The sequence below is a fragment of the Rhea americana genome, unplaced genomic scaffold (genome assembly GCF_003343005.1).
Source record: "Rhea americana isolate MKP2758 unplaced genomic scaffold, rheAme1 scaffold_4, whole genome shotgun sequence".
NCBI lineage: Eukaryota > Metazoa > Chordata > Aves > Rheiformes > Rheidae > Rhea > Rhea americana.
The window spans coordinates 8014986-8086822 of NW_028186534.1; the positions used below are offsets into that span (position 1 = coordinate 8014986).

At 38.7% G+C, this 71837-nt stretch overlaps 3 protein-coding genes across 9 annotated transcripts; 2 read left to right on the top strand and 1 right to left on the bottom strand.

Annotated features, from left to right (window-relative positions):
• The first annotated feature begins 1356 nt into the window (after positions 1-1356).
• CASS4 (Cas scaffold protein family member 4) lies at positions 1357-20896 on the top strand. Of its 3 annotated transcripts, XM_085314095.1 has the most exons (7): positions 1357-1458; positions 10116-10544; positions 13779-13883; positions 14964-15113; positions 17210-18541; positions 19388-19447; positions 20115-20896. In XM_085314095.1, exons 1-7 carry the CDS (start codon positions 1447-1449, stop codon positions 20526-20528), a joined length of 2502 nt encoding a protein of 833 aa, XP_085170221.1. In that variant the 5' UTR covers positions 1357-1446; the 3' UTR covers positions 20529-20896. The 3 variants fall into 3 exon arrangements, with proteins under 3 accessions (XP_085170221.1, XP_085170222.1, XP_085170223.1); XM_085314096.1 differs by lacking the exon at positions 19388-19447; XM_085314097.1 differs by lacking the exon at positions 14964-15113.
• Positions 20897-24510: 3614 nt separating this feature from the next.
• Positions 24511-56921, top strand: RTF2 (replication termination factor 2). 2 transcript variants are annotated; one of them, XM_085314103.1, is made up of 9 exons: positions 24511-24642; positions 25408-25502; positions 25606-25699; positions 26475-26614; positions 28664-28742; positions 48826-48939; positions 50480-50534; positions 50612-50704; positions 53358-56921. In XM_085314103.1, exons 1-9 carry the CDS (start codon positions 24574-24576, stop codon positions 53543-53545), a joined length of 927 nt encoding a protein of 308 aa, XP_085170229.1. In that variant the 5' UTR covers positions 24511-24573; the 3' UTR covers positions 53546-56921. The 2 variants fall into 2 exon arrangements, with proteins under 2 accessions (XP_085170229.1, XP_085170230.1); XM_085314104.1 differs by having other exon boundaries at positions 53361-56921.
• On the bottom strand, positions 37026-44723 carry LOC146590760 (putative beta-1,3-galactosyl-O-glycosyl-glycoprotein beta-1,6-N-acetylglucosaminyltransferase 7). 4 transcript variants are annotated; one of them, XM_085314100.1, is made up of 6 exons: positions 44298-44723; positions 41601-41762; positions 41024-41135; positions 38600-39631; positions 38035-38130; positions 37026-37522 (listed from the first exon to the last, which is right to left on the bottom strand). In XM_085314100.1, exons 4-6 carry the CDS (start codon positions 39573-39575, stop codon positions 37296-37298), a joined length of 1299 nt encoding a protein of 432 aa, XP_085170226.1. In that variant the 5' UTR covers positions 39576-39631; positions 41024-41135; positions 41601-41762; positions 44298-44723; the 3' UTR covers positions 37026-37295. The 4 variants fall into 4 exon arrangements, with proteins under 4 accessions (XP_085170226.1, XP_085170224.1, XP_085170225.1 ...); XM_085314098.1 differs by having other exon boundaries at positions 41601-41936; XM_085314099.1 differs by lacking the exon at positions 44298-44723 and having other exon boundaries at positions 41601-42041.
• Positions 56922-71837: the final 14916 nt, after the last annotated feature.

Sequence of the window (71837 nt, forward strand, 5' to 3'; positions counted from 1 at the left end):
TTTGGGCTGTTACCTGCTCACCTTCATCTMCAAATGCTCTCCAGCCCCTGCGGTGCAACATCTCTGAGCTATGGCTGTGGTGCCCTGGCCACAGGTTGGGTGGCTCCACGGCTGCGAGGACGGGTGCCGGGCCAAATGAGGYGGCGAGAGGCATCCGCTTCGCCGCGCTGCAATGCCTAGCTGCCACCAGTTCGGTAGATCACCCAAAAGCAGCTTCATGGCCTCTAGTTGCAGCCTTGCCACTCGTGTTTCTGGAACGTTACAAATGCTGGTAGCACCTTACAAATTTCAGGGTAATAAATTAATGGTTGTTCTTTACCCATTGCATGATGTTGAGTATTCACACCAGCAAAAGTGCTGGTTGTAATCATAAGGAAAAGAAAAGAAAACCGGAAGGCATTCRGATGGATTGCTTTGTGCCAGGTAGTTTTCTGCATTTGGACAGCTGTATTAGCTGTTTGCCTGTTCCTAGCCCCTGAGCAGTTCTCCAGATTTTGTTGAGAAAGCATTTTCAATTCAACATTTTCTATTCAAGGTACACTTATTTTCTGCTTACTGGATTGTGGGCTTGGAAGTGAGTGACTAATTTCATCTCGAAGCTACCACAGAAAGAGGAAGGAAAACACTGTAGCTAGAAAAAAGGCAGTGTGTGTAAGGGCAGTAACAGTGACAGTGTGCAAAACTAAAGATATTAAAATGTGAAGMAGCAGTATAACCTGCTCACTTGCATAAGCATAATTTTGGCAGAGCTGTTGTTGAGCAGATAGCAACAACAATAATGATAGTATTAAACATTATTATATCGTTTGATAGTATTAAACATTTTTTTAAAATTAAATGATTAAAAACAAAACTCGTAACCTGCAGTTAATGTTTAGCTTTCCTCTCAGGTTCTGTGCTTTTTAATAAGCGGATTATTTTGCAGTGATTTATACAATTACAAAGGAGATGTGTTATTTTCTAGAGAACTGAATATGAAAATTTCAAAGCATAAGGCCAAACCCCTTTCAGGTATGAAAAACAAGGARCAAAAGAACGATGCTGCAAAGACCATGAATATGCTTCAAAATCCGAGAAAATCGTATTCTTGGCCTCGTATTTTTCCTGTTGAGATGTAGCTGCAAAACGTAGACGGGTAGACGGCATCCCCGGCGGGGCTCAGCACCGGGCACATCCGAGCCTCCCTGCGCCAGGCCCCCGTTGCATCAGCAGCTGCAGGCCAATTGCAGCGCCGGGGTGATTTCACTGCGTRATTAGCTCCATTCGGTCCCAATAGCTGCTCTGCTCTGGGGCTCCCCGCACACGCGGCGGGGGAGGAAGGAGGCTGGACGTTTGCTCTGCAGGCATCCAGCCAGACCCTCGAGCCTGCTCGGAAGAGCTGGGCTGGGGGAGACCGCGCTCGCCTGGGTTAGGGGATGGAGTAACGGGGAAGCAGAAGGCAGCAAGATGAAGGTCAATGTAAGTATGAGATAACTATATTTCTCTTGCAATGAACTACTTTGTTTATCAAGTTTCTAATGAAAATTTATACAGTGTAAATATTTGTGTCTGTCAGGATCGCTTTTCAAAGAGTGCTCTTGATCCTCTTTACAAGTTACTAACAGAACACATGGTCTTAACTTTTAAAACACAATCCATGCTTATTAAAAAAAAAAAAAAAAAAAAAAAAAAAGCTTTATCAAGAAGAACAATAGCCTGACTAGAAAGGGTGAAGTTGTATACCATTAATACTAGGCAATGATACACTTTACTAGAAAAATACACTGAATGCTACTGGCTGGCCCTCAGATATCTCTTGCCTTTTTCGTTTTCTTAGGACTAATGAGCATAAATGATTAAAACTTGTCTTGAGTTTATACATCATCCTAAAGAGGAACCACATATGTGTATTTTTGCCACCAATTCCTAGGAAATAGCTAACACAAATGTGTTAAGAACTGGAGTCACGCTTTCGTATAGAAATGTCAAGTTATTTGAAAATGAGTTATKTGAGGCTGGGAAAGCTTTTGCACTCCAGGGTAATGACTGACCCCATCTACAGCGAGTGCTCCCCTGCAAAGAGAACTGATGCTCAGAAGAGGAAAGGACCGGTAATACTGTTCATTTTTAGAAAATACTGCGGTGTCCTGGGAGCAGAGGGGTACCTTTCTGGGGTGGACCGAGCCCATTCTATAAGTATTTGTTAAYGCTTGGCTCCCAGACTTCCAGGGCAGCGCGCACACGGACGCCTAGCATCAGTTTGCTTTGCGGTAGGTAGGAGCTAGGCTTTCTGCGGCTCCGAAAGCAAGCAGGTCTTTCAGGCTAACATCACAGCCGAGCTCCGGCGGCTGTGACGCAGGGCCGGCAGCGCCGCGGTTCCCCTGTGCACTGTGTTAACGACGGCGGAGCAGCTGCGCACGTTAGTGATTGGGGCAGGTGAAAACCTTCAACTTCTTTTCCCAGAAAAAAAGCAGAAATTTCAGATAAATGAAGCCTTGCTCTAACAAATTGTCTTAAAAAAATAACATCTGGGGGCAGCTGATGGAAATGAGGCAGATGGGGGAAGCTGGGGCACTAGGAGTTGCAGCATCGCCCCTGGTTCATTACAAGTCAGAGGGAGCAGCCTCTCTCGACCATCTGCTCCTTCAGTTATTGGTCAGGTATTATTCAGTTATTTAGTTATTCCTATGGTGTTCACAGTCTGTAGCATCTCTACTGCAAGCAATATGAGGCCAAGGGGCAGCGTCCTGTCACACCTATGCACCGAGGTGGAAGAGTGCACAGCAGTCGCTGCAAACGAAAAAATTTGTAATGAGGGACACGGCCACATGCTATTTATTCTTGGAACAGTGATTTCAGCAGTCACGAGCAAAGCCTATTTTCTTGTCTGCTGAAGAAGTGCAGGAAATAGAATTGGAGCAAGGTTGATTAGCTCTGTTCTCTGCTAAATTTCTCCGTATTTCTCGGATGGAGGAATGGAGGAGGAACCTAGGAAATAGTTTGCTTCAGAACAAAACCTATTGTATGAGCAAAGGCAAGACGGTCAGCTTACGTGTTTGGCTCCCACGACCTGTTCGAGGAATTTCTTGGCAATTCCCTGGGCAGGCAGAGGGAGACGAGCAAGGGCCCAGTTCTAAAGACTCTGTGTTAAGCATAGAAGCATACTTAGAAGCCAGAAAGAGAAAATTAATCCTCATCTGAACTTTCTTTCTAAATTTTTAAGTCYATGTTTGGATATAAATTTTGTGGTCAAACACAACGAAGATACTAAAAAGGTTCAGAAAAATCAGAAAAATAAATTAATTTGAAGTATATGGTTAAAGAAGCTTGCTATGGCAGGAGGAGCCCAAACCCAGAAATACACATATATGTATTTTTTTTAAAATCAAGAAATAGCAGTTTGTTTCAGTATTCCTGGAACTCAGGCATGAAACAGCACTTGTAAATATGAGGAATGGGAACAAAAACTGGGTGGCACTGAAAACAGGGATTTTTCTGCTGGTTTTAGTACATCTAGAATTTGATTAACACCTTTTATGGAGAAAATGGAACTGAGGAAAATTAACAAAATTGATTTATAACTCCCATCACTGTATCACTGGCAAAATGTGATTCTACACAAGTTCTCCTTTAACTGGATCTACCTGAAGCTTGAAAACTAGTTGTTCTTTATTTTATCAAAGACTGATTTGACCTTTCAGAACTCAAAACCTGATGATTAGAACCTGGTTCCATCCTCCAAAAATTAATTAAGCCTTTGAATGGGAAATAAAAGCAAGTCCTGACATTCAATCCTTGTTTAAACGCAGCTCTTTAAAATGCCCATAGAAAAAGATATGGAGCTTTTGTCTAACCATAAAAAAATACACCAACAAAACAATAAACGTAGTGTAAGGAGCTTCTGCAATTCACAGAAAAGGTAGCAAACGGGACAYACAGCAGCGCACAGCTAGAACGAGGTCACACGCGTGTGGAGAAAGTCGGAGCATTTAAGGTAAATTCTTCTTTCTTCYGCATGTGTTGGAAGATGTTGGCTCTTTCTACAATTAATCGAATTGGGCAAAAGTTAAATTGGCTGAATCTGGGCTTCTATTTAAAAGGGACTTCTTTGGGAAACTTGTTGCCAGCTATTAGGGCGATTGAGAATGCTTATTTCTTCAGCTTTGCTCAGAGGTGAAGAGATTAACTGGAAACAGTTATGTAAACATGTCAAAGGGTATCACTGTGCATCAGCATAACTGGTTTGCAAAYACAGCCCACTGCTCTTAATTGTATCTTTGCCTTCTCCTCAAATATTTTAAGTCTCATTTTCCTGCAATAAAAGTGCTTCATCCACAAAAGAAACTCCCATGATTAAAACTCTCTTCTTTAGATTATTGCAATAGGTTTTTAAAGAAGCAAAGATAAGGCAATGGAAAACAAAATATTTGCTTTTTTTAGTTTGGAAATGAGGATGTTGTGAAGTATTAGCACCCCTACAGATCTGATGAAATAGTACATAACAGCGATTTGGAGTTTCCAAACACAAATTGTGGGAATACCGAAATGATTTTGGCAGACTTACAGGGAAGCTGCTCAGATGATCATCACATGGATAATTTTTCTAGACACATTTGCATATATTTCAGACTACATTTTATTTTCTGTGAATAGTATTATACGGTCAGGATAAGGATCAGGATAGKAAAGGGATCAGGAATTCCTAGTAATATTAAATACTGTATGATGAAGTTTTAAGGTATTTTTTGTTTTGCATCAGCATAAACATGTATATAGAACACAGATGTTAGTCTATGTAAGTATTCCCTTCTTGAGGCTATAGAAYAGTATTTTACAGATTTATACAAAAAGGTAAAATTATCAGCCTTATTGACTCTTAACTAAAATTTTTCTTCTCTTCATTTACTCTCACAAGTTAGCAGCTTTCGTTCTGAAGACTCCCAAGTGCTGCTTAAGTTTTGTAGTGGGTGTGTTGCTGAATAAGGATATGCAGGCCAGAAAGATGTAAAAAAGGCAGGTTTGTAGGGAGAGCTTTTATCTTGTTTATCTAAATCTTGAGATTTAGATCAACCGATCCAAACTCCAATAAAAAAGGAGACCCACTTCTAGGTACACACGGACTTTTCAGGCCTGAGTTGATTGAACCCACATCACCAGAGGTCTTAACGCCGTGAAGCGATCGAATTGCYGGGTGGAGGCCACGGACCCCGGCGTGGGGGAGAATAACGTCTCGAGAAGAGGCCGCGGGCGCTGCCTTCCGGCTCTGCGCTCTGTCATCGTCTCGTCAAAATCCGCTCGGTGAGGGAGAAGAGCAGCGCGCTGCCCACGGAGGTGCTTTCTCAAGCGGTGGTCGACCGGCTTTAAGATGTTCTTCGTCTTAGAAGAATTTTTCAGGGCCGCCGAAGGGCTAACGGGGAAGCAGCAACAAATGCCAAAGCAGAAAAACGCTTTGATCTCCTCTATGTTGCTTTAGTACTTACGTTGGTTATTGTAAGGACACATTAAAGGGATCGCATACAATAACAAAGAACTATCCGCACATCCGCAGCTGGCCTAGATGGCATTTTGTGGATGACAGTGTTAGACAGCCAGTTTCCGCTTCTCTGGTAATAAAGAAAAAATGCAGATCCCACTGGCCCCAAAGCACAGCTTCCTCCCATCCAAGCATCCCATAAGGTCTCTGCGATCCTGGGAATGCAGGACCTGTTTACATTTAATGGCAGGTCAAGATGCTTCTGCTTACATGATAGAAAGGGGCTGCCACAGTGATTCTTTACATATGTCCTAGGCGGTTGAAAGTGTAGATAGGGCCTGATTTCTGACTAATAGCCTCAAATTAGACAAGCCAGATCCTGTACTACAACTATCCTCATTCCACATAACTGTAGACATAACCAGTAGACCTTAGCTATGTGTCTGTTTTGTCAGATCCAGCGCTCACCTGTCATAAACATCCTGTAATTTTTATCCACAAGACTGCWCCCAATGTTACTGTGATCCCAAAATCTAGTGGTTAGGATGAGTATTGCTCATACYCTGAAAGTATTGCTAAGGGTTTGATTTCAGTGAAATGGAGATGTAACCAGCCTAGCTTTAATAACCGATCTAGCTCTGCTGCTGTTGCTGGATCGTGTAGCGCCGGGAGGAGGTCACTGCTACCTCAGACTCCACTAGAAAAGCAACAAGTCCTTTGCTGCCAAAGCCACATGGCTTCCCAGGACCTAGGCTAGCTAGGTCACTACCTGCTGGTGTGGAGCTCCTGTAAAATAGTTAAATACAGTAGCACTGCCTGATGTTAGGCGTTACTGTTAGCCTGTGACAGTGTGTGTTTTACCAGCACCAGGTTGATCTTCACAGTGTGCTGTAGCATCCTTGGCTAAGGCGGACTGGTTCCACAGCTGCAACTCCTAAAAACTGCTGGAGCTTTTGCTAATGKTTTCCAAACTGCCTAGAGCTCCTTGATGATAACACTGCATAAAAGAAATGCTCCACAGATCTCCTTCATGCCAGCCCCTACTACTGTCGAGGCTGGAGAGGCCAGGTGAGAAAGTAACCACAACACTCAGGAAGGAAATAAGAGAAAAAGAGGGCTTACTAGTGCAATAAATAGAGGAGCAAAGGAGAATAAAGARCAAAATACAAAGGCAGAGTTGTTCAACATCTTATTTCTTATATCTTGTGAAAATGTTCCTCTTTCTGTGTTTTGGGGGGAGGATCAGAATTCAGCAGAAGGTAAGTTACTTGAGCTATGTGGCATTGCTCGTACTGTTTTTACAACATATTGATGCAACTTTCTGCYGGGTTGTGTGCACTGAAAAAAATATATAGAAGTGTCTTTTCAAGGAAAGAAGTTGGTCTTTAGCTTTTTTTTTTCTTTGCATGGATGGAAGTTGATCTATAAGAATAATGAATTTGTTGTTCCAGCAAGCTCAGATCTCCCAAAGTGCCCAATGATTTTGACATCTCTTGTTTAGGTTGCCATTGAGATGATTTCAAAGGTTCCTGGGTATACATTTTGCCTACTGATGTGAGCCCAGATACCCTAATCTGAGCTCCAGCAATTAGAGATCACCTTTAAAAAACTGAACCACTGTCAAATGCTTTAAAGTGGTGTCTCACTGTGGGCTACTTGCCCTCAGATGTTTGCACAGCTTTTATTGACAAAACCAAAGGGAAATGTGCTGTGCTTCATGCAAAGAAATGACCTCTATACTGGAGAAGCTTGTGACTTTCGTGTTGTAACCTTAAAATTTCACGTTTTGTTCACTGTGGGCACCCCTGAATATACTCATCTGACATTACCAAATGAAATGCTGGTCAGCTGAGTTTTGACAACATCTTTGTGGAATACCTTTGCTATTGAATTAAGTATGGACTTCTCTGTTGCTTACGYTGACCTGGCTGTTCTCTCACTTTATTTGTTTTGCAATGGAAACAGATCTAGTTTTTCTAGGAAAAGAGATGTGAGAATAGCTGAAATATTTTCTCCTTCTAATACTTGCTGCAGTCACATTTGAATGCTGCTGATGAGAAGAACACCTCCTCACTTTCTATAACTTAGGCTGTAGTGTAGAGTTATGTATACATGCCACAATTTATCTTGGCAAAATTTGACATATTTACTCTAAAACAGCTGAGGTTTGAAATTAGACTTGTGTAGTTTTATGTGGTGATTAACTGAAGGATTCGGCCCTATAATGTGTCCAGTTTGCTATTTCCACAAGAGAGGATTAGTTGGGAAAATGTTGACAACCAGATGTCTTTTAAAACTATACTGTGAACCAAAATTTCCTCTTATTTTATTGGTGCAGCTAGGAAGGACGGTCTTGTCTAAGGCACTAAACAGGGCCTCGGTTCCTCCGTGTTCAGACTTCCTGGCTCTACCACTGGTTTCCTGTGTGAGCTTGGATAAGGCCCTTAATATTTCACTCGCCTGTTTGCAAGAGGAGGAGAGTACTCCTCCCCTCGCCTGCCTGTCCTCTTCAGCTCTTAACAAGAGAGACTCTCTTCTAATGTGTTTTTTACAGTGCTCAATAAAAAGGTCTCCAAACGTAAGCCAAATCTAGAAGTGCCACTAACAAATAATAGGAAAAGTTTACTCTCTCTYTTTATTTTAATTACAGTTAATGATTTTAATTACAAGCGCAAAATGTGTGAAGCCCAAACCCACCGCAGGCTGCACCCTGTGATGAGATTCCTTAAGGTCTAACTTAAACACAGGTGGTTCAGAGCATTTGCCATTGTCCAGACAGAGAGTTGGCCACCACGTCCAAGGCAAGAAGACTGTTTTAACCACACTATGACATAAGGAAAATGGGACTGTTGTCTACCTCGAACAGCTGCTGATGGGCAAACCCGTGTATCATAAAAAGGCCGTTGTTCATGGTCATCCTTACGAAGAAATGTATGCTAGTAACAACAGGCCACTTTCATCAGCTCAGCTGACAAACTCATTTTCTTCTGCTGTTACTTCAGACCAGCTGTTGCTTTACAGCAAATGCTCTGGACAAAAATATTAGGCGTCATGTTTCCTATTTGGGCACTATCTCTTTGGACATTACTTGCTCTTTCTGATAAGAAGTTGATGCTAGAACACATCCTGTGGGGACAGTCAGCCTCATTTTAAAGCTGAAGGCAAATGTGATGTTGTTGTACTGAAAACTCTATGTCCACAATTCTTTCTACATACTTACCTTCTGCTACTACTTTTCATTAACTGTCATCTTGTAATGATTAATCAAATATCAAGATCCTAAATATACTAAAAATAAAACAGTTATCCACGCACTTATAATTGCCACAAATGTACAGGCTTCAACTAAGGCAAATAGGGCTGCTCTGTGGTCAAGGAGCAATTCAGAGCCCTGGGAAATATGCATTTTTTTTATCTCACAGATTTTCTGTGATCTTAGCAAAGTCACTTACTCTCTTTTCCCTGGTTTCCTGTCTAAAAAATGACAATAAGAGCACTGCACGAGGATGCTGAAAGATCTATTGAAGGTTGCAAGTATTTGGATACTGCTGGTGTCTGCATTGTGGAGAGAAACACAGACGCCGCCTCAGGTGTGCTTGCTTGAAGATAAGCCAGCAAATGCACTGCCATGCCAAGAAGATTACCGAGCTAATTGGTTTGATATCACAGTACACAAAGATACCTAGTTTTGTCCTCTAACTGATGAGTCACGTAAGAATCCCATCAGTGCAGGATTCTCTGCGTTAGGTAGTATGCAGCTTTCTTGTTCAGGGCTGCCTGACAACAGCCAGCTGAAGTCTTTGTCTTCACCAGTCCTGCGGCAACTTGAAGATGCCTTGTGCAACACCACTGATCACAAGCACTTTGGCTGTGTCATCTGCAGAATGTGATGCTGTAGTGAAGATATCAGGGAAGTAAACACTACTCTGAGCTCTATTAGTCTGCCAGTGCTAGGAATAATGCAAATGCTTCTGCAGGTAATTCGAAACATATTCTCAGGGTTAGAAGGTGCAGCATTCAACATCCAAATGCTGCTCTTTGCTAGTATTTCTGCCACTGGAATTAGCACTGGACACTTATTAAAATCTTTAGGGTTGGCCTTACTGAGAAGTCTGTCTTCATAAGGTTTTGAGAAAAGAAAAAAGCTTAAAGGAAAATAAGATTTTTTTTTTCAGGTAAGAAACAATTAGCCTTGTTTATGTGTGGCTGAAGTCCTCAGATAAATTAGTTAGCAGTCAGGAAGGTATGAGGGTTTTTTTTGGTTTGGTGATACATTTCCTGTGTGACTTCTGACAAAGAATTTTTAGAATATCATTGGGGAAAAAAGCAACCATTTTTCACAGAGGGATTTTCATGAGGTCAGAGTAATGAATGTTAGCAATGTTCTTCAAGAATCTCACAGGGAAAGATGAGGAAGAAATATATAACAGTATTTTATTAYTTATTGCACTGAACATAGTACATGCATGCTGAAAATGCTTAACACTGAAACCAATGCTCTTCAGTATAAGAACATCTTCAGAGAGACATTCTTCAGTATAAAAATTGGTGGGTTTGAATTAGATTGAAATTAAGGTGGAGATAAATGCTAAACAGGCAACTAGTGTAACATTTGCACTGGTACAAACAATGCAAAGCCCACATTTTGTTTTTTTCTCTCCAGAATACTCTGGCGAAAGCACTATATGACAACAAAGCAGAGTGCTCTGATGAGCTGGCCTTCCGCAAAGGAGACATCCTGACAGTTCTCGACCAAAATGTCGTCGGCAGTGAAGGTTGGTGGAAATGTTCCCTCCATGGGAGACAGGGCCTAGCTCCTGCTAATCGCCTCCAGCTCCTTGCTGGCTCTCAGGCAGACCTGCCACCTCCTTCCACTGAGAGTGATGCTGCCGAACAGCCWGTTGGCCAACAAAACATTTACCAGGTTCCTTCCACTCCTAAGTCTACCACATTGTCGTCTACGTATGAAAAGATGGATGGGTGGGTTAAATCACCAGCTAGGATCTCTCCTCTACCTTCCCAAGGAATATATCAGGTCCCAGCCTTGGCTGCACAGCTACTCAGTGAAAAGACCCAAAGCTCAAGAAATCAGGTAAGAATATGAGCAGATAATACAGTAACAAATTTTATAATTAAAACAATTATTGGGGGATGGGAAATAATAAAGGCTATAGGACTGAACATTTCAGCTGAATTTGCAGCAAAGCTATTCAAATAAATGATGTTTAGGAAACGTCTATAAATTCTATTATAGCGTATGATGTTATGCAAGAAGTGCTGTTCTGGGCAAAATATTATATTCTCCATTATTCTCTATTATTGTGTCCCTCACATTTTTTGACAGTTTAGGGCATCTGTAGAATAGGACAGTAAGTGAAAAATATACGGTTTGTTTGGGGTGATCTAGAAATTATTTACAAGACCATTCCCAAATTTAAAGTAGCAAGATACAGAACTTTCTTCTCTGATGGTCTACAGCATGCATCTATAACAGAGTCCTCTAGGTGTATGTAGGATCTTTGTAATCATCTGTGTGTGGTTTGTAATAAATAAATCACCTTTGCTGAGATGACTGTCTTTGCTCTAGTTTCTTCTGTTTCCAGCTTCTCAGCAAGCTCATAGTGCTGCTGCCGGCTCTCTCTTCTCCTGCTCTTCAAGGTTGTTGTTAGACTTGCACAAAATAGACAGCTACCTGCTTTAGGCATGCTGGAGGAGACAGGGATTCACTGCTCAATAGCAAGTGCAAGTTGCTCTGCCAGTCTGTGTTTGTGTGGSATAAGAGCAGTCACCAATAGCCATCAGCCCCTGCAGCTGCAGGGGAGGTTGCAAGCCCCATTCTCTGGGGTTTCAATACAGCTTCCTGGCCTGGCCCTTTTTTTTGTCCTGCTCCCTGCATTCTGCATTCAAATGAAACATGTAGGTGGAAAATATAATTTGATTAAACAGAGCATCAASTATTTTAACATTAAAAACTTGTACTTTATTCGGCAAAAAAACATGGGAAATCTTTTATAATGAAAGAATAATATGGCAGGTGGAGAGGGAGATTCATGCTCAGTTCCATGAGCTCTTCAGCCCTTGGTTGCTCYTTTAAACAAACTATTCCCTGCATGAAAATCACGTTATAAATGTTGGTTGACAGTAGGCAAAGAAAAGAATTTCAGCCCTGAACTACAGTTTTCTGGGCTAATTTAATGATCATTRTATTTGCAGAACACATTCAGCCAGCTTTCCTTCCGCAGCGTCAAAAGGCAGCTTACAGCAGCTGAGGTGCTGGTTCCATGCTTAAGTGGCAAACGGGTGCTAGAAAACAGAGAAAGTCAATGTAGTATGGTGACTGAAATCTGCATTTTCAACATCTCAGTTACACATCCAAATACCTTGTGCAGTTACTGTAACTGCAAGTTTAAATTGGGTAACATCTGCAAAAAAACCTTTTGCACTCGGTGTGATCTGATTTCTCCTCATTCCAACCCTAAGGAAGGCATTTTCAAATAGTGTGTAATATTGATGCACATTTTCCATGTTATGTCAGCAAATCAAGCTCTGAAATAGACATCTATTTATTTTTTATTTGAATGAGTGGCAAAAGGTAAGAGTTCATTGGCTTTTTGTGTCTGATATTTCATGAACTTATACTGCTGCCCTCTGATACCAAAGCCTTGCTTTCTTTAACAAAGAACAAAAAGTAATATTCTGGTCTACTTTTACTATTTATAAGTTCAAATTTGCCCRAGCTACCCCTTGCACAGCATCACAGCTGTTTCTTCAGCAACTGTATCAGCGTGGTCCCCAGCCACACACAGATGCAGGCGAAGGCATAAGAGGTGACCAGCCTACGCGAGTGCAGGACACGCACGGAGGCACTCTGGATCGCTCYGTGTAGATCCTATGGAACAACTGGCAAAGCTCCTGACATACTCAGCTGTTCTCCGAGCAGCTGCCTAAAGTCCCTGGAAGTCTTTGAGGGAGCTGACTGAAAGCAATAAAACAAAACAGAATCCCCCAGAGCCTGTGTGCTTTCAGCCTACATAAAAGCATTGTCACTTCTTTACTTGGTGCCTAATGCGTAGTACAGTTTCTTGCTCTACTGTGACTGAAAGTACTTAAAAATAATTTACTCTCCTCAGATGTGATATTTAGTGAGTTTCCTTTTAGTTACGTACTAAATAAGACTTGCCCATCTGAAAACAGGCTTGGGCTACGGATATCACTTATCTTTTATCCTATCTTCTCTGGAAATTCTCTTTTATGCCTGTTAGTGCTGTTTTGCAAACAAGATAGCTCCTACTTCAGAGCACAAGGGGGATTTGTGTTAATTTTTCATTTCCTTTCTTCAGAGAAAAGCTRAGTGCTTTCACAAACAAGAAGCAAGCAGATGCAAGCCAGAGTCCTGTTCCTCTACCACATTTCCCCTAAATTTAGTGGCTACAACTCTTACATGATGGAGAACACTATCTCTGATAACCAGATATAATAAGTTTTAAATATATATATATATATATATGTAGTTTAAATAACTATAACGTCTCTCCTCCAATGGTATTCCCATGGGTCAGTAGTTTGGTGTTGCTACAGCCCACCTATAAACTGGCTGTCGAGAGCCAGGCTGAACCCATGGTGAATAAACATAACTCATAATGATTTTGGGGTTGATAAAAAGTACTTTTCCAATATTTGGCATCTTAACTAATTGTCCTAYAGATCTGATTGTAGCTCTTAAAATGAGGTATAAAGCAAACAAGAAAATTAATCTGTAACTGACCTAGATAAGGGGGTTTCTAGATCAGGTTTGTCTGTTTATGGAGGTGGACAGGACACTGAAGTAACCAGGTTTATTTCTTCGGAGAGATTAAATCTTTCATTACTACAAACTAATGCATCTCTACCTGGACCTTCTTGCTGCTCCTGGTCCCACTAAATGTGGCTTGACCTAATGGCTCTGTGAGCATGAGAAGTAGAAATTCCCCTAACTTCTTTTTTTGGTGGTTCTGCTTTTGGGTAGTCAAAAGACTTAGATATCTGAAGCTATGTTCTCTCCTAGTCTTTCCTCTCCCTTTGTTAATAAGGCAGATTGTCTTTAATCTGTATGTGTCAATTCCTATCTGAAATAAAGTAGAAATGCTGGCAAAGGGGAATTACCATTACAAGAAAAAATACCAGGCCCGCTTTTAAAGTCAGATTTTGTCTACTAGCATCAGTGAATATTTGAAAGGTTTTTAATCACTTAGGAGTGTTTTCTCTATATATGGTCTATTTAACTAATCAAGTTTTAAAAGAGGTCCTGAGTTCACTGCAGCTTTTTCACATTTTTTTCCCCTCTAAGCACCTACTTACTCTTCCGAGAGCATGCCGGGCTTCAGTCCCAAATATCAGACCTGAGGTATATGATGTTCCATCATCACAGCACCGAGAGTCCTTATTCACGCAGGTGAGTCCCATCACGGTACCCCTAGTGCAGTGGGAGCCCTGCTTTCTGTCCCTCACAGGAGACCTTAGAATACATTTCAAAGGAAACTACCGTTTTCTGTTTGTTTTGAATTCTTCTGTAAAATCTGGCTGAAACTCGTGCTTTTTTAGGGAAGTTCAAAACCTAAAGCAATTCTCTTTTGAACTTGTTAGATATTTAGAGAAATATGTCTTAAATCCAGTTATATTTCTAATGAACACTTTTAAGTTTTACCTTGATTCAGTTATGAGACAGTTTTTTACAGATGAATTCCCAAAGTCAGACAGAGCAGCCAAGCTCTCGCTTTACRGTGAGGAAATGAGATTTGTCTCTTTGTCTCTTTTGTTGACTGAGAAGATTAAAGTGTTTTCTATAAACTGAAGTGAAATGTTTACAGAAGAGGCATTAGTGCATATASAAATGGAAACTAAAAGGTCATCCACACCACCCTCCCTCTGGGCAACAAAATGCAAGGGATTAGATCATGTAACCCTGCCTTTTTGGATATACCTCTTGAAGCAACCTGTCATACRATCTTTTTCTTGATGCTGTGCTTCCTAGGGGAGACTGAATGTCACCACATTTCCCTCACCTCCTCTCTGCAGTGTGTCAGGGTCACAAGGCTGGGAGAGGAGCTAGGATCTCCTGCTATGATGGAAAGATGGGCATGCTGCAGTAGAGCAAGTCTGCAGAGCCTCCTAGGACACCTTATGCTCCCTGAGAGCACCCAGCAGCACAGGATTCAGACCGGTGTAGTTGACTTATTGTCAGGTTATCAATAGACATCTTGTTTTGCCCACTTTCTCTAAATGGGGTGATCCCTGTTCAGACTGATAGCTGGGAGTGCTGGCGACAGCCTCCTTGCACCACCTAGCGCCCGCCTCCCTCCCATACAGCAGTGTGCCAAAGCACTTTAGCCATCCTCCAACAGATGATGTCCTGACCCAAGCTGCAGGAACCAAGAACTATGCAGCATATGACCTGAACGCCTTTGATAACACTAAAGTCTTCAGTGGGCTCTAAAAAGAATTGAATCCAGACTGCGTATTTTCCTTTGACTAGAGCGGTGCCACTCCACCCACAAGAAGAAAGGGATCTGCACTCTTTGGATCCACTGAATGTTTCTGGGAAGAGCCGAACCAGCTTTATGACATCCCATCCAGCCCAGAAAAGGCAGGGACCGTTGTCCAGAAAGATGCCTCAGTGAGCAATGTATGTAAGAATTACTGGACATAAGCAAGTAATATCTCTTTACTACTGTGATGTTGCTCATATGTGTGGAACCTCCTTTGAGGTGTATCACAGGTGAGGATGACAGTGATAGTACCAGCACATCTTCAGCACAGTACTTTGTACTTAATATTTAAAGAACAAATACTACTGGGTTCTGGTAATCAGGGTACCTAGCAGGACTAGGACTACTACTGTATTTGTATTTGCTTTTTAGGAAAAAAAAGATTTTTAGATTATCTTTTTAGGACAATGTGAGAAGTAAATTCAATGCCCTACATTCTTGAATGGCTGACTGTTTATAATGTCTAAGCAGACAGAAACAAACTGTTCACATTCTAACAGTGAGATATAACTCAAGTATACCATGATCTGCCACTGGATCACTGCAAAAATTTGGATGAGAAACAGCTTAAAATACCAATATTATTATTATAACAATAGAACAAAAGATGTGTACTCAACATGTAGCTTGGCTGCAAACAGGTCTCCTTTCTCATTAATCCCTTCCAAGATTTGAAATGTATTACTGTTCCATGTTAGGATATAACAAAGTAAAGACTCACACTAGAATACCTGGAAGATATGATTCAGGCTTAAATCCTTGCTTTGCTTGCATCAATTTGCCATCCTCCATGCCACAGTGGTTTCCCAAACACTGAGGTATTAGCTGTCCTGAGATGAATGCTCTCCTTTCCCATTACTATTTGTGAAAGTGCATTTGGATTTGTGAAGCACAGAGCAGCAAGGCTCATAGACCTAGAAGTGCAACGTGAAGCTGCACCATCCCAGCATAAAGCGTGAGGGGAGGAAAGGGGTCTCTCTCTCCATTGCTGTGCACAGGCCTCCTTTGGAAGTGCAGCACGCCTGGCTCTGTGCAATGACCATGAGGGAGGAATCAGCCTTCCCAACTCTTTCCCACTGTGTGAGAAGCCTCATCCTTGAAGAAAGGGCTGGTCTGAAATTTCATAACAAAGCAAATGTCTAGATGGGAACTCTTGATTAGCTGAGTGTGAAATATCTCAGCTTTCCTGAACAGTTTTAGGATCCAAGGGGATTTTGACAGCCTCCTTCACAAGTGGGGGTCCTTGATTCCAGGGCTGACCATCCTGCACAGGGAGTTTTATGGCTTTGAAGAGAACTTCCACAGATTGGCAGCTGCCCCATGATTGCAGAAGTCATTTGTGCCTAGTGTGTAGCTTCAGAGGTGCCGGGAGGACTGCTTCTGCCCCCAGCCTGAGACCTGGCATATTAGGCAATAGCTCGTTGAAGCCAGCATTCTTGGCAGCTTCACGGCTGTTAACAATTTTACTGAGCAGCTGCAACAGCCTGGGAGCAGATTTGCTTTTGGAGACATGGTCTATTGTTGTTTCCAGAATCAAATTTTGTTAGAATTCTTCATTCATGGGAAATTCAAAAAATTCTGGCTGTGGTCTGAAACAGTCGTGTCTGCACTCCCCTTCTCATCATATTTTCTGCAAATTGTGCAGCTTGACTTTACCAACTCTCTTTAAAATATTTGTTAGGCAGCAGTCACTTCAATAGTTTCTTATGACTGCACACTCCTATAGCTCCTCGCACTCCCTCCTGCTCATGYTTGTGAGGCATCCAGGTGTGATCTGTCCCAATGTGCCTATTATTATTACTCTAGATTTTCTTACACAAGAAGTATTCTTGCATACACATTTTCCAGCTTACAGATTTCAGCTGTGCATAAGCATGTATTGTAAGGCACTAAATAAGATCTGTATTAATCTTAGGAGACCTCTGTCAAGTAAAAATGTAAACTCATTGCAGCTATTTGAAAACGGTCTGTTGTGCCTTTTTATGATTTATTCCTCTCAGTGTATGCATATGAATGTGGTGGGGGATAATGGAAAATCAAGTGTTTTCCTCTCACTGAGAGTCTGATAAAATCTGATAATAAGCAGWAAGAATTATTGGCTATACTTTTCAGTGGTGTAGTTCCATTGATATTACTGGACTTGCATACATTTACATCCTCTGAGAACTCAGTCTTGTTTCTTATTTCTCTCGTTTATAAACACTGCTTATAAATCCTGTGTGCTCTGTTGTAGTTATATGATGTTCCTCCCAAAAGAGAACCTGATGTTTCAGAAAATGGATCTCAGAAAAAGTGCTGGGGCCATTACAATACCTTGCCAAATCCTCGAAAGTCAGAATGGATTTATGATATTCCAGTATCACCAGAAAAAAAAGGATTTAAACAAAGCCCTCCTGGCCATTCCTTGGAGAGTCAGGTGTTGTATGATATACCACCAGCCAGGTACAGGGCACTGACAACAAACACAGAAGCCAAAGTTGTAAATCCACAGTTATATGATATTCCACCAACACAAAACAAAGCAATAGTTCCAGATGTCCCTCTTTATGACGTTCCATCTTCACGGGACACATTCCTTTTGCAACAAAACGGTAGCCATGATGTGCCTCAAAGTCTCCTGGCTCCAAAGGTTGAGAATCAGATTTCTGAAGTGAATGTTTATGATATTCCGAAAGCTATGCCCACTGTTTCACAATGCAGGAAGGARATGGGAGAAAACAACAGTTCTGGAGACCAAGCATACCATGTTCCTCCACAGCTCTCAAAAGATGTAAAATTAGAACAGGACAGAGTATCTCTTTCTAGCGTGGACAGCAGAACAAGCACTACTTCTACATCCTCAAACTCTTCTGCTGTGTCCTTTTCGGTGTCATCATCAGAAGAGCCTATCAACGAAATCAAACTAGACCTTGAGGTAGCCATAGAGACACTGACTAGATTGCAACACAGCGTATCTAGCTCAGTCGCGAGTTTAATGATCTTTGTGAGCAGTAAATGGAGATTACAAGAACACCTAGAGAAAAACATTGAAGAAATCCATAGAGCAATTGATCACATAAAAGTGTCAATGGGAGAATTCTTGGCCTTTGCTCAAGCCATAAAGGTAAATGCCTCTTACCTCACTGATAATAACCTTCAGACCAGAATTAAAAAACAGCTAGAAATTCTTGTGAACTCATTCCAAATCTTAACAGAAACAAGAGAAGCATTAAACAACTGCAACTGGTTGCCAGAGGTGTTGGTTATCAAGAAACCTCAGAATAACCCAGATGATCTCGATCGCTTTGTTATGGTAGCTCGTACAATTCCAGATGATATTAAGAGATTTGTATCCATCATCATTGCCAATGGAAAGCTTCTCTTCAGAAAGGATGACAAGGAACAAGAAATGAAGCAATCAAAATTGAACACAGAATATAAAATAGCAAAACAGATTACATTGCCCAGAAGAATAGAATTAGATTCACTTCAAAGAAATGTTCCTGATAAACCAAACCAAAGTCAAGTCTCTTCTGACAAACCAAAAGAAAATGCCGTTGAGGACTGTGATTATGTTCAGCTACAGGTTAGTATAACCTAWACTAGGTTATAGTACTTCCTGTACTACCTATACTACCTATACAGTACTACCTGTACTATCTATAGTCTTCTTGATTGTTTACAGATATTAGGTTATTATCATTGTTTTAACTTTGCATTAGTACAAAGGTCTTTTTTCAGACTCAGTATGAACTCAGGATTTCATTAGAGTGCTAGGGGGTGCAGGTACAATGATCAGTAATTATAGAAAGAACTGGAGTCAAAAAATTTACCTAGGCAGCAAGATAGCACTGAGAATACATTTTAGCTTAGCTTTTTAAATTCATTTGATACATAGCTTTTAGCTGGGGTTTAAGACATACATTTCCTCTCTTTAGACTATTAGTTCTTTTCTTGCCTGTATAAATATGACACCATGATATAGGAAATATTAACTTTCTAACATGGGATGTATTAGAAAACCAGTTTTACAGAAAAAAAAATCTTTTACAAATTAAACTCTTAATGTGAATTATCAAATTTATTTGTTAGAAAGTTTCTGCAAGGTACCAAAATRCCTGCTAAGAATCTAACTCTTCTAACTGATTTCACAAAGAAATGGTGACTTGTCTTTAGAATTTAGGATAAGTTATGTTTTGTTGATGTTGGTTTCAGCCTTWGATCTTGCAGGACCAGACACTACATTTTTAGCAGAAAAGAATTACCGTTGCTTCTAACAAAAGTATCATTGTAGTCCCTGTAGGTTTCATATCACTATAGCACATAAAGGCTCCAAAGGAAGCATTTTGCCTGAAATAAGAGAAAACCAAATCTATGTTGAAAGATTTTATGTAAACCATTTCAACTTTGTTTTCATTTTGATTTATAACAGGCACAGAAAATCCATTCAGCTACAGAGGTAGCAAAGAAGAACACAGATTCAAACACAAAGGTATTCTTGATTTTGAAAATTATTACTTACAAGGACTTCTTGTCTCTGATTTCTGTGCTTGCTAAAATTCAAAATAACTTGGGCTTGGACATGTATATTGATACATGGAGAGCTATTTGTTTTCTCTTTGATCATTCTCCCAGTTTGTTCTTTACTGCTGAAAAACTGTGCAAAACATTTATTTTCCTCATATGTAATGAACATAAGAATGTGAGTTATTATTTTAAAATTTCTTATAATGTATTGGTTTAAGGATTGACTATCTTGTTTTTCTACATTTTTAATCATTCATAACCATCATGAATTCAGTACCATTAAAAGTCAAGTCTACATGTTTTATATAATCTGCAAGTTGGAAGTCCAGACTGTATAAAGGATTGATTTTTAACTATAGCACTTTGTGTGCTATCCATTATCAAAATTGTGTTATCAGTGAAAGCTGTTTGGGGAAAAGGTAATTGGGAGAAAATACTGTTTTGAAGTCGAGTACTTAAAGGAAAGAGAAATAACTGCAAAAGACCTCTAGGCTGTGACACTTTGGGGTTTCCTAACAAACAAAACTCCATTGAAGTGAAGAAACATAAAGAATACAGGGCAGAGCAAATTAACTATCAGTGTGCTACCATGCTGAGTCTTTTTTTCTTTTTTTAAAAAAACCTTTTTCTAGGTTTTGCCATCTGCAAGAAGGAATATTTTTCAAAGCAAGCAGGACTCYGCAAAGAAAATTAATCCTTCGGAACACTGTATGCTGTGTTTTGGAGCACTTCACAAGGCAATTGGTGTCTTTACAAATAGTCTCAGCAATAACCAACCGCCTGAAATCTTCATATCACACAGCAAACTGATCATTATGGTGGGACAGAAGTTAGTGGATTCTCTCTGCCAGGAAACTCAAGAAAAAGATGCCCGTAATGACATTCTCCACAGCAGCAGTCGATTTTGTAGCCTGTTGAAAAATCTGGCCCTTGCCACCAAAAATGCTGCAATACAATATCCAAATGCAGACGCTATGAGGGAACTTCAGAACAAGACTGATGAGCTGTCTAAATACACACAACAGTTCAGAGCAATGATGGAATGAAGGAAACTTCACTATTTTTAGAAATACTGGTGAAAACTTGAATTTCTCTGTTGTTACGATTCTTTCTTCAGTCCTTTGGCATTTGGCAGTCAAGGAGAGCAAAAGCAGCTCCAGAAGGCCAGCTTCCAGTCAGTACTAAGAAGTCCTGCTGGGCAGCTCCCTTGGGTACTGATGCATTTTTCAGACCCCACAACAGCAGACTCTGTGCCCCAGAAAAGGATTTGTATAATTAAATCTGTACTTTCTTCTCCACTGTTCCATGGCTGGAAACCTCTTCTTCCTAGTGTCCTGGCAAGAATGTCTGCTGCATATTAGAGCAAAATTATTTTAGTATCTGATTCTTTAAAATTTCCAAAAATAACAGATAAATAAACATATATATATATATATTTTCCATTTGGGTATGTAAGGTCTCTTTAAATTTTGCAGCATATTCATCCATAAATTATGACACATTGCTATGTGAAACTATTATCAACTATTTCTAGAGGACTGTACTCAAATTCTGTAATTACTTTTTTTTTAATCCATTTTGTATTGTTTAATGTRTAAATGCAATGAGTGTATGACAGAACAAGTTCTGGTAGATAATAGTCAAAGCAGAGATATCAGTCAGGAATGCTCAAGCATTTTTGATGCAGGGATATCAATCAGAAACGCTCCAGCTGAGCAGAGGACCAACAGAAGGAAAAGTGACTTGGAGGAGTTCTGTCCTTCAAATATAGGGGGAAACTGCCTCAGTGATCTCTACTGAGATAGTGGAGTTCAGGATCCTGCAAGGAGGAAGCAAGGCAACAAGCAGGATTACAATCCTGGACTTTAGGAAAGCAAACTTTGGCCTCTTCAGGGACCTAATTGGAGGAATCCCAAGGGTTAGGGTCTTAAAAGGAAGCAGAGCCCAAGAGAGCTGCTTAATATTCAAGTATCACTTCCTCCAAGCTCAAGAGTGGTGCATCTCTATGAGTTGGAAGTCAAGCAAAGGAGGCAGGAGACATGCATGGATGAGCAAGGACCTCCTGGCAAAACTCTAACAGAAGAAGAAAGTACATAGAATATGGAAAAGGGGACAGGCCACTTGGGAAAAAAGATGAGTATGTTGTCAGAGTATGCAGGGATGCAATGAGGAAGGCTAAGGCTCATTTAGAATTAAATCTGACAAAGGATATCAAGGACAACAAGAAGGGCTTCTTCAAATACATCAGTAGCAAAAGGAAGACTAGGAAAAATGTAGGCCTGCTGCTGAATGAGGTGGGTGCCCTGGTGATGAGGGATACAGAGAAGGCAGAGTTACCAAATGCCTTCTTTGTTTCAGTCTTTACTGCTAGGGCCAGCCCTCAGAAATCTCAGACCCTGGAGAAAAGAGAGGGTCTCCATGGTAGAGGAGAATCGAGTTAGAGATCATTTAGGCAAACTTGATACCCACAAAGCCATGGGCCCTGATGAAATGCACCTACAAGTGCTGAGGTAGCTGGCAGATGTTATTGCTAGGCCATCTCCATCATGTTTGAAAGGTCATGGAGAACAGCAGAGGTGCCTGAGGACAGGAAGAAAGCCAGCGTCACTCTAGGCATCAAAAAGGGCAAGAAGGAAATTACAGGCCAGTCAGCCTCACCTCCATCCCTGGAAAGGTGATGGAACAACTCATCCTGGATGTCATCTCCAAGCATGTGGAGGAAAAGAAGATGATCAGTAGTAGTCAACATGGATTCGCCAAGGGGAAATCATGCTTAGCCATGTATGATAGCCTTCCATAATGGAATGACTGGCTGGATAGATGAGGGGAGAGCAGCAGATGTTGTCTACCTTGACTTCAGCAAGGCTTTCGACACTGTCTCCCATGACATCCTCATAGGTAAGCTCATCATCTTATAAGAGTGGACAGTGAGGTGGATTGAGAACTGCCTGAAAGGCAGAGCTCAGAGGGCTGTGATCAGTGATGCAGTCTAGTTGGTGGCCTGCAGCTCGTTGTGTCCCCCAGGGGTCAGTAGTCGTCCATTCTTGTTCAACTTCATTAATGACCTGGAGGAAGGGACAGAGTGCCTCCTCAGCAAGTTTGCTGATGATACCAGGCTAGGAGAAGTGGCTGATACCCTAGAATGTTGTGCTGACATTCAGAGACCTGGACAGGTTGGRGAGTTTCGTGGAGAGGAACCTCATGAAGTTCAACAAAGGCAAGTGAAGGGTCCTGCACCTGGGGAGGAATAACCCCAAGCACCAGTACAGGTTGGGGGGTGACTTGCTGGAAAGTAGCTCTGCAGAGAAGGACATGGGAGTTCTGGTGGAGAGCAACTTAACYGTGAGCCAGGAACGTGCCCTTGTGGCCAGGAAGGCCAATAGTATTGTATCCCAGACYGCATTAGGGAAAATGTTGCCAGCAGGTTGAGGGAGATTATCCTGCTGCTCTACTCAGCCCTGGTGAGGCCACATCTCAAGTACTGTGTTCAGTTCTGGGCTCCCCAGTACAAGAGAGACATGGAGCTACTGGGGAGAGTGACCAGCATAGGGCTACAGAGATGATGAGGGGACTGGAGCATCTCTGTTACGAGGAAAAGCTGCAAGAGCTGGGCCTGCTTAGCCTGGAGAAGAGAAGACTGAGAGGAGATCTTACCAATGTCTGCAAATACCTTAAGGGAGGTTGTAGAGAGGATGGGGATGGACTCTTTTCAGTGGCACCAAACAACAGGACAAGAGACGATGGGCAGAAACTGAAACACAGGAAGTTCTGCCTGAATATGAGAAAAAACTTCTTTCTTGTGAGAGTGACAGAGCACTGGAACGGGTTGCTGAGAGAGGTTGTGGAGTCTCCTCTGGAGATATTCAAAACTGTCCTGGACATGATCCTGTGCAACATCCTYTAGGTGACCCTGCCTGAGGGGGGGTGGGGTGGACTACACGATCTCCAGAGGTCCCTTCCAGCCTCAACCATTCTGTGATTCTGTGATTCATTTACCTGCTGAAGCATTTTAACATAGCACTCCAACTGGAAAAAAAAAAAATGCAGTCACTAAAAATACAGAGGCTTTGGGAAAGGTATTCTACAAACTACAAACATGACAATATTTCTCCCTTGACACCTATAGCAACAGCGCCAGCATGGGTAGGCAGACACTGCTCCTGCGGGGTTCGTAAGTGCGTATTTGGTCGGCTAATCTTCATCAATCGTTAAATTTATCCTGAAATTTTCTGAATCTGAGCTACAACGTTGAAGCCCCTGTAAACATTGGGATAGGTGGTATGTGCGTGTTGTTTGTATTTTTCTCATTTATTTAAAAGTTGTATCTGAAATTTTAAAATCTGAATTTTCTCAGCAAAGTTGTATCTGTTTTATTTTTTTTTTCCTCTAAAAATGGGCAGAGTTTTGCTGTTTGCAGCTACTGCTGATTTGTAATGCAAACGCGTACACATGCAGCTGGGGGGGGCGGGGATATTTGGATTAATTTTATCCTCGTATCAGTTTTGTTTTAATTTGCAGTCACCGTGTTATATATAGGTAAATGCAGACACATGTAAACACTACTGCGGCTGAACAGTTCAGTGCAGCAGGTGCGTTTTTCGCTGTCTTTGTACGTTTTACATTAAACSTCCTCACGGCCGTGACCGACTCTCCTCACGGGCCCGCCGCGGTCCGGGGCGTGGGAGGGAGGGGGAGGCCCCACCCCCAGTCTTTCAGTGGGGGGAGCTCAGGCACCTCAGAGGTCCAAAACCGCAGTTTCTTTGAGCGGTTTCTCACAGTAAAAAAAAAGGGTAAATGCGCTCTACTGCTTTGGAGATGGCGCTCGCCAGTGATCGGCGGGGAAAGGCTGCGACCCTCGCTGGGCACCGCGGCACGTCCCACCTCGCACCCCCCTCCCCGACGCCCCCGGATGGGCTCTCCCGCAGGGCCCGCAGCTCCGCCCCTCGGCCCGTCGCCGTGCTGCTGCCCCGCCCCCAGCCGCGCGGTTGCTATGGCACGGCGATGACGCGGTCAGGGCCCGCCGGAAGTGTTGCGCCCTGCGCGGAAGTGGGTTGCCTGCGGGAGGGCGAAGGCGGAAGCGCGGCGGTAGCGATGGGTTGCGATGGTGGCACCATCCCSAAGCGGCACGAGCTGGTGAAGGGGCCGCGGAAGGTCGAGAAGGTCGGAGGGGGCCGCGGGAGGGGCGGCGGGGCGCGCTGGGGCTGGGAGGCCGGGCCCCGGCGGAGCTGCCCGGCGCGGGGCCTGCCCGCCCCGGCAGAGCTCCCTGTAGGAGGTGAAAATAAGGAAAAAAAGTCCCTGAGCAAACGAGAAAAACTTGTGCGAGTTAATGTTCGTTGTTGTTAAATAAATAAATATGATCTGTTTCATCCTCACACTGCTCTGTGGCTATACTTCCACTCATGACAATTCAGGTAGCTTTTTTTTACTTTTCATTTATGGTCGAATGTGCCATAAAGTTTACATTTTCAAACTGGAACTTCAGGTAGCACGTTAATATCCCCAGAACTGCTTGATTTTTTATTTTTATTCCTTACTGTGAGCGGTACTGGTAGCTAGGCCTAGTAGATGGGAGATGCAGAATTAAGAGTAAGACAAAGGAGAAGAGAGTAGTGGAAAACGTGCGAAGGGCAAAAAGGAAAAGAGAAGAGAACAGGTGGAACTGTCAAAAAGTAAGAAAATTGATTCAGAGTTTGGAAGATATGCCCCAAGTCAGATGCAGAAACATATTTGGTATAGTGATATAGGTGGATCCTCAAAACTGAGCTTGACTTTCACTGAAAAGATTTTTGGTAAATATTTTAGGGAATAGCTTTAAATGCAGAAAGTAGAATTGGTAAGATGCCTGGGGACTTGATTTGAATTTACATTAAAATAATTTTCATACTGAAAAATTATTTCAAAACTAAAAGTCTTATTTTCTTTCAGGTTGACAAAAATGCTGAATTGGTGGCACGATGGTACTACTGTACTCTGAGTCAAGAGAAATTATGTCGACCAATTGTGGCCTGTGAGCTAGGCAGGTATGAGTGTTTTCATTTAGAGTTCCTTATTAAAAGGTAGTAATTTCTAAACAAAAGGACTTTACAAGAATCAAATATTATTTCTACGAATTTATTGTTGTAGGTTGTATAATAAAGATGCTGTCATTGAATTCTTGTTGGACAAGTCATCTGATAAAGCTATTGTGGAAGCTGCATCACATATCAGGAGCATTAAGGTAAAAAGGTTATGTCTAATTTTAAAGAGCACCGTAAAAGTTAAAACAGCCTATGATAGCTTAATTTGCTAATGTTCTCATTTTGTACTAAAATTTTAAAAATACAACTGTAATTGCATATTAAATCCAGTATCTGTTTTTTTGATTAATGTGCAGGGTGTGTTTGGTTTCCAGGGCTAGAGGGGCAAATGTGATAGGCTAAAAGCTGTCTGCTGCATATGTTGCGTGGCAGCAGTGACCATAGACTTAATATCTTGGCATAAAATTCTTAATTTTCTGGATAGCAAAGTCTGTGCTGGTAGATTTTAGTCATTTGATTTTGCTCTAAAGACACAAGCATGGAAAATACACCATGTCATGGACATGAGGACTTTTTGTGAGTAAATAAAAGTGAGGCATGATTGTTTGAATTAGGAAGGAGTCTGATTAATGTTGAACATACTAATAAATTTTCTTTCTAAATGCTGCTGAAAGCTTATCATTTCCCAGGGCAGCAGTCAAAAGCAGAACACCAGTGTGTATTTTCAAATGTCTTTCTCACATGTAATTATGTATTTATAAATACACAAAAATTCTCTGTTGTTAGACTTGTGCTGAATCTTTTAACAGAACTAAAAGAAAAATTTTTTTTCTAGAAGCAATGTTGTTATAAGTCTAATATCAAAAAAAGAAGCTGTAATATAGTAAACCACCAAGAAAAAAATAACTTCAGGAATGTTGTTATGGTTGAAAAATCATCAGTAAACAGCTTAAGGCTTGCATTTGTATTTTTCAGAGTGTTACAGAACTAAACCTTGCCGATAATCCAGCTTGGAGTGGTGATAAAGAGAGTATAAAAGGTGATAAGTATGATGATATCCAGTGTGCACGCTTTATATGCCCTGTGGTGGGCTTGGAAATGAACGGAAGGCATAGGTCAGTATTTATGTTTCTGGATTTAGTTTTCAAAAATGAGTTATTCAAAACTGAATATATAGCAGGTAGAGTAGTTTAAATCAATAGTGTAGAAACTCATATACTTATCGCAGGCTTTTTGGAGAATCTTGGCCTTCCCGTTAGAAAGGAGTTCTGAAGATCAAGAAAAGGTGTCTGTCCTTTTTTCATTTCCGGATTGAGAGGAGAGATGAAACATGCTCCTTTTCACAAATCAAATTATATATATAAATGAAAGGAGCAGAGAGCCACGTTTGCAAAGAAAAAGTGGTGTACAGTTGTTTGAAGGACAAGCCATATAAGGTTTTTGTGAACAAGGGGAGGAAGGTCGAATGAGACTTCCCATGAAGCATTCCCACCTACACTTATGTTGAGATCAGAATGGTGATGGACTATATGTTTATTATAACATTGTGCCAGTATCCTTTTTTATTATTGTTAGGCTAAGGAAGGATGCTTCCCTTCATCCTGGTTTGGGCAAATAAGCAATTTCTTGTTAAGCCTAATGTGTGAGGAAAGTCAGGTTTACAGTTTGATTGTTGACRAGCATTTCTTTCTTCAGTGGTAAATTAGTCTGCAGATATTCAAAGGGGATTAAAGAGACACCCTGAAAAGTAAAACTGCTTTCACCAGATCTCTCTCAATTTTTTTTTAATCAGATGAGGGTGAAAGACTGAAATGATGTTGAAGAGAAGAGGAGTAACAGTAGCTCTCACCAAATAATTTGGTGTGAGAAGGAAAGGAAGATGATATAAACCACATACCTAAGTGCTTTAGATTGTCTTGAATGAATCTTTTATGTAGACAGGACACACCTGGGAGAGCAGATCCTTGGCTAGGGTCACTTGTTGCACTTCACTAGAGGGCTGGAGTCTGAGAGCAAGTGAAAGCAACAGGCTTAGTGTTGCAGAATGCACCAGGAGTGCTGCATGGTAGCATGACTGATTCCAGGAAAGAAGGGTATTGGCAAATTTGGGAAGTAACTCTTGAAATATTCCAGCTCAGTCATGAAGTCTCCTCGTCCATGGACTCCAAGGGAATGAACAAAGTATCATTTTACTTTTCAAAATTATCGGACAAGAATGCTTATGTATTTAGCTTTCCTCTAGCAGCTTTTTTTCTTTTTTTTTTTTTTTTTTAATAGTGGTAAATGATGCACTAAAGGGGATGAAAGGAAATGCTTAAAAACTCTAGAAGAATATTTTGCTGAACTTTGTACTTGAAGAGCTCATTGTATCCCCAAGCTTGTAAATGGTTCTTGGAATTGTGAATTGTTTCACCATATACCTCTTTTTCCCTATCTTTTCTTGGGACATTTAATTTACTGTCCTGATCTAGACGTGAGGATGTACACTACCATTTAGGCCACCACAACTGTGTTAAAAAGAGAGCTCCCTTTYTCTATCTTGCTCATTTAGTAATTAGTAGCATCTACAGTTATGCTATATATTTAAATGATGGAACAATTTAAATGGTATAAATTTATAGAAACAAAGTATTAATCACCTACTTATTTCTATATCAAGCAGGTTATTGGTTTATACAGAACAAGTTTTAGCTGAATCTCTAGATTTGATATTTTGATCTTTTAATGCGGTTTTTAATCTGTTTATCAAATTTCAACTTTCAAAAATGAATATTCAATGAAGTTCAGTAATCAGACACAGTAAGAGCCATGGTGGAGAGGATATGTCACTCATTATGACAGTAAGCAGTGGGTAACTGTGCTATGATGATTCAAGAGAAACCTACATAATTTAATAGCAAATGCACAAAAACATCTTGAGAGAATTCATTTTTTAAGATTGCTTTGTGAGATTGTCATATATAGAGAGAACAAAATAACAAAATCCATGTTGTGATCTAATGTGTTGATACCTTGGTTAGCTGTAAGAATTTGTAAAGTGATAGTTAAGTGTTTACTATTAGCCTGTTGTAATAATAATTCCATGTTAAATCAACACTGCAGATCTGTATTTTCGATGCACAGAATTTCTTAAGGTGGCTGTATGACTTGTCTTTTCTTCAAAGGTTTTGCTTCTTGCGAAACTGTGGCTGTGTGTTCTCTGAACGTGCTCTCAAAGAAATTAAAACGGAAGTTTGCCATAGGGTGAGTTTTCTTCAGATTTAATAACTGAAGGGTTATATGTGACCCTAAGTGATATATACATACAATTGCATTCATATCTACTATTTTAGATTTTTTTTTTCTTGATCTGAGTATCCAGATTAAAGTGGAACTTGTAAAGTTCTATTTTCTGGTGACCTGAAATAATTCAGTATGGCCTTTTGTAATGGAAATATGTTTCCAAGTAATTAATAATAATGGTAATAAATGAATAAATAATAAATAATTGTCACAATAAGTATTTTTGTTCTCAAGAGAATTTGGTTTTACAATAACTACTGTCAAATTAACATTTTTTGTTTTGTCTTTCAAAGATTTAATCATTAATTTCAGTTTGGCAGTTCTTATTATTGAATGCTTCTAGTTTGTGCTGATCACTGTCTGCTTTATCTGTTTGAACTGATTACATTTTCAAGATATATTTTGATTTATATATTTTTAATGGAAGTTTGCTATTGCCTTTTGGGGGGCAATTCTTCGCATTTTTGGCAGTTATATRGATTACTGTAGAAAATATTGACTTAATTTCCTTTTATAGCACTGGTTGGATCTCATTACGTAGACTTCTTTAGCTACGGGCAGTGATGTACGTTGCAAATAGTCTTTTCTTTATCACTACTTTTGTAATCAGTGATATTTGTGGTGAATATAGCTGCCCCTTGTAAGAGGAGTTACTATTCGGGATACACCCTGTTATTTGATATGACACAATGTACAGTACACTTGTACTAAGCAAGAAAAGAGCTGTGAACCAAATGCTTTCTTGGTAAATTGTTGCAGGTGACATGGAATATTATTAATTAAGTTTAGTCTCATATTACATTCAAGGTTAGTTTAATCTTGGTAATGGTTCTCTACTTTCCTGTTGTTGGATATATTTATTTTGGATAAATATTTTTAGGGAGGTTTTTGTTTTTGTTTGTTTCTAAATTTGCTGTTGATAGGTGGATGTTGTGTGATTAATAAATAGAGAAATGAGATGTTTTAGTCACAATTTGTCCAGTGTAGTAGTCTTAAAAAAAAGAAAGAAAAAGGAAAGAAAAAAGAAAAGAAAAGAAAAAATGAATCTTTTTTGTTTTCTGGTTTTCTTTTAGTAAGTAATTAGATTGATCACAATCTAATGTTTGAATGCAAGCATTTATATGAGGATATGAATTCTTGGCGATATTCAGAGATGCTTCTAGAAATATTTAAATGTAGATAGTATCTATTCTGTCTTTTATTATCCGACATTGCGCAAAGACAAGTATCTCTCTGGAAGAACATTCTTTCTGGAATACTGCTTCCAGCAGCAGATAATTTTCTATGTGCAGCGGGATTGCAGGGACCTGTTCTAGAAAATGAACTCTTGTGGGGTTTTCACACTGCCTTTGTTAGTGCACAGAAATATCTTAAAATCTTGCTGGGCTACAGTAAAGTGAGGCTAGGACTTCATACTCTCTTTAGGGTAGAAGTACTAGGAAACCAAGTGTGACAGCTGTTAGTTATACCTGTTAGTGCAGTATCTAAGTCACCCAGCTACTTCAGCTGTGTCAGCAGTATACCTTATGGCTTAAAAAGAACTTCTGCCCATTTCAGTATCATGCCGAGTATCTTATGAATATATTTTAACTTCTGTTAGCAGTTAATAAGTTTTCTGTTTGTTCTGTTCAAAATCAGCACTAGACAACTCTGAGACAAAATCTTGACTCTGCCCTTTGTACTTTTCCCTTTAGTTAAAACATAAGTTACTGTTGTCAGCATGGAGAGCAATATTGTGCTTTAGTATGTTTTTGTTACTTTTTCTTCTTCTTTTTTTTTTTTTTATTTTTTTATTTTTTTTTATTCAGAGAGTTATATGACTCTCTATATTTTCTGGACATCACTGTTTTTATATACATTCTGTGTAGTGGATACATTAAGGTTTTTGAAGCATTTTCGACGTCTAGAATTATACATTCTACAGTACAATGTTTGGTGAGATCAGTGATAAGCAATATAGATGTGTATAGCCAAGATTTCAAAAACTCAAGATTAAGAAAAAGATTATATTAGCTAGCTCTACAGAATCAAACTTTTAAAAAGTGTTATTTTTCTGTATCTTGTAAATAACATGTATTTTTAATTTTCAAGAAAATCTGTGCTGGTGACCTGAGCGTGTTGGAGATTATTGCTGTGTGAGCATATGTGTTGTAGTCTGCATTTTCTTTGATTAAGGTTGAAGAATAATTCAGTAGCTTTTTGAATATATACTGATAAAATTCTCATTCTGTATTCATAATTGAGAAGGGGAATAGAAGTTTTCAAAACAGGRTCATGGGGAACTGGTTTCTGTCTTTTCTAGTAGCTAACTTTTTTATCCAAAGCACTACTTAAACACATTCCCCCAGCACATTCTATCTTTACGCAAAAAATGAAATTTTATGTCCTATATATATATATATATATATTCTGTGAATAGCAATTTCTTATTAACAAATAAAATCATTTTTTTTGGTACATGTTCTTTCAAAGGGCAAAATATTTCTGAAGTCCTGAATGTTACAGATCGGTATATATGTTATCCAGGCTTGTGCTAGGCAGTTATCTAGGCAGTTAGCTTGTGCTAACTGCTATTATTTTGAGAGAGATGCCTTCTGAACCAAAATCCAACCTATGGAATCAATGTGGGCCACAACATTTTCTTTCATGGCCTTGCCACCTTTTGGTCTGTCAGTATTCACCTAGATGCTTTACTTTGAAAGCTCCTGCCGCATCTGCATATGAGAAGGATTCGTCACAATGTAGCTTTGGACAGTGACSGGTGAAAACAGTTCAAGAAGAATAATCTTGTTTTCACTTGTGTTTTCTTTGTATCCAATTTCTCTTTTTCACTTAGTGGAATCTGTGTTTTGCCTTTATCCCAGGGGACAAGATATATTGCATGAATATAAACTGGAGGAAAGTCAATCTGGGAACTATTTGGCATTTTTTTTCCCCATTACTGTAATATCCCCCAAAAAGCATTTAAAACAAACTATTCTGTGCATTAATCTATGTGCCTAGAGAGCAAAGCAGTGCTGATAGTCTGCTAATTTGTAAACAGGGATGGTTGCTCAAAGGACTTTGTTGAACAAATACTTTTACAATGCAGTAAAAACATTCACCACAGACCATAGAGATCCAGAAGCCCAAGCAATAATTCTGCATTCCTCACCTTTGTACTCATATACTTGAACTAGTTCAACTGAACTAGTTAATCAACATATATTTACATGCTAGAAGATATACACCACAAGGCACTGTGCTTCATAAAATTATAGAAAATAGTTTTCCTCTGGGAAGAGCAAGAGAAGGTTTCCTCTTTTCCAGGCCTCCTGGCTTGGCTTGTAGAAATGCTCACCATTCTGTGGAAAGTTCCACAGACAGTTGTCTCACTGCTCATTTTTTCTTTTTTCCTTGAGCAGCTCATAAAAGGAATAAAGCAATCCACTTGCATGGTGAAATAAGTGTTCAGAAAAATGGAATACATGCACAGATTCTGACTAACTCAAGCAAATGGAAAAAACCTAACATAAGAATTCAGCCTCCCTCAACTTATCTCAGTCATGCTTACTGTTGTGTTAGATTTGAAAGGCTTTAGAGTTTTAGTATATGAATGATGTAGAAGTTTCCCTGGATTCCCTGGAAAAAAAGACATTTATTTTGTCTCAAGAGAAAGTTTACGTGAATAGCTGGCAATATTAAATGTATATATTTATCTGCTTTTACTGGAAATGTTAAAAAAACTGTGTTGGTGTAAGGTAAAGATGCAAAAAGGATGAAATTGTCATGGTCGGAAGACTTCTAGTGAAGAAACTCTGATACATGAAGATTTCAGACCTAAGTAGCAATATTCTGGAGCATTCAAATTAAAAATAGTATARAAATATGAAAACTCAAGGGCAAATGGTTGGTCAGAATCTGGGTATTCAGAGAGTAAGATTGCCTTTTATCACCTCGGTAGTAAATATTTTGAACTATTTTGATAAAATATAACTCTTCCTGGCCAAAAATTTTTGGAAGAGCAATGAGGATTTGTTTGTTGCGGTTTATAGCAAGGAGAGAGCTCATTAGAGTTGGGTGCAAATTTTGAAGATTSTAGCTATTTCAACTAAAAAGTGTTGAAAAATGGCTTCATCTAAAAAAGAGCAACTTAAGAATACAAATAAAACTTATAGTAACYTTGTACATGGAAGTGTGTTTTGTTTGAACTATATGTTTGACGTTTTCTACAGWAGGGGAGGAGAAAATTTAAACTATCAAGAGGAAGCTGCAAGCTAAAATGTGCAGGACATGTCTTTAATAGGCAGGAAGAGAAACAACTTTGGATTGTGTCACAAGATAATTCCATAGCCGGAAGCCCTAAAGAACTGTCAGCTTTCTGCCATCCCCTGCTTCTTGTTTGCTGATCTTCGGGAAGAATTATATGTGAAATGGAGATTATCCTTTTAAAATTTACACTTTTAAATGGAGAAGTTTTATCTACTCTTGTTTCTAATTTTCCAATAGACTAGTAATGTTAAAAAGGACAGCAAGGAAGTTTCTGATCTCTTTTGTGTGTGATGATATCTTGACCAAGATTGTCAGCAAGTGGTAGTCTGTATTGGTCTGTAGATAGGGCTAAAATGATTAAGTATTTTGGTTCTTCCACTTTCTAATTGGCTCCCTAATTCTTGCATGACCCATTAGTCTTTACTATCTGTTTGCAAGTCTGTTATTTGACAATAGGTGAGTTTTTAGAGAAGGTGGAATAAAACAATTATGTTTAACAGCATATAGTATCTGTTATATTTAACTTGTTTTTTGGGAGGGTTGAAAAGGGAGTTTTTACCAATTTTTATGTTGACTCTCCTGTCTGAGAAGTGAGAGTAGGCACTATACTAAGATAGTTTTTTGTCAGGATACTGGTTACTGTATTTATAGTGGAATCCCTTCTGGGAGTTCAGGTGGTCACTTTAGAATTTAAATGATAACTGTACAGTTTAAATATTGTGTAGATGAAGTAATACAACTATTCTGAATATTTTGATAATAGAACTTGTGAAGATGTGGCATTTGGAAGCCCATCTTAGAAACAAGGGCAGGCAGTATGTAATCAAGTTGCCAAACACATGTTTTACAATACTCTGAATGGGCTCTTCRTGGCATTCCTGATGGAACAGCTACAAGATTGGTCATTGAGATTGCCTGCTGATTCAAAGATTAGGCTGAAGACTGGATAAATGAGAAAGAACTTTCTTACTGTATGCTTAGTGTTGGAAAACGGCATGGATCTGGCATAATCTAAAACATCCAGTTTCTGAGTTTTATTAAATTCTCTGTATAAGGAGGAGAGGGATGGAAGGTGGGAGGAGAAGCGTGAATGCGTTGTTTCTAGCAGGGAGTGTGGTTCAGTAGAAAATTTCAGCCTGTTCAGATTGGGCGTGCTGTTCATATGCAGTTTGGGAGTGGTGGGTGTTTATTTTGCTTTTTTTTCCTCTAGCTACAAGTGCTTAGAGTCTACAATCAGCAGCTGATGATGCAGCTGAGTATTATCAATAGACATAATAAAGAAAGTATACTCGATGTTGCTGTGGTAATTCGTATATCCATTAGACAGTACTCTGGTTTCATTGATTTGGTGCTTTAAACAGTAGTGATTTGCAAATTTCATTTCCAAGCCAGTTATGGTTCTTTTCTAATCCAAGCATATTATTCCCTGTAGTTCATGTAATTAATACCTTGTTTATGATCATCATAGAAACCTACCTTTTTTGCCTACTTTTAAAAATGTGATCTCCTGCATATCTTTAAAATTTATTCTTGAAATATTTTCAGATTCAACAGACTAATACTACATACATATACCCAAATGTTTAACTTAGATGTAGAACTGTTGTACATGTGCCTTGGGTTTTTTGAAAACAGAAACTATGCATACATCTTTCAGATATAGAGTTGGTGTGTTTACAGTAGCTTATAGGACATACTGTTTCCTTGGACAAGGTCACATTGACACTATGTTCTCTTAGATCAACAGTTATCAAAAGTTAGTAAATATATTGCTGAGATCTAAAAGCTTTGAATGATATACTTATTAAAAAAATCTTTAAAGTTCTGTAAGTATATTAAATGCTCTGGTCAGCTATCACATTTGCATTATGACTTTTTCTAACTGCTGTTGGAAGGAAATAACACTTTAAGAATTTAATGAGATTATGACAATTAGATTGAGTGAAATTGTTTCTTAATGTTTGAGGGAAAGATGGTTTAATTAGGATTTTGGGGGAGTTTTTATATAGGTGGCATTTTCTGTTAATATGTAAAAATTATTTAAGGAAGCATGATCACAGTCCAATGAATTTTCTGGATTGACAGGCGTAGTTATACTTAAATTATATTTCAAGCGGAGTTTTTTTCTCATTTGACTAGTCTGATTCTTCAAACCAAGCCCATGTTTTATTGTGCGATACTATCAAATTTATCCTTTTGATTCAGTTCAGAAGGAAGACGTGCAACAATTGTTCTGTAASATAGCGACAAGAGGCGTAAGCTAGATACAGGATTTGCTACAAGGGCAATAAGATAAGGAATGTAAAAACAACATAGAGTGGAAGCTGGCAGTTCCTTACAGTGGACTGAATGTGGCTTAGTGAAATTTTCATTACTAATATTGCCATGATTGATACCTGCTAGAAACACATTAGCTTCAGTAGTGTTTTCCAAAGGAACTCTCAACAAGCCCAGTGTGAACATGCTGCATGATTTTTTTTTTCCCCGCCTCTGTGAAAAAGCATATTCAGCAATAATTGGTCACAAAGTAAGCCATGGAATATACACGAGGCTGAGTACAGGCTTTGGACTGAGCTTGTGAATTTCTGTAAATAAATAGGGACCAGATGGTCTTTCCTTAGGTGGAAGTTCATCCAAAARAAACTATGCTTCCAAGAAACTTGTGTGGGAAAATATGCACTATAGTTTGAAGAACCTGGGAATAAGTTTGGAAAAAGAAACTAGGCTTTTGGTGTTCTACTGCTGGTTCATTCATTGATTTGTTTTGATTTTTTGCTTAATCTCTAAGTCAATTTTCCTGTAGAAAATGAATAATTGGTGCTTATTGAAGTTTATATCTAAACCACTCATACACATTTCTATATAATTTGTAGTTTCTCATCATGTAACAACATGTGTTTTATTAAGTCCCATCAAAGTTCTTCCCAAAAATGAGAGTTTGTGGGGATTTATTGGATTGAAAATTTTTGCCTGTGGTCCTGCCAAAAAGTTAATAGAGGAGGACCAACAACTTGAAATGACTTCTCAAAATTCAGGTTTCTCCTAGACCTTTTCCATCAGCAGCATGTAACTAAGGACTTTTGAGGAAAGGGTGTAGGAATGGTCTTGTGAACTTTTAATCCAGTGACAGTGAAAGAGTTGCCATGCTATATAAAATATAACTACCTATATCCTCTTTATTGAYGCATGTTGCCCCAGTCTTTTCAGTAGTACAACCGGGGAGATTAAATTATGAGTGCTGAAAAGACCAACTCTTGCCTAGAAGAGGGCTGAATCCTAGTTCTTTTTCTACTGCTGTTCCCTRTTTTCTGCTTCTGTAATGTGTGGGAAAGCCACTTTCTTACTGCAGACTAGTGCTGCATTCGGTTTACAAAACGTCTTGAATCTGAGATCCTTGTCCTGGCTATTGTGATCTGTGCAAATGGTTGCAAGGTTCAGGAAAGTTTCATTTTTCTCAGGTCAGGTACCCTGGACTTGAAAAGTAGCTTTTCACGCAGTCACAGTTTATTTCCTGTTACAACTTGTTTCCCAGGTCCAGATTTCCCATGTTTTATTGTCCTAAACTTATGCAGAGACCCAGAAAATGGAGGTCTTGACTAAAACTGCATAGCAAGATTTGTATTACTGTTACTGATACAGACACCCTTTTCATCAGGAGCAGAGCAGATGTAGTGCGACAGTCATGTTACCCTGCTACACAATGAAATTAGAGGTGCAACTGGCCATGAGCAAAACAGCAAAATGGACTATGTCTGAAACCGGCTGTCACTTGCTTCTCTACCAGCTCTGAAGTTTTAGTGTAAATTTCATTATTCAAAATAAGCTACGTGATAAGGCGTACAGTAGACACCACTTTAACTTGTGCTTTTAATGTTTCACCTTTGTCCAGTCTGTGCTTCTGCTTTATTTCTCTCATACCAGTTAGTTCTTTCTGCAGCCACAGACATAAGGAACRTGTTTTTTTCCAGTTAAGTAACTCACTTAAAGAAGGAGTAAGAACTGTCCCCTTGTCTTTATTAGSTTATAGACCTGTTGGACTATTGACATATAGACTGTATCATTTTTCTTTTTCTTTTTAGAATTAACCTATTAGCAGTTGTTGCTCTTTATTTTACTGTAAGTAAAATTATCAGCTTATTTTACTGATCAACAGTAGTACAGTATTGTGCATATCTTTATGACGTGATGCACAGTGAAGACTATTACTAAAAATTTTGATGGTTTCTTTCAATATTTTGAGCACTGCTTAAATGTTACTTAAGCTCAAACATTCAGTTTCATGTTAAAGTAGTTATTTTCTTGAAAACGCCAGTGATCTTCAATTGGGACTTCTGCTTGCTGCAGTACTTTAAGCCTGTATCGTCTCTCTAGGCAGTCCATAACAAGTGGATATGTTGCAGGTTCAAATTTGTTGGCAAATAAATGAGGTGATTCAATGATCCACTGTAAATCTCCTAGTCCATAGATGCAAATGTCTCTGATGTAATGGCCTGCAAAGACAAATTGATGGTATATAACAGCAGCAGGAAGCTTAATTTAATCATTTTAAAATAGATCTAAGGATCTGACAAACATGCTTGTCAAGTAAACCCCCTACTTTTCATTGAAATCTGACTAGTCAAGTTAATGTATTGGTTAATGTAATTGAGGAAGGTAAGCAAATGTACTGAGGCTTGCAAAACCTAAAGTCCCTGAAAATAAACATATATGCAGCTCTGTCATTAACCTTTTAAATTATAGAAGCATCATAATTGGAGGTTGAAAGAACATTTAGTGTGTGGATACTGTGATGATCTTTACAAGAATATATCAGAAGATTTTTGGATTGGATACAGTGGAGTAATTTAGTAGAATTGCTTGCTGTTTTATTTCGTATTTTCAAAATAAAATATGCATGACTTCTGAGGCACACTTAATGGGTGATTTAAAGTATAATATGTAATTTGCAGTGAATGCTAGCCGGTTAATCAAATTCTAGTTTCATGGTGAAAATTTACCTTACCTTTGCAGCCTTTGTGTGTGGTTCCTTCTTGATCTTTCCATTTAATGGCTCGTATGTTTCCTTCCCAGTCTGCATGTGGTGTAGCACCTGGAGCATCTTTAAAAACACAAGATTCTGATAAGATTTGTTTATATTTATTATAGGGATAATTTTCAGTATGGAAAGCTTTTTTTTGTGTGTGTGGCCACGTTAACTATTTGTTCAGATATATGAATCATAGGAGCAGACGTAGTTCTCAGCTGCTCTTTATTATTACTTTTGAGAGCATGAGCTTTTATGTTGCTAAGTGTTTATTCTGTTTAATCACCGTTTTTGTAGCCTTTTAGCTAATCACCTTCACTGTAATATTACTTCTTTGGAATCAAGCCTTGTTTCTCAAACTGTCAGGAGATGCGACTGTTGAAGGGTTGGCATCAAGGCTGAAGAAACAACCATGTCTGTGCAGTGCATCCTCTTAAGGGTGGTGTTAGGTTCTAAAACAGAAGTCACTAGATCTCCATATCACAGGCCTTACAATATTGTTGTTCTGGGGGGTTATTTATAGTAAAAATAAGGTGCATCTTACCATTTAAACGATTCAGTGTGACCCAGTAGTGTTCATCCGGACTGTATGTGTCTCTTGACCATTCAAGCAATTCTTTTGCACGTGCATCAGTCAATGTAAACTCCACAAATTCTTTAGTAAGTATGTAATAGGCACTACCAAAATATATTGTCAAATTGTATGGAGGTTTAGCTTTTATATTTTTTGTTGGATACACGTATGATATTCCAGAATGTACRTATTCTCTATAACTAACCCGTGTCCTGTGTTTCATATGAAGTGGTTGGACAACCCCAGGAGTCATATTTTTACCATTCCATTTGCTTTTGATGTATTGTATAATGTCTTTGTTTGTTTTGATGGGATAATCTTGACCACATAAATTAATAACATAATTCCACTGAATTTTGGAATGAACCAGATCTCTCATGCAATTAATATCAGCTTGTAATCTTGAAAATCCTGCATAAACAACGTTTTCTCTTTTTGAGGAAATAAAAATATTTTCAAAGCAGTTAACAATGTTTTGTACAGCAGCTTTATAATCTTTCGGGGACTTTTCATCAACGTGTATRCAATAAATATTCTGAGGCATATAAATAGCTCTTAGTAGCTTTACAAACATTTGCAACTCCTTGTGAATTGTGATAATATATGCCAATGAGAAATTTCCTTCTTCTTCAGATAGTGGTCTTGTTATAAAATGCAGACTCTTCAAAACCACGGAGCAATTGCAAGAAGTGTGAATGCAGCTAAGTGTTTCCGGTTGGTAGGTGTTCTGACAAAAGCTTCCGATTTGAGAGGCAACACTTTTCCCCACAAAAAGAGCTGAACAAAGTTCATCTGGGTAAAAACCACACTCTGCTGTATCTGTAGTAAACTTTTGTTCATTTGGCTCTTCAGAAAGTGTGTTCTTTAGGTAAATAAAAGTGTAAATGAACATGCATATAGCAATGCACACTAAAAATCCTGATTTTGTTGCTTCAAGTGGGTTCATTTTTTGTTTTCCAGCTGCTGTCCTCTGGTCATAGTTTAATTAAGCATTTAGAGTATCTGAAAGGAAAAGTGAGATAAAGAGAGGAAGAGGAGAACTTCCCAACATTTTTAAAACAGAAAAGAAAAAGAATGATGTGATAGTGATTCATTTATAAATATGTTGCAGTTACCCTCTTTCCAGTTACTAGGAGGGGCTCTTTGTGTGCCCATATGCATGCTCATGCTGCATTATACTCTGCCACTGCAAATGGTACTTGCAGGACCATGAAGCAACTTTTGTAAGATGAACTAATTGGCCAAATAACCAGGCATGGCCTTGTCCACTTCATTGCTTGAGCAAGTGGAGCCTAGCTGATTGAATAAAAGCTTATTCTATCTTGAGTCGGTAAGTCAGTCTTGTGTAGTAGGTTAGTCCATGTCCTCAGAATAGGGAAGATGTGTGAGCAATGYACAGCTAAAGAACAGCCATTGCTGAGACTTTCTTGAGGCCTGGAGATCATAAGATCCTGCCAGAGCAAATTTTAGTAAACTAAATYTCCCTTTTTAGGATAGTCATCTGAAGAATGTAGTTGGATCCGTACATTCCACAGTCCTTGAATTGGACTGTGGACTGTATCTGGTTTCTGGATATGTGAGGTGTATGCATATGTATATCTATATTTCAAGTACATTGTATATCTGTCTATACATTTTTTTTAAAAAAGTATTTTGTTTTGCTCTGTTAGCCATATACTGAGTGTATATGTTGTGCTTTGTTTGTATTCAGAGCCAGTATAGTTCCCTAGCAGCTTGCAAGCACAAAGGGGTTCCACAAAAGCAGATACCTGGGGAAGGAACAGATTCTAATAATGTTCCCCAATAAGGGTTATTTTTGCTAGCCTCARCCTTGCTGCTGTCAGCTGCAACTATAGCATCCACAGTTTCAGAAGAGTACATGCATGTTATTTTATCCTTACTCTCTAGTGTTATTTCACGAATGGTAAATATTTGCATAGTTTGTGATTTTTTTTTTTCAGTTGTTATCGCAAGATATTCTGAAATGGGTGCTGCTTTGTCGCGAATCGAGGGGACTTGCCAGTTCTGTTTGGCAACATTATGTTCCAGTTCACTATGACCAGCTGGTACTCAATAGCAGAAAAATTATTAAATAAACAAAGTGAAAAGTCTAAATTGTAATTCACAAAATTCATCCTTTGTTCTCCTTATAAAGTTAGCAAGGTGTTCTAACTCACTTCAGATCTCTTTTTGTCTCCAGCATCTTTATATTAATGATTTTGAAAACAAAACATGGACAACATTCATTCCTTATTTTTAGCACACTTGCATATCCTGAGATAAAGTATACTACTGCCAGTATTAAGATTCATAAAGAAGTGTATCATTTATATTGGTATCAGCATAGGAGATTTCCACTGTGTATTTTCATGATTATCTTTTTCTTAAAAATACCTTTCTTGCTGAAAAATCAGAAGCATGACGACACAGAAGTTCTGAATCCTGCAGCTATTAAATGAAGTCTTTTCTTTGAAGCATTTGATTTAGAACTGCGTAGACAAAATTCCTGGAAAGGGAGGAAAAAAAGATTCTGTCAGCTGTCAGTATACTTCGTAGTTAGATCAAGAAAGCTCTTATTTGCAGTTTTAGAGAATATTCATGTTCTCTTGTACTTTTTTCTACAAACAATTTACTTGAATAAATTTGTACTTCACCTGTAAATACTTTATGCTTTGCAGCTAGCAACATCACAACGCATTTGATGTTGGCTAGGAACAGAAAAGAAGCAAATTTTTATAAAGGTTGTTTCTTTATATGAATGCTGTTGTGGCTTGAAGGCTAGAAAAAAGCAAAGATATATTTTTTTTCTTTCTTTTAATGAAAATTCAGTATATGCCTGTTTTAGAAGGTTGAAAATAAAGRAGGAATTGCAGTTAAAGTAGAAATGAGACACAATTTAAAAAGCTTTAAAAGTAGAAAATTTGAACCAGCAAACCAGATACTCTGTAATACTAAAATTTTAAGAACTTACTAGGCTTTCAGAAAAGAATGTATTTATCTTATTCTCCTTACTGGTATACACTGGATTTCATGCTGGAAGAACACCTCTTTTCCACTTGGCATTCCAGAAGGTAAATTTGTATGTTAGGTGGAAGATTCATCCATCTTGCTTCTGTGTTCTGTCAGCAGTGCTCTTCAGTGTGTATTGAATGCATGGGCCAAAGAAAAACATTATGAAATCAGGTCCCAGAAGATTTTTTTTTTTTCTTAGCAGCTCCTAAGGGATATATTTACTTTGTAAACAAGCTTGATTGTGAGTCTTTCATCCATTTAAAGTAAAAACTTGAGCACTGGTGTCCACATCAACCTTTCAAAAAGAAAGTAGGAAAAAAAATGCCTTCGAAAGGTAGAAGTAAGGATTTTTCACAGTAAAAATGAGACGTGGGTGCCGTAGCCTGCCGCCAGCTGGCTAACAGTGCCAAGAATAGATTAACATAATGGCTGTTAGGTGCCCAATAGCAGAGGTTAGGGAGAGGGAGTGTCTGTTAGGGAAGCACTGATTTTTTGTGGAGCTGGAGCCAGAGAAACTATTTTGCTGTGAGTGAATAATTACAGAAGAGGCATTGAGGTTACTCTGAATTAGTGAACGTGATGGGATCTTTATGGTCCGTATCACGTGGAAAGTTTATTCTTGGCACACAAATTGCACTGAAGACAGTAAGCAGTTATAAAAATAAATAAATGGGGCTTTAGACTGCTTGGAAAATCCTGCACCTGTGCAGGATGTGTATTTTTTTTTTTTCATTAAATACATGTCTGTGGATAAGTTGATAAGGCTATAAGGATAGTTCCCTGGGGAACCCAGCTATAATCTGTTTGTGTCTTACAATTGCATTTTTATTATCTATCAAATAATAGCTTCCAGGGATGTTTCAGGTTAATTATTTGCTGTGGATTTTTCCTCTTGAACTCCATAGCATCTAGATGGTGTGTCTCCCCAGCAGCGTACTGTCTTGTACGTAAGCAGTCCGCTATCAGGTAAGAAGAAGCAAGTCTTTCCTCAGTGTTAAAATATTTGGAGGAAATGACTGAATGATGAAGACTTGCCTTCAAGAACAGAATTACGCAGCTTTCAATCTGAGTGTATATAATAGAATGAAGATGTTGACTTTCTGCTAGTGTTTTTTTCAGATTTAAAGCTAGAATTGTAGCTGTCATTCTCACTGGGCATGCAATTTGTCACTTGTAAGAATTCTCTAGCCCCCGCAAGTTTTCTGCTGTTGAGGACCATGCTGCCATATTTTCTCTTGCCCTTGAAGAGTATGTTCAGGATCTTAACTGTTAAAGACAATCGTCTGTCCAGGCATAACCTAGTCTATGACTATATTACCTTTTCTARTTATTATTATTTTGCTAGAATGCCACTATCGGTATTTATTGATAGCAAAATATCTCTTTGAAAATCAAAGAACTTTTTTTGTGGTATGGATAGCTGTTCTAAATCTGGAGTAGAAAGTTGACTGAATTTACAGATAGCATTAGCGTTACACATTCTTCAAAAAATGGCCCGTTTRTAGGGATTTGGAAAGCCGTGGAAAATTGTTGGCTTAAACCTAAGCTGCTTCACCTCAGTTAAAAAGATGAACTCAAAAGAAAAGTGGAATTATGTTTGTGCCTAAAAATATGCCCGTAATATATCGTCTTAGTTCCTCAAGACCTCATTAACTACCAGTGCATTTCACAATTTGTAGCAAATCATTTTACAATTCAATGTTTGTTCTTATTATAGAATTTTGTAATACATCATTGCATCTCTGAATCTTGTTTTGTCTATACTTTTTGTATTTTTTAATATTTAGATAGTCAGTTCAAATGACTTCCTAATTCAGTGAAACAAATGGCTATAGAATACTTCCTTTTCTAATAATTAAATAGTTAAAAGATACTAGCTCTTGCATTTCCAAATTTTTTTGAAGTCTGTTTTTTGCCTGAAGGATGAAAAAAATATTCGCACAGGTCTTAGTGTAGACATTTTATAAGTAAGTGAATGCTAATTCAGTCCTCTAAAAACTTAAGTGTTAAAATCAGTGCCTTTTGCTGCTTTTTACTTTGATATGCTCTTCCCTTCTGCCTGGGTAAGTCTACTGAGTCTCCTCTGTGTTATGACGACCATCAAGGAAAATAAAAGAAATTCTTCGTCAAATCCAATTAATACTACTTTAGAAGCGTGAAATCATTCTTACTTTAAAATACTGGATCAGCATTTACTCATAAATGTGAAACAAATTTATGAAGGTGTAGCTTTTCATGTGCTTACCGCTGTTTTTGTTTCTCTTTATGCTTTTTTCTTTGCTATACGGTATATTAACCTCATAACAATTTAAAACGAATACAATGATAGCTATGTAAACAGTTATGTAAGTTATATTAAGTTACAGTGTTACAAAAAAAAATTTCCTTGCAAAAGAACATAATAGGTATTTGTAAGTACTGTGATTCTTCTRATACTAATAACACTTGTAGTAAAATGACTACTGTAGATCTACAGAGGGGGATAAAAAAAGATTACTAGCCTTATTACAGATTCAAATACTTTCAAAAGGGGAAAGTAGAAATATTTGAAGTGAAAATATTTGTTGCTCTACAAAAGTTAAAACACTGGGCTTTAATAAAGAGAAAGCAAATCCCTTAAATTTGAAGTTCGAAGATCAAATCTATTCAATCTTACCTTGCACAAAATTAGGCAGGAGAAGGCAGCATAATTTAATAAATAAAAAGCCCCATTGTCCTTCAGCAAAATTCAGGCAACATTCTTCATTCTGTTGCTTGTGTAGAGGTCTCGCATAAGGGAAGGGGGTTAAATATTAACATGAATGTTTTCATTTAAGGCTTCCTCTGGCTTCCCGCAATGCTTAGCATATTTATTCTGCAGCAGTGCTGTTTAGCCTCAGAAGAAATGTCCTCTGCTTCACAATAATGARAGAAAACTTGATCTTCTCCAAATTTTTGTTGCCACGCTTCTGAGACAGCATTTAAAGGACTGAAATCAGTCTTTCAAATATGTAGAGAGTACATTGCTGATGATTATAAATAGTATTGCTCTACCTCAGAGACCTTAACCTCCGCACTGCTAACAGAGCATGCTAGATGATAACTGGAAAGGAAACTAACCCTCTCTCCTCCTCCTCCTCCTCCTCCCCCTAATTTTCTTAACTCTTTGCCTGCTGAAACTTTCCAAGTGCAGCAAATCCACTTAGGAAGGAATTGCCTCAGGTCCTTTCTCATATCTGAAGCTAAAAAGATGATAAACAAACTGTCTTCTTAGACTGACCATTTACTGCGTTACTACTTTTATCAAGGTTTGTGGAGAGGTTTAGTATGTGAAAAGTTAACAGTTTAAATATACAAGATTTATGAAGCTTTGGAGTTCTAGAAATGAGTAAAAATGTTGATATGATTTATCCTTTATGGACAAAAATAGGAAGCTTGTCAGAAATAAATATAGGGAAAACCTGGAAGTGAATTAAAGCATAGCTGCAGGTATTGTCTCTACAAAATTATCACTGACTTTAAAGGAAATTCTATAAATCATTCATCATTTTTAACAATATTTTTTTAAAGAASCTATAACTTCTTGTGAAAGTTTAATGTTCTGCGAGCTAATATGTACAAGACCTTTTCTCCTCTTCCCAAGTTATGTCCCCTTTGCCCCATTGCCACCCTACTCAGAGAAAATGGTGCCCATCAAAGCCTACACTACTGAGCTTCTGATGAAAAAACTTCTGGAAAAGCATCTYTCTCGGAATGTGTTTTTAGTTAAAAATTATTGTGTTCTGTAACTGCCTGTTCATATGTAGGCTTGTGGTGGATGAGATGCCAAGYGAACAGTGATTTGGTCCATGATTGAACAGGGCATCTGTTCAATCTGCCTTTCTAAATACTGCCCTGTTTAAAGAGGGACAATCGGTTTGTCGTGATGTATGTTCYGTAGTCTGATGGGAATTGTTTTGGGAAAGTATTCATGTTTTTATGCATTTCCTAGTAATGCTCGTATTTAGGACTGGAGGAATTGGCTTACTGTTTATGACAATTTCAGGTTTCTTGCAGGACATTAAACAGTAAGGGGTGGACATTAAACACTAAGGGATGTAAAAATTAGATATGAAAGCATAATTTACCTGTTATTTATTTGTATAAGAACTGGAAAAGTCATGGATGAGCCTGCATCATCTTAGATGCTGTACAAACATTTGTCTGTCAAAAGTAGTTTGTATTAAGAAATAAGGTACAAACTTCRTCTTATGTTGCTGAAATTTAGAGTTAAAGTTTTAGAATCAAGGAAAACTTTAATAAAGCAAGATTTCATTATTATTAAAAAGCTCTTGTATTTTATCCTCTAAGGAAGACAAAAAGTTCTTCCCTACATTAAAGTTGACTTGAAATTTTAAAAATTTCAAGTCATTCTAGAAAGTATTTTTCTATTACTTTTCCTAGTTTAAGTGCAAAAGGTGTCATTTGTGCCTAAGCTAATATGCCTTTTACAGCTCTTAGTCATTAGAACAGTAAAGATAGTAAGTTTTTAAGGGTTGTTTGTTTGTTTGTAAAGTAGATGTATGTATGTAGGATACATAGGTGTATGATTATCAAATTTTGAAGATTTTTTGATTARTCCTCCTGTACATGCATGATCTTTAACTCCTTGATGCAAGTAACATTAAGCCATTTTGAACATACTTTTTATGATTGAAATTACACAGCTTGTGTGTTGTCTGCTTCAGTCAATATCCCACTTTTCTACAATTACAACTTGAATCTTGCATAAAGATTAGCCAGCTGCTCTTCTAGTGCTTTTATCCGTTGCAAATAGTATTCAAATTTAATTAGATGTAGAGATGTCTTCTGGTCAAAATGATGCRAAGACAAGAACTACAGCACAGTATAAACAAAGTACATGAAAGAAGACCTTGTGATATCTTAAGACAAATATCTGCTCCAGAAGAACATATTCTGAAAACCTTTAAGTTTTTGAAACTTAAATTACTTTTTGCTTTTTATCTCAGCATTCCAAAATGTTGAGATAAAATCCTCTTTTTGTATTAATGGAAAGTTGATTTTTTTTTTTTAATCAGAATGAAAACTTCGCATTTAGCAGTGCTGACGATTAAAAAATGTTTGATGTTCATACAAATAATAAATAGTACCTGCTGGCGTTAGTGAAACATGGGAAAGTGGAGTGGGTTCTGTGTGTATAACTTCCTGTAATTAAAATATGTTTGGAATGGTTTGGTCACTTGCTGTAACATAATTTGGCTGTTGTCATGGCAAGAAATTATCTGTTCTAATGAATGAAAACAGGACACTCTCTTCATTTCCTCCTTTTTTGTAAATACTTTTCATTTCAGAACTGTTCCACCTGTGTTTTCCAGATGGCAACCCTGGGTGGGTTTGATCTAAAAGCATAAATTAAGGCAGATTGTTTGTTTGTTTTATATGTAATATTTGTTAAAGTCATTTTACATAAACCTTTACTGGCAGGAAATGTTCACTTATTTTCATGTGCCTAACAGAACAGCTTTTTAAAATTATTGCAAATACTAACTTTAAATCGGTAGCCCTTAGAAGGCTACCTATGTTTGAATCTGTATTTGGAAAACATCCAAATGTTTTGGATGAAAGCTTGAAGAAATGAAAGCTTAGGGCTTCTTTAGAATCAAGGTGACTGTCAATCAGTCCTACCTCTGCAGGAAGACTAATTTTCTTGATTTTCTAGGCTTCTTGCTCACAAGTGTCTGAGATCATACCAAGCTGATATTTCTAATAGTAGCGTATTGAGTAGTAATGGAATAAATTTGGTCTACTCACCTGTTTTGTGTGTGAGATTTATTATTCTACCTGACTTATTTAGTATTTATCTCTATAACCATTACTTTTCCCTCACAGCATCTCTGATCACTTGTATTCAGATTCATTCTGTAAGCAGTTTGTTACTTGAGCAGACTGTAATCAAAGTATCATACATGTGTCCTTTTATTTATTTAATTCCTGCTACAAATAAATGTACAAATAAACAAACTACAACCTTTCTGAACCTTTGTTTAGAAAACAGAAGAGTAGTAACACAGATAGGATAATCTCATTTTGCAAATTAACAGAAARTTTTTGGATTTACTTAAAAAAATGGAAAAAGGGAATTTGAGATCTTAGATTAGAAAACATCATATTCAATTTGCTGGATTCAACAGAGATTGAAAATGTGTGCAGTGAAGCCTCTGTGTATTCAGCCARAAAACAAACATGAAATTACATGAAGAGAGTACATATATAATTTAGATTCATTAATGAATGTACTTTGAAATTTTAAAATTGTGTATGGTGTTTAATAAACCAGATGAAGGAGAGTGAGATAGTGAGGCTTGATTAAGGCTTTCTGAATACTATTTTTATGACTTGTTTTTGTCCATAGTCATCTTCTAAAAAAAATTTAAGCTTGACTGTTTAACTGTTTAGACTTTATCATAGTCAGTATAAAGGAATTGATGCTCTCAGGTGTTGTTTCTTGTATGACTGTTACCAAGCTGAAAGACAAATTCTAGAGCAGAGTGGCCTAATGCTTACATTTTATTCAAGTGCATTCATAAATTTAATTAAAAAAATAGCTTAGTTTAGTTTCAGTTTTCAGCTATAGGATTCAGAGACTTGAGTGGATCTTGCTTAGACTACTTTCATCTAGTCACTGTATTACTTATGCTAGAAGAATGAAGAACTCCTGAGCAGAAAATACAAAATGGAACCTGAAGAATCTAAAGAAAAAAAAAGTCAGTTAAGAATGTTATTCACAAATAACTGTGTGAAATAAATATGCAATTTCCATAGCCCTTTTGCACAGAATACTTCTGAACTTCTTTTAGAATTTGGTATGCGGATTGATATGTGAGCTACTTGTAAATGTGGTTACCAAAAGCTCACAATTCACTACTGAGRTAAGTGTTTATCCTTTCCAGCAGAAAGAATGCGGCTGTTTGGTATGATTGTGCTCAGTGATAAAAACTACTGAGATTTTTCCTCTGGTATTTTAAGTGAGCTGTGGTATTAGATTGTATTAAAAGCAAAGAACTGTAGGAAAAGACAAAGAAAATTGCAAAGTGAAGGGATGGAGAATTCCTTGCAGATTTTAAATGTAGGATTACTTTTAACAAAGATTCATTAATATAAGGATCTTGAAAAATTACTGGGTTTGTCTTTTTTTTTCCTTGAAGTGTGGTGTTCCTTTTCAAGAGGAAGATGTGATTATCCTTAATGGTAATAAAGAAGATGTGGAAATACTGAAGAAAAGGATGGAGGACAGAAGACTTAAAAGTAAACTAGAAAAGGTAATATTTTTATATTATTTTTTTAAAATGGAAATAGTTCTTGTCTGTAATGAATCTTCTATTAGTTCTCATAGCTTTTTCTGCTAACTTTATATGGACTTCAGGATTTACTTGGTAACCTGCACTGTACTTTGGTGCTAGTTTTAAAAGTAAAACTCACTTGCAGAAAATTGACAGTTCTGTACATGGGGCCTTTTTCAGCATTGCTATTTTTTCTAAACTATTGGCATGATTTGTTCGTATCTGAGATTTATCAGCTGCAGCACCAGAGGACAAGTGTCTTGTTTTGGCTCTGTTGATGCTGCTGATGCTGCTGTTTATATCTCTTTGTCATTTTCCTTTTTCAGCTACATAAGTGCAGAAGTCCTGCTCTAGTTGGAGCAGGAAATGGAAATTCCTTTTCTTTATGACCRTGAGACAAAGCGTAAAGATGACACAGCTACCATTGTATCCAGCATAAAAAATCATTCAAGCTCAAGTGTGTTGTGTGTTCTATGTARTTAAATATAGATAATACACACACGCACACATATGTATGTCTGCAAATGCCTGATAATTCAGATCTTAGACACTAAAAGGTAACTTTTCTTAATAAACCTGTCTGTTATACCAAGAGGTTTTCCATATGCACTTAAGAACACCAGGAGAGCCCAGTCTACTTTTAGAATAGTAACCCTCCAGCACCACCTTCTGGCTAAGCTTTGCAGTAACGCGATACAACGATTTGTTTCCACAAGGATTAGCTATACTCTTGGCAGCACGAGTTCTCCTAGTTCATATAGCATATTTAAGATATTTATTTGCATTGAATCTGTGCAGGCTTTCTGAAACTTGTACACTATTCTGTATGTGTACTGAATAAATTTTTGTGATAATAATGCCAGTGGCTGTTTTAATACATCTCTTTTTTCAATATGGCTTTTTATGTGGAATTCTTGCTGCTGCTGGGTGGTTATTCCCCCTCCCCCCCCCATTTGTGTACACATAAACAGGCTTGGAAAATCTGGTCCACAAATGCTTTTAAAAAATCCATATCAACTATTCTATGCACCTTTTTTTCCCAAGCAACAAGTGGTCTGGTTACTGAAGTATACCCAGGAGGGGGATACTCTATTAGCTAAATAAAATAAAGTAGATATGAGATGCGTGATTATTTTGAAATTTTTATTTTAAAAGGTCTTTATTGTTTACAGGTAACCGTGTACTGTTCAATGTCTTACAGTTTAATGTCATTCCACGTGGGCTCAGAATTTCAGATTAGCTTAATGATAAAAAAGGTGTACAAACCAAAATAYCACATTGAGACAGCTTAATTTTGGCCTGTGTGCTTATCCTTAAGGTGCCCTCATGTGTTCCAAGTTTATTATCTTCCCATACAGAAATAATTTCAAAAGTATGGAGCAATATTATGGAAGGAATAGTTCCACTGCATAAAAAACAAAGTAGCAAATGTATTTGATACATTTCCRTGGCACAGCTCCAATTTTGGCATTGTATATCTTTTCAGTATATTATTAGGTTTCTGCTTGTATTGTTTCAGAAATCAAAGAAGTGCAAGTCAGCAGAGTCTGCTTCTCAGCAAGATACTAATGAAGGTAATGTCACAGCTACCAATTATGTGTACCCTTCTGAGTCATTAAACAGATYCATGATTTCATTTTTTCTTTCATAGATTTTCCAGGTCCATCAAAGGTTAAGAATGGAAAAGGTTGTATCAATTCTACTTCTAGAGAAAAGAGGCAGATTATATTCACCAAAAGTTCAGGTTAGTGTTTATGCTTTGATCTAACTGTGAAACAAAGTGAACAAATGGTTCTACTTGGAAAAATATTGTAGGAGAGATCTTTTTCTGGCTATTTTAAACCAGAATTTTCTGGAAGTTACCCTATCACTCCCTCTCTTTTTGACCAAAATTTTGTTACAGTACTACAATTTGCATGAAGAACTTCTCAGGCTAGAACTTTACAAATGCATAGCTGTGTTTTGTGCATGATCTTTGTACACGTAAGCACAGGTGTGAGAACATAGCAGAAATTTTCTTTTTGATTCTTCCCTACTGAATTACATAACTTCATTCTGAAATTGATTAAAGACTGTAAGTTGGAACTTTTGAAGACTTRCATTTAACTTTCTTTAATTCCTGAAATCAAATAATTAAAAAACTGTGTGTCACTTTAACCATATTACCATTCCTTTTGCTTTTAATATATTCTTTCAGCTTTAACTTTCTCTTAAAACRGATCTGTGTTTTAATATTTGCAAAATCTACAAAGTTGACTATGCTGAAAGTATACAAGGACTACTTTTTGTCATATTTTCCTTATTCTGCCCCTTTGCCTGTGTCCCATCTGCTATCCTTTGTCCTATACTTTGAATAAATGCTCCATAGAATAGGGAAGGCCTTTTGGATTTCTTTTTGTGGAACACCTAAAATGGCATCTTTGCTCATGTTTACRACTTGCAAATGCTGCGGTATCAGAGAGAACCAATAAAATATTAGACACTTCTCAACACACTTCATTCACATTCAYATTTTCTTCCACTGTGAGAAAAGGCAGACTTGTTTGTTTGTCATTCCAATATTGTTGTGCATTAAGTTGGTGGGAAAAGAGATTCTAACTGCTGCAGGTCAAGGATTTGGTATGTTTGTTTCACTGACAAGSAGATAGTGTAAGGAGAATTAGTAGTTGCTTCCCTTAAGTACAAGTGAGGATGGACAAAAAAATTTATTAGCAGTCCATTTTAGTGAAGTACATTAAAATGTCCCAAGCTAATGACTTTATTTGCAGTCCACCATTTTAGCTACTAATCTGCTGTATGTCACTGTTAGYAGTGGAATGTAACGGCAGGATATACTGATATATCTGCAGTAGTCGTACAGCTCTGGATAAACTTGGCTGTCTTTTTAGTCCAATGATGGTGTCATCTCTTTAGGTAATTTGTATTACATAATGTGTAGGTGTTGCCAATTCCTACTGATGCTTTCATCCAGGGCAGAAAGAATGGGCACATTTTTGAGGTCAGTCAGAGTTTCATGGTGGAATATCGAATTGTGTGTGCTACAAGAACAGAAGAAGACTATATAATTTGTTTGAAGAGTCTAAGAATAGTTAAATGATGAGCTTCAGATAAACTATATAAGAAGCTAAGAGAATTTTCATTAGAAATGTCTTACTTGCTACCTACTGTCAGTTCTTATTTAGGATAGACTTTTAAAAAATATTTAATTCCAGATTATTTTAATTGTTTTTAAGTGCATAGGAACATAGTAATTCTAATAATGTTTGACATATTTTTTTCTTATCCAAGGGTGTTASGTGAAGGAAAAATATCCCTTTTGAAATGTCAAGTTGTTGGTTTATGTTTCTGACAGCAGTTGTATTGCTAAACTGGCAGGAGAACAGGAGGAGAGACGGGAAATAGAGAAAAATCCATGGAGTGGGGAGGAAATGGGCAATGGAATGCCAGTAGCATAAGAATTAATTTGTGAACATGGCACCCTAATGTTTCTGGACTTCCAGAATACATATTCATTCTTTCTTATTCAGTGTTTGGTAATTCTTTCCAGACAGCTATTAGTGGCGTTAAGAGCAGCATTCTCCAAAGAAAAAAAAAAGTTAATATCCATGATGATTTACAATTATACGTGTAGTTCTCATAACTGTGTGCACGAATCAGTTAAATACATTTTCAGATAGGCCTCTCACTAGCTGTTTCCATGTAGTTGTGCCTAAATTATACTAAATGTATAGAGTTTCTACTTTCTTTGCTCAAGAGACATGGTGTGCACTTTTTAAAAATACTGTCCTTGTACTTTGGAGAAGATCAAATAGTTGGTAAGAAACAGGGTTTTTTATAGTGGTAAATGAAAACAGCAAGAGAAAGGGCATCAGAAAGAGTAGGATAGACATTTTCCTGTCCCAAATATAAAATGATGGAGACCATTGTTACTGCTTATAAATGAAATTGCAAAGAATAAAGGGAGTAGATAGATTCCCTGGGGATAGAATGTCACAAGTTTAGCTTTTGTCATTTGATAGCTAATTTTCAAACAATAGTTCATGGTGATGGAATACTTTCATATTTCTTTCTTAAAACTAGAGTTAGAGCCATTTCTCACATAGAAGAATAAATGTTGTAAGTACTGAATTACAGTGCAAGGAATTTCCACAAGCAGGAAAAAATTACTCTCTCTCCAATTTTTCTAAATTCATTTTGAGAACAAGTTCTATAAACTAGGAACGTGTTTTCTTTTCAGTTCAGTTATCAGATATGTTTGTGAGAGTCAGTCTTGAATAAATTTATATACTTCATTTCTGTACACGTTTTTTAAATACTTTGATAAATCAAATTTTAATTTAAATGCTTTGTGAAGTGTGGGTTGTTATGCATGCTTCATTTTATTGCTTTTTCTCTAGCAGATAGTGGAAGCTCATCTGTACCAGGAAAAGTCAATAAAGGCTCTTCCAGTACTACGAAGAGATCAATTGCAGACAGTGAGGAAAAATCTGAGGCGTACAAATCTATTTTTACATCACACAGCTCAGCAAAACGCTCGAAGGAAGAGTGTTCCAATTGGATTACTCACACAGCATACTGTTTCTGAAACAATGATGTGCCTGATTGTAACATTCATTACTGCTTTCCTTCCCTAAAGCTTTTRCTGTGCAACTCTGATACAGAACCTTTGTTGTAATCTGATGTTATCTGGAATTACTCAGTTTGCAAGTTGTTTATAAACCTGTGAATAGCTAATGAACTTGTGTTAGTTGCAAATTCTACTAAATAAGAAGAAATAATCACCAAAATCCATGTTCTATCAGCAGAGCTCATTTTAAAATGAGGGATTATTTACACAAAATAGATTTTTTTTTTCCCTAGGTGGATGCCATCATTCTTAGTCACCCTAGGTAATGTCCTCAGTAGTGGGAAGAAAGGGTAGGAGGATCTGCTTAATGTTCCCTGCTATTGATATTTGCTGAAACTATAATTGAAGTTTTCATTATCGTAGTCCAGAAGCCTAAAATTTTTGATAGTAAGAGCAGCAATAATACTTTGTTTCACTAGCCTCAACAGAACAACACATTTCTTAAAGGTTCTGTAGGTATTTATACCTTTCAAGTAATGTACGTTTTGATAGAATATATGTAAGCATAGTCATCTTGAAAATATTTGTACAATATTTTCATTATATATATTATTGTCTGCTTTTAATAACAGGATATATACTTGTATGTCATTGTATATAAATATAGACCTGTGGTTGTATGGTTATTTTTCCCAAAAAGACTTAGGGATTTTGTTGTTAGCGGTGTTTGTTTTAAAGCTTGAAGTATCAGGTCTAAGTTTCTCTTCTTTTGTTAGAGGCTCATAACAGAGTGGAACAAAAGTGTGACCTTCCTTCCTCTTCTGCTGAAACAGTGAGGTTCTGTGTACATCTCTGAGGAGGAATTTGCCATTCTGACCTGAGCTCAGGGTTTTTAGCTTAAACGAAGATTATGAACATTTGCACAGGGAGAAGGAAAATTATGTCTGGAAACAGAATAGAATGGCAGGCTGATCTGAAGTGGCTTTTTAAGGAGAAAAAATTTTGCATGAGTATCACACGTTTAAGAAACCTATTGATAGCTGATGGAGGGAGCCCTTTAAGGCTGAAGTTAGCTGCTTTGAACATTTCTCTCCTTCTGCAGGCAACTGAAATGTGCTGCTTTCAGAATATCTCTGGTACACATTGTTTTATTTCCTGGCATAAAATTCTTAACAGCAAACAAATATTTATCTTAATTTCTTGTTATACAAAGATGCAAAGTATGATATGTTTTTGCTATTGTACGAGTTTTGCTTCTGTATTAATGCATATTATCCCTGTGACTTTGATTTCAGTAAAATTTGCAGCTCTCATATGACCATAACACTTCATGTTAAGCTGAACAGATAAACAGATGTTCATTTTGCCAGCTTTAGAACATAATAACTTACTAATTTTAGTCATCATGTATTTTCATAGGCTTTTGAAAAGGCCTTTTTATTTTTAGAATTTTTCAAACACAAAAATATTTTTAAAGTGTTAGTGTTCCCTTGCAGTGATTTTGTGGCTGAGTGATATTGAATCCAGTAATATTTACATGACATGATCGGAGGGGAAACTGGAAACTTCTGACCTTCCTTTCTTCCTCTTTTTAAATTAAAATCTGCTTCTATAATTGTGGTTCAAACTAACCAGAATAGAAGTGCAAAAAAGGAGGCTTTTAAAACCACAGCATGATGTTATGTTGTTACTTTTTTGKTGTGAAAATGATTAATTATCCTCATAATTTATTTTCAAGTGTCCCCCTTTATAATTGGCAATAGTTAATTGGAAATTCAAATGTTGTGTTTATACCTGCGTAGGTGGTCTTCATGGTTCAAGTGCATCRAATGAAACTGCTCAGATTTTATTATTATTTTGATAGGTATAATTAAAAACTGGCTTGTTGTAGAATTTATATGGTGGTAAGCATTTTTGTTTTCCAAAGATGTGAATGTATCTATACATCACATCAAACAGTTTGAGGTTTACTTGAGTTTCCAGGAAGCACTTAGCCACGTTTTATATGCATGTCTAGTAATCWGTTTTGTTCTCTATGTCTTATTTCTTTTTTTCTTTCCTATTATCCTTTATTATTTGTTAGTTACAGATAGTTGAAATTACTGCACTAAAAGATACACAGTGGCAGTCCCTTTATTTGCAATGTAATTCTGTTTTGACAGCACATGTTAAATTCCTATTAGTATTTTATAGGTGTCCATTTTTCTTTTATTTAGATCAGTTATAAATCTTAAGGGGAAATTAATGCTCTTGACTTGGTTATTACTTTGCTAAAGAATATGAGAAAATATAATACACAGTGCTGCTTCCTTTTCCATGATAATGTTAGGTAAAATCCAGTTATCCAGTTTACTCACTTGATAACAGTTTTTCCTGGTCATTGGGGTACTGTCATGACTTTTTTTTTTTTTTTTTTTAACCTTCTCAGAGCATCTATTAAAATAAGTTCATGATTATTATGATTTTGTTAGTGAACTGATTCTTCATATACACGTAGAGGTTTTTATCTGGAATTGATAGTGTGTGTTATGGCACTTCGTTAGGAAAGCTTTTGTTTGGTAGTTTCGCATCCTGACTTTGTAGATGGATTTCTTAAAATGTTTATGGTTTATAAAAGTGTTGTCAGTGACAGATGAGGTCTTCTCCTTCCCTTTACAAAAAACAGATGTGAAGGAATGTGATATATTGTTGGCATGTGATGCAATTCATTGCCACAATTGGCTTTTGTTATTGTAAAATAGAAGAGCAAAAAACTGACACTTCTGTTGTTGGCAGGCTGGGCTAGGCAGTTGAGACTGGAACGTTGACTTGGCAAGTTTTAATAGATTCAAGCAAATAGTTTGCTTGAGAATGTTTGCTTTGTTGTGGTTTTCTTTTTGTAAGGGAGGGCAATTTAATTTTCTTTTAATGTAGGTGAATTTGAATGTTGGTGAAAGTTGAAGACTACAGAAGTTTTAGAATCTGAAACCTTCTATGTTTCTGAGATGCCACATAAGGCTCTACAGCATTGTGTCCATGTGTCTGTTCACAGAACAGTTAGTTCTGTTTCCATTAAGTTCAAGCCTTGGCCTCTCTTCTGAGGAGTTTAAAAAGGATCCAGCTAATGCCAGTTGTATAATAGTGGGATTTTTTTCTGATGTGGAACCTGCCCACTGGGAACTGGACTGAAATTCAACAGCTTCCTTCACATAACCCAATAATCAGATGCTGGTCATRAAACCTAGCCCAGATATGCACCAGTGAAAAGGGACTGTAAAGCCATGTGCTTCATTTTACAGTCCTGCAGATTATCTTTTTGCATCCTTGCACAGCTTTCTGTACTTACAGTATTTGTASCTGTAAAACTGAAAAATTGAGGGTGTCCATACATTAAAACTCAGTGGATGTGAGCCTGGTATTAGTTGTCAGTACTGTAGTTTTATTCCCTGATCACAGCAAAACAGACATGCGGTATTTCCTACAACCACACAGGAGATCCTGTGAGGAGCAACAGCTTTCTCCTTGTGCCCTGTGGTGATACATAACAGCATGTGACCTGGTAAGGCTGCGTAGCCTCCAGCCTTGTGGAGCAGCTACGATGCTCTGCTGCAGCTGATAAACCAATCTGCAGTAGCCTGYGCCGTGCGGTGGCCTCGAAGATGATTGGAGATACTGACGCTGTGTGGCTTTCCCCTTCCGGGAGAGGAATGAACCTTGCAARCCAAACACCAGGAGTCCTGGAGCCCTCTAAGGTGAGTTTGGGGTAGATTTCTCTCTTGGTTCCCACGTATTGCAGTAAGGGTGACCTCTCTCCTTTACTGCCTAGTCCCTCCCAGTATCTCCATTCCTTACACATCTCCTGACTCACCACGTTCCCAGTACCGTCAGCACCTWCCTGAGTCTTTTAACTAGTAGCTGAGCTGCAGGTATGTGCTGATCGGCCAGCTGGCAGGTAGCTGCAGAGCTCAGGAGGCAATATGTCCTTCTATAATAGCATTACTGTTGGAGGTCTTGTTTCTAGCCATTTTTTTCCACAAATTCCCTAAAAATGTCTTATCTTCAAGAATTTTACATCTTTGTGAATCTTAGTTGAAATTAGGCAATGGCTTGTAATGTTGCTGAGATAAGTAGGGGTGTAGCGGCACTGATTTTATTTTATTTTAYTTTCAAGCATATGAGAGTTAAATCTTCCAGAGAAGATGAAGCACTCCCAACATCCAGGGGAAAGGCAGAGGTGAAGATGAGGAGCCAATTTCTGTTTTAGAGAGGTTAGAATTTAGCAACATCCTGCTCCTAAAACTGTAGATAGTGAATAAAAAACTTCAAGGGACACAATTCATTCTGTAAGGGTGTTTTAGGTTTTATTTCCCACAGCCTTTTCAGTGGTGATCATAGAATTAACTTCTCTTTATTGGGAATAAKGTTCAAGAAGCATACAGTGGGAAAATACATCCTGTTGCTGAAAAGGTTGGGAGATTTTATTGGAAATTCCCAACTTTTCTGCTTCAGTCTCCCATTTTCATGCCATGAGATCATCACATGCCTATCAAATTGACCAAAAAAGCTTAAAGTGTTTTTTCCTTTAAAAAAATGATCTTTGTTAGATTAAAATACTTCTCATTAATGTCCTATTCTTAGCAAAATTGAACAAATACAATTGTCTTCAAGTGTCCTGTCTTGTCTTGCTTGCTTTGCAGCCTAGACGCCAGTTGGTATATTTTGCTCGAGATTCAGAACTGTGGTGACCCTGCCAAATAGTTTCTTAGTTGCATTTAAAAATAAGAGGGCTGTTTATACATTACAATCCACAGAGGGTCTGAAATCAGTATGTCCTAAGATGAATACAAATCGTAGACAAAAAGTGTTTTGTTGGAAGGCTTCGCAAATATGGAACTGATTACTGCTAGACAGCGCCGATTTCCTTCTGTAAGATGGAACTGATAAATTTCTTCCTGACAGCTAGAAATTAGGGTTGRGTTGGGTGAGTCCTCATCCATCTGTAGTTGATGGGAATGTTGTCTGTAAACCAGGTTTTAAAATACCCATCCAACTGCCCAGTTACTGCTAACAACTTCATAGCTGTGGTTTTGTCAAGCATTTAACTTCATCTGGATTAAAATATCTCTTACAGGTCAGTGGATGGAATTCAATGTACAAATTGACCACAGATTTTTTTCGGGGAAGAACCAATTTCACCATGACATTGCATAAAATAAAATTCTCTTTAAAGTTTTGCCCTAGCATTTCTATTCAGCTCTTTATAGCAGATCCAGCATCCGTCCAACCTTTGTGTGATTGTCAGCGTTACCTCTCTAAGGGGCTTTTCTGAAAAATTAAGGGCACAAGTTAGTGAAAAACAACMCCTCTCCATGTTGAAGCATCTGTCGGACTTTGCTACTTCTTTTTCACCCAATTTTTCCCTTTGTTCCYTCTCATTTGCCTCCTTCATTTCTGCTGCTTATGAAAATCTGTCAGTACATTCCTGAACGATTACCAGGACAGCAGAGAGTATCGAATGAGCGGGGTGACCGATGCTCTGGTTTTGCAGTCCTGCTTGCTCTGTGCTGTTTTTGAGCTGATCTGCATGGGTTACGTCAGGCCGGCTCGCCCAACTGACCCTTCCTTCTCCTGCAGGCCAAGTCCTGGATCTGGTAGCAGTGTGAGTCAGGATGGACTCGGGAGCCTCAGCTTTTCCGTGGGTGGACTGCTATTTTACTACCGGTGGGACAGTTTTTAAAGAGAGTGGCCKTATCCACAGCGGAGATCATAAGGCACTCAAGGCTTTTCCATGTTTTGKTTCCATGTTACTGTTAAGAACTTGTTTCCTTCTTCCTTCTGTGACYTTGCACAGATGGTTCAGTCTTTCAGTCCCTTCTCTCCCAAGTGGGTATTTCCCCACTGTTTGAGGACTTACAATGTCTGATGGACACAAGATGACCATATTGGAGTACAGGATAATTTGTAAGCAGAAGACCAGGAGGAATGTTTTTCTGTGGTCTGTTGAAGGTTGGCTTGACTCTGGAAAGGAATATGYTGTTAGATTAAGCCTAAAATAGAAACAGTTTAATGGTATAAGCTTTCCTAATAAGCATAAATGTCACTTTTTTATGCCATGAGTTTCCYTTTTTTTTTTTAATTAGAAGTAATTCTGTGGAATCGCTTAATACCAGTTTGCAGAGATAAGTGGGTTTTGTCATTAGCCGTGAAAAGGCTGCATTGAACGGGATGGGTGTAGCTTTCTTCAACTTGCCTACAAAGCTAAAGAAATGCAAAGCAGCGTATTGCTCAATTGTGCTGACTTTAGCAAACTCTATAGGACAAATTAAAAAAAAAAAAAGAAAAAGAGAATATCTAGTCTCAGCCTGGATATTTAATGGGTCCCAAAATGTGCTGAACTCTGTAGTCTAAATGGATTCTTTTGTGTGGTGTCAAATAAGTTAAAAAGCAAGGGAGCTTTATAAAGCTCGCTTCGTTGTTTAAACTTGTTTAACTCRTGTTAAGGCTAATGTACATTTATTCAGACTGACAAAGTGCTGAATTTACACAACAGGGATAGTAATAATTAGGTCAGATACTTTTTAAATGGCARTGGGGGGTGGGTGGGAATACTTGAGTCTTTTATGCTTATGAATGGAAATGATTATTAGCGCTGATTGAGGCCAATGCAAGACATGCATATGCGCTTCTCACCCCCCAGCAGCTCCCCTTTTACACCCAGTTCTGAGAGCCCCGTCCAAGCTCCCATCCCACTGGTTCAAGCCATGTGGTTTTGCGTGAGCAGCAGCTGTCAGTCGGGCCTTGCTCTATATGTCACTTACGAAAACATAGTATTCCTAATGTGATTACATGTAGTTTTAGTGTGCCCCTAACTGTGCTTTGCAGCTGATCCTCCTATTCTCTGCTGGGATCTGATTGAGACCAATAAAGGATACTAACCAAGATGAAAACCAGGTCATTAAAACTGCATTGTTTGTTGAAACTTATAAAGCTGAACTCTAATCTTTCATAGTGCCTATGTGAATTTATAAGAGCTAGGTGGCTTTATTGCTGATGTTTCCCTTAACATTTCTCACTTAGAGATGAGGACGACGTATCTGTATCTTGCATCTTTCTTTGAGATATTTGACATTAGTGATTCCCGAGACAATCCTGGTTTAGTTACTCCATGGAACTGATCCAGCACAGCAGGATTTGTTTCTSCAAGAACATTTTTTCTTTGCTTTCCTCATATGGAACAAGCACTCRTTTAATTCAGTGAAATAAAATCTGCTTGCCTTTGAATTGTGGTCAGCAGCCTGCATGCTGGGCTGGTTGGATCTCTTAAGTTGTGGCCATTTACTTCCCCATTGAGATTTATGCTACTCGTAGCTCGTTTGGTTTGCATGTTTCTATTCTTTAAGGAATCATTAAACAATCTCAGACATACTTGTTGGACTAGCTGCAGCGTCTGCAGCCAGCTGCAAAGAGCAAGGTTGATAGAACAATCTTARCGTTCCTGTGTTTAAAAATGGCAAAAGATAATTGGAATTTGACTGAATGGGTGAAGATTTACTTGCACACACCATGTACTTTTCATCTAGTCTGCAAAAACATGCACGAAGGAGTGCTCCCAGTGCATGAAGTTTCCAAAGCAGTGACTGGGCAGAGGTGCATCTGTAACATCCCCGGGTAGGAGATCTGGTGCTGTAGCAGGCATCTGCTTCAAACTAAGATAGGAATTGCTGAGTCAARAACTCTATACTTTTGAGTCACTAAATCCTATCTATTCCTTAGCCCCCCCCCTTCTTTTGGCTTTGTGCCAAAATATTATAGTGACTATGTATGAGCTGCACTTGGTCACGTTATCCATGTGGTGGCACCAAAAGTACAGCCCAGAGAAAGCTGGCGGCTGAAGCTGGTAATTATTGCAGGAGAAGGAGAGAAGCACGTAAAAACAGAGGGAACCCTTCCATAGCGGATAGYGAAGGATTTGAGCGGGGCGTCAGGACTCGTGCTAAGCATGTGCTCATGGAGCAGATGCGCGCTGAGCAGTGGATGCTGCATGTTCYCAGATGGCTGGTGGCTATTTGTAAAGCAGTGACTGCGTTGTCCATCTCCCTGCTGCTTTGCACATCCCAGTGAGACGTCTTCGCTGATCCGAAGCTGAACTTCTTCCCTTTTAAACCTTCTTGTTTGCTTTCTCTGCTGCCCAAAGTTTCTGAAACTCCCTAACTGTGCTGTAAGTCATCTCAATTTTTCAAGCTTAATAATTGGCTCTAGTTAATAATAGCATTGCTAGAGCTTTCCCTTCTGCCCCCTACAAAAATGTGAACTAATTTCCTGTAGCTCCATATAATATTAAATAGATGTTGTTATAGCATTACGTAGGGGTCCAGAATGCAGAAAGTGCTTCCGCATGCAAGCTGGGTAGCATAAAAGTTTGCTGTTTGTCCTGAAGACTGATTACAGGATAAATCTACTGTCTCTGTTCTCTCCCTCTTTTTCGGTTGTTTGCATGTGTATGCAGTTGGTTTCCCCTCTTAACATCAGGGAATGCATCTTAATTATAAGGAGAGAAATAGCAGTAAGAATAGAGATGAACAACAAAAAGGGGGAAAACATCTCTGGTGGGAGAAGACAGTGGAGAAACAGTGCCTATCTTTTAATAGGATGACTCTCAAGTGAAAATAGCTGGATTTATTTGATTTTTTTTTAATCACTCATTTTTTCAAAGCGAGTTGGTCAGGAAATAGAATATTTGTTCTACAGAAAATTCTAGTACTTCAGAACTCGTTTCTATTCCAAATCAGAAAGAAAAGCACAAACTACTCCCTCAAGTAATGTTCTCTAAAATGCTGATTTGGAATAGTTGGGCTGGGGACGCTGCTTGTGTCATTCCAACTATATTCAAGTATTCTCTCTCATAAAAATGAGCTACTGCTGGAATTAGCGTTTTAGTATATCTCAAAGTTGAAATRAAAGAAAATATTTTGTCCCCTCATCACCTAAAAATACTGTAAATAGTGCATTCAGGATTAAAATCCTATTTTCTGCCACTGCTATTTCATTGAAAAGTTTTCAGCAACCCTCTTTGCAATGTTTGATGTTCATGTTTGATTTAGAGAGATCCCCAAGTCAAGTTGGCTGTAGTTAGAAATTTAAAAACAGAAGAGGAAAAGAAAAACTTGTCTTCTATTTTAGGGTCCTGTTGTACTGGAAATACAAACACTGCAGAGTGAATATTTAACTAGTGCATGAGAATCTAGAAAAGTGTAAAGCAAATGCGATGCAACAAGTCTATTTGCCTTGTTCAACTACAGCAACATTAAGACATTAAAAATAGATTTGCAGATTTCATAATGAGATTGCAACATTCACACAGGTTGGGATTTTTAATTTAACTTTGAACTGGATAGTGCAGATTGCATGGAGACCAGAATGGACTATATTCTAATGGGAGAATTTGCGTTATAGAGAATTAACATATCAAAGGCATAGAAYGATTTTTTGAGAAGATGGTACAATGCTTGCAAGGTTGGAATCCTACTGTAACAGTTGGCACCGGAGTAGGATTTCAGACCATTTCAGGAAGTAGGGCGTTAGGGAAGCACTGGCATTCGGTGTGTCTTTTTTCATGCTCCTTYCTGCTGACACGTGAAACACAGCTGGTCATGGTACAGCCTGGTAAGCTTTGCTCCTATCTTCTGTTGGTGTTAGAGGTCCGAACAAGTGGCCTTTAGGTGGGTGACCCGCTGCCCAGAGCAGCGCTGGCAAGTCGGTCGTTTCTAGCTGTATGCCATCCTGGTGGAAGTCACGTTGCCATTGAAAGCAGAACTCTGGTTTGGCCAGGACTACCTCTGTTCATGGTGCTGTAGGTTAGTTTGTGTTCTTTGAAGACACTTGTATCTGCAAGCAGTACTTTTTGTGAACTCTGGTATTTCAGTGTATGTTATTCAGCCTGTTGTGTAAGTGGCTTCAGTTGGGTTGACTTGGCAGTAAAATAGGAACATGTGTATATGTTAGAGCTGAAGAGCGTTTGCAGATCCCTTCCAGTGATGGTTCTACCCCAGTTTGCTGGAGGGTCTGGGTGTGCTCTGTGCACCTTCTCCTGCACTGAAGTGTTCCTGAGGCAATGCCACCACTCCAGGTAGAGGTGGTGCATGCAGGTCTTTACAGTTGCTGGCCAATCTTGGGKAAGTTTGCAAAATTTGCTGTTAGCAGAACATCTGGGCTGTTGTCTGCGAAGTATTCCAGCACTCAGCACTGTGATTTTTTTTTTTTTTTTTGAGGAAAAATATTCCAAAATTAAGACAAGACAGTATTTTATCACTATTAGCAGGGCCAGTGAGTAGATGTCATCCTCTTGTATTTCTTCCCTGACAGCGGCCATAGTTCTCTGACTCAGGTATAGTCGATAATRTTGGTTTGAATATCCATCCAACCAATACTGCTAGAAAAGGGAGGGAGGGACGTAGTCAAGGAAATTGTCTGCATCACTAACAAGGATAGATAGTTGCAGTAAAGATTCTGGAAATACAGCTGAAGAGGAGAGCAGCGGAAAGGGTGCAGTGATAATTAAGACCTTAGGTGTGACCACTTGGTATGGCGGAGCATCAGCCCACAGTGTTAGTTTTAGCTCTGCACGGGATACTGCTTCACTTTGGGATGTGCTCCTCATTACAGCTGTGCCTAAGATGGATTTTTTTCTCASTGTGGAACAACCAGAATACAAAAATCCAGGTTATTCCCTTTACCCTTTCACTTCATGATCAGAGTCTGCCACCATCTAGGCCTTGAAAAGCAGAAAACAATTCAGACCTTCCCGCACATGCAGGTGTGTAACCTTGAAAGTACTGCGTCTGTTGCACAATACTTTGCATCCCTGCATGCATACATCAGATAGGATTGCACCACGTATGTTAATTCCTTCTAAGAAAGCATGTTGTTTGGCCCAGTCCCTACCTATGTATAGTTGTGTGTCTCATTGTGAAAAACCCTCTCCGAGTCTCCAAGTATCTTGGCATCATGAGCTCTCCTCTGCTTCTCAAGTTACTGCTGATGTGTCCTGTCCTATGGTTAGCTAGATCTTCTGTGACCAAACAGGTATATTTCTCACACCTGATGAAATGCACCACCTGGTACCTCGTGAAAAAATAGTCACGGGTCTTATCAGAGGCCCTAATATAAATTAAGGAGCCCCATCGTAGAAATCCAGAACTTTCTGGTTGTTTGCCCTCATGGGCCCTGAGGAACTGCATCTCTCCAATAGGTTCTCCTTGAAAGCTGAGCTCTTAGTATTGCATCATTTAGCTATTGTCTAGCAGAACAGCAAGCGAGATATTTGCAAATATCAATAGCCTGTTGTCCATCTGCACCAAGATATTGCAACTCTCTGCCGATGTGGTAAGCTTTGTGCACTTTTCTAGGATAGTGGCATTTTGTGATCACAAGGACTACCCTTGCTTTTCAACAGCATTAGAAAATGGTCTGTATGAAAATAACTGACTGATGGGATGAACAAAAGAGTTATGAAAACTGTAATCTGGTCTGAGAACTCTGATGCCTTCTGGTAAGTACCATATAATACACAGCATGAAATATCCCATCAAACACGGACAGCACAGACATGGAGCAATGTTGAGCAAKAAGTTTGACCAGAACACGGATTGTTGATTTCAAAACACCCCAGTGCTATGTGGCCGCAACAATCTGAGGCAAAATTAGAGTAGTCAAAAAGAATCAAAGTAGTGCAGACATGCTGCTCACAACTACTGTGGAAGATCACTTAATGCAGATATGCAACAGCTGCAACAAGTTTCGTGCTGAGACATGCCTTCATATTTAATTTAAGCATAGGAATTAGCGCTCACAGGGGAAGGAATGCTGTCTGAAAGTCATATTGAACCTTCTGCAGCTGGAACCAAATTTGTACTGAATCGTATCGGAAGCGAAGGAGGTATGAGCAGCCTAATAGGTATTTTGACTGCAACAACTTTGGTAGTAACAGCAGAAGTTGAGGATTAATTATGAATTAGGCTATTTTCTTGCATCTCCAGAAATGGAAAAATGAGGTTGTCTGTATTCTTGCATTTTTGCTGTCTGCATGACAGTTGTCCTGAGGATAAGGATGCTATGATTTGCCAGAGCACAAATTAAGTCACTCGTTTCACACCTGACCTTTTTTTAATCTACATTGCTGCTTTCAGCCAGCTACAGCAGCCCCAGGGATTCATGGGCAGCAGCCAACTGACCTGTGAATGGTAGTAAAGAAACACAACAGACTTATGTTCACTCTACAGTGATTTCACTGAAAAGTATCTGGAGATCCTCCAATATTCAACATGCTGAAAACAAGTAATCTCTGCTAGTAATTGGATACACCAAAAGCATCAAGCACCTTGTTTTGCCTTCTAGAAGGAGTTTGAGTGGTTGTCTTCTGAAGGCCAGAGACAATTCTTCACTGCAGTCATTTTTAACACAAAAATATTGGATTTTGATGGCTGAGCAAAACTGTCAAGAAACAGGATGTGCCACAGAGTATATCTCAAGTGATACTTTGAAAATCGCTATATTTTTATGTGATCTCTTTGCTTTGTTTCTTCTAAATCAGAAGCCATTTGGCTGAGGAATCTATTGTCTCTCGCTATTATATTCTTTGAGGCCAAGGTGACTGGGCAAAAATAATGAAGATAGGAACTAGTGAATTTTTTTCTGCTTATCTTTTGAAGTTGCACAGTATTCGGTAGAAATCCATTCCAGAAATGAAGTTTCAAGTATATCTGAAACAAAGCATCCAGTTCTGGAGGAATAGGTTTTTTCCTCACTATTAGCTCTGGATTCAAGATCTCTGGATTATTGAAACTGTTTTGATTAATTCAGCTCGGAGCTCTCCTGTAAGGTATGTAGATTTTCTTGGGTTTTTTTTTTGTTTGTTTTGTTTTGTTTTTGTTTTAATCTCTGAGGACTTTTCCTTTCATCAGTAAGTGCTTCTGTAGTCTAAAATGATTTTTGCTCCTTATAGGCAAAACGTAAGCATGAATTTGTATCATGACTGCATTAAGACCTGCTCTGCAAAAGCGTTAATTGATATTGCTGTGATATCACTTGTCTTAACGTTGTAGGCAAACGAAAGCCCCACTGATCTACTTAAACTTCCCATAGCAAGCTTGTATGATATACTGTTCTCCCATGTATTTTTAAGTTTCTCTGAAATGATTTTCAAAGGGCAAAAACCTAGGCTTAGCTTGCTACAGAGTTTAATAGAACCAAACTGTTACCTATAGTCTTTAAAGAACGTGCTGTAACCTTTTGCTAAACAATCTGCTCTGCTGTTACCAAGTTTTACCCAATATTTAAATGAAACTTATTCCTTTTCAACTTTTGCCAAGCTGAGGTTATTAAGAAAGAGATACAAATTAAAAGGATTAAAAACACAGCTCTAATTAAACACATATGAGCAGTTAAGAGCCGGCTCTGCCCTGGTTATCTGTGCACATAGAAATATCACACACAACTTAAAACAGCCGTAGTCTCCATTAAGTGCTTGCTAAAGGCTCCACCAAACAATGTAATAATATGCTGTGCATTTCTTTAGAGCTTTTCATGTACAGGTCCCCAAATATTTTCGGACATTAGATGAGCCATTGCTACCCTCACCTATAAAGGAGAAGCAGCAGAGGCAGAAAGGAGAGGAGGGTGGGTTGCGTTTCTGAGCCTCAAACTGAACTGATGTTTTTTTCCTGGAAGAATGTAAAACACAACCAAAACATATCAAGCAAATTTGGCTTTCTATGACAAAAGTGGGTTGGTATCTCTTAATAAGTATCCAAACAAGCCCTTGAAGACACATAATCACAAAACAGCATGTGCGATCAGAGCTCGGCATTTTAAGGGATTAGAGAGGGATTAGGACGTTTGTAAATTCCTCACCAACCTTTTGTAGAGACAGGATGGAATATTTTTTAAAGAATTCACAAGCAGCAACTGTCTGTTAAAAGCCTTTATTCCTCTCTGATTTGTGCTGGGTGTGGATCACTTTGTGATTTTTTTTTTAAGGGGAAGCATAACATAGCTCATCAATCTAGGCTGCATATAAATCCTGCTTTGTCTGATTTCTAATGTGTTCCAAGAGAAGAACGGGAAAACCTCCCCACAGCAGAATATAACAGGTCTTCTCATTCCCCTGCTGGACTTGCTCATTTAACACATCCACCCAAGGGAATAATATCACCTGGGGAAAAAAAAAAAAAGGCAAGTGAATTTTGATCTCCCCCAAAAAACCTCCAGAAAAGCCACTCATATTCTACTACTTCTAGAGCCAACATATCATGATCAGTTTGAAAAATCACAGTAAGTAATCAGGGTTTACCAGACAGGATAACAAGACTTATCTACTTTTTCTGAGAAAGGGAGATGAAGCTGGACAGGAAAGCAGAGGAACACCCTGGCTCGCGCCTGGATCCAGGTTTAATGCTCTGATGGATCGTTGGGATATGGTATGAAACAGCAGTTAGAGCTTCGCTAAAGCCCGCCGGTACGCTGAGTTTCAGCTGAGTGCGAAAGCACAGCTAGAGGAATGCACTGTGCAGACAGTCTCGTCTTTCCTTAGCAGAAAGGGAATAGCAAATGCTATGTAAAAACATTCACTTGACTGGGTTAATTTTTCAATATTTTATCTGGCTACTCGTTAATGGAAAAGTGTTCTAGGAAGAATTGTCCAACTGCTGTCAGCACCTAGCACTGACTCGCTCAGTGTGGAGCAGAGGTGAAGCTTTCCCTGCCTCCTCTTTTGCCTCAGATTTTAGCTGGGTTTGGGAAGATGGGTAAAGTGCAGGTAAGTTCCAGCTAAGGCTCCAGGACAAAGCTGATAGGGTCGTAAGCTCCAGGGGCTGTGGTCTCATTCTCACCAAGGCTACTGCAGACTGACTCTGTTTTCTGCATCGCCTTGCTCTACCTCTTTCTAGAGGGAAACAGCAGTTCTTGTCTACTTGCAGATCTGCCAAGGATAGGTCAACCAAAAAGCCTATAAACTTTGGGCAGAGCTTTTCCGAAAGGATGAACTTTCAGAGCTCTCAACCTGACATTCTCCTCCATATCAGCATTTTCTCTGCTGTTTCTTTGGCTGATCTTAGCCATGCAAGTTACTTTGGATAAGGACGTGAATTAAAGCACCATGTCTGGTTTTTAATAATCCATGCATGATCACTTAGCAGAGAACATGAATCTGGAGAGGAATCAGAGTGATCATTTATGGAGTCCTTCAGGAACTGATAAATCTTTCTGTTCTGGTAGCTCCATACATGAGTAAACCATAGAGCAGCTACAGTGTCTCTGCCTTTAACAACTGCACACATTCTCATAAGAATTACTTGCTTCTTTTATCTATAATTTCTGCATTTACCAAGGTACAATCATAAAAGGATTTGTCTGGAAATGTTTGGAAGAAATATAAGCTGGATTTGGAGAAGGGAGAGAATGAAGTTATCAGTCAGAAGGTCAGGCTTCTGGCCTTTGGGTGGTGGATGAGTTATTGACTCAGGGATCAATAAAAGTGACTTGGCCACCACCCAGGCAGCAACAGCAACCTCCCTGCAAGGAAAAGCGATGGAGGGGTCCCACCAACCCCACTTCAGTTTGGTTCTGCACTCCCTTCTGGCTCCTTGTTCAGTTGGAGGCACTTTTAAATAGTATTTGGAGTGGTGTTTATTTGTCCAATTCTCTGTGTATAAGTAGGGCATGRGGATGTTAATTTTTGTTACTACTCGTCCTTCAGAGGAGGCCAGAGAGTTCTGGCCCAAGGCCAAGCTGAAGAGGTTAATGCATTTGCTGGCAATACTCTAACCATAGGTAGCTTGCACTTGGGCACTTCTCTCTGTAGAAACACAAACAAGGTGTTTCATATGGTCACCCCTTAGGAAATACAGTAATTCGCATTAGTTTAATTAACTCGGAGAGTCCATTGTACTGAAATGCAGCCACCTGCAAGGGAGAGTCAAGCCATTGGGGCGAAATGGGAGAAAGGTTCCAATTTTAAACCGGAGGAGTAGGTGTAAATCCTCCCCTTAGAAGTGGAGAGGGATTAGTACATACAGGCCCAGCAGGAGCCCGTTTCATTGCTAATTGTGTCTTCACATTTTAACCATATTAAAAAAAAGAGAGAGAGAGAGATAATGCTTGAATATTTAATGTCCCATTTCTTCATGATCATAGAGATTAATGGGAAATGAAAGCAAGAGAAACAGAGGGGCAGTATCCAGAGAGCTAAAGCAAGTGGCAGCACCGAGTCTAGGACCAGGTAATGCACAGGTTGTGCAATGGAAAAGCACTTACCACCTTAAAAGGTAAGAGTTTTGCTCTACTTGGCCTGCTTTTCTCCTCCTCCTACATGTTTTAATAATTCCTGGATGACTGATACTGACCTTGAGGTCAGGAGACTCCAGTTAATAGCCAGGAAATGCCCTTCCCATTGGTCATTATTGCCTAATTAACAACCTGAAATATTTCACAATAAATGTCAATGACACAAGATGGCCATTCCGAGGGGTGGGGGCTGCCATCACTTGGCAGCATTTGCATTTAAAAGCCCCCCAGTGAAATGCAGAGGGCTAAGTGCATGCCTCAACTGTCCCTAATGTCTCCCTCCGTCTCGGTCTCAGCCTGGGCTCCAGGCTCAAAGCGGTGATTCTGGCTCCACTTGCACTGGGAAGAAACTTCTCACAAATGCAAAGGCTTAGAAATGACTGTTTTTAAGGCCAGGCAATTCCAACCAATGCCACAATATCACAACTGTCTTATAAAAACTAGGAATAATTAAATCGGCTCAGAAGGGCCTGTTACCTCCCCTTTATCGGTCTCTGGAGGGACGGTGGCTTGTACCCACAGCAGGCAGGGCTGAGCCACCAGCTTCTGGGGCCTTGAGGGGCTGCCAGGGAGCAGGAGCAATTCCCAGATTTTTCATTTTTCATGAGGAGTATTCCTTGTCCAAGGGATTTTACAGCAGGGCTTGTGCCACATTGTCTTTTTTTTTTTTTTTTTTTTTTTAAGAAGTTTTAGAAACAGCCTCCCCTTCTAATCAAAGAGAAAGGTAATGGGAGAGGGATATACATGTTAATGGCCTGTGTGGCTAGCACATAAAGAAAACGGACATGTTGCAGTAAGTGGGAGCGAAGGCTCGAGCTAGCAGCTCGGTGCCAATCCTGCATAGGCCACTTCAAATCACTAGTCTGGCAGAAAATTCATGCAACAAAACCAGGGTGTGGAAGGGTCCAACAAGTGCCAGGGGCTGCATCGTGCTGCTGGGAGCACAGAAAGGGCAAAGAATAAAAGAGAGAAGGAAAATCGCTCCCCTTTTGGCATTAGCGAGCCATGGGTTGGTGCAGCTGCCCCCGGAAATGCAGCCTCAGGCTGTTCCCTGTGCGCGAACCTGGGCACTGCCACAGCACCCCGCAGCACACATCTCATGGGCATCGGGAGTGCAAGGTCTCAGTTAGCTCTACTGAGATGGTGCACACGGGGTGGCATATGTACCACCGTGGTGCTTCACCCTGCTGCGTTACAGAGTCCACTAGAGTCATGGCCAATTCACCCTTTTTAAAAAAGTGCACGTATGCTGGAGCAGCAGAGAGAACTGGCACCTGTGTCCACACGAAATTGTTCATCTGGCATCCAGATGCCTTAAAACTGCATTAGGCATCTTCTGGAAGCACAGCCTTACTCCGAGAATTAACCTGGAGCAGCTAACTTCCATGCTTTTGTAATTTAATGTTAACTTCCATCGGTGGGCACTGGAAGTGTTGTGGAGGTGTATCTGTATAGCTATATAGATGTATCGCACATGCTTATGTAATAAATACAGCTTATACCACAGCTCCTGTTAAAGCTGCTGCGGAGTGACCAGAGCAGATGGGACACTGGTCTAAGCTCTGCCACTGGCCAGGTTCTTTCAGGAATGAGTAACAGGGTGTGAAAATGCTCTCCCATATTACACTACAGCGTTAAAGGAGTCAAACCAAAACCAAATACACCTGAAAAAGCATTTACTACTATAAATGATGCTGAAAATGAATTTTGATGAAATACAAATCGATTCTTTTTTAAATGCATTTTGCAATTTTAATTTGTTCATTGGGGACACCTGGGGTTCAGTCAACATCACTGTTTCCTTTGGGTAGCTACAGTCCTTTTACTTGTGTTAGTCACCTATCTGCAATAAAGGGGAAAATAGAAATAAAATTAGATTGCCACTGCAGGATGTCTAAGGACTGGAAGAAGGTAGCAGAAGTTTTTATGCTGGGAGTGTCTTTTAAAAAGTTTTTAAAACTGATCTGCTAGGAGTGTAAACTGGGCATCCTAA